At 41.4% G+C, this 72089-nt stretch overlaps 1 protein-coding gene and 1 non-coding gene across 3 annotated transcripts; both read right to left on the minus strand.

Moving 5' to 3' along the window:
• Positions 1 to 1822: 1822 nt before the first annotated feature.
• ATIC (5-aminoimidazole-4-carboxamide ribonucleotide formyltransferase/IMP cyclohydrolase) lies at positions 1823 to 39213 on the minus strand. 2 transcript variants are annotated; one of them, XM_003925569.4, is made up of 16 exons: positions 39090 to 39207; positions 38627 to 38753; positions 37099 to 37175; positions 35625 to 35691; positions 28972 to 29060; positions 28205 to 28356; positions 27386 to 27542; positions 20423 to 20548; positions 19320 to 19427; positions 17782 to 17867; positions 16479 to 16568; positions 13157 to 13285; positions 7280 to 7372; positions 5249 to 5431; positions 2322 to 2477; positions 1823 to 2037 (listed from the first exon to the last, which is right to left on the minus strand). In XM_003925569.4, exons 1-16 carry the CDS (start codon positions 39106 to 39108, stop codon positions 1918 to 1920), a joined length of 1779 nt encoding a protein of 592 aa, XP_003925618.1. In that variant the 5' UTR covers positions 39109 to 39207; the 3' UTR covers positions 1823 to 1917. The 2 variants fall into 2 exon arrangements, with proteins under 2 accessions (XP_003925618.1, XP_074255159.1); XM_074399058.1 differs by lacking the exons at positions 1823 to 2037; positions 2322 to 2477; positions 5249 to 5431 and adding an exon at positions 5440 to 7050 and having other exon boundaries at positions 39090 to 39213.
• Positions 39214 to 44877: 5664 nt separating this feature from the next.
• LOC120364496 (small nucleolar RNA U13) lies at positions 44878 to 44977 on the minus strand. Its single transcript, XR_005579745.1, has one exon. It is a non-coding gene; the product is annotated as a small nucleolar RNA U13 (small nucleolar RNA).
• Positions 44978 to 72089: the final 27112 nt, after the last annotated feature.

The raw sequence follows: 72089 nt of genomic DNA on the forward strand, positions 1-72089 counted from the left end.
CCCAGCTAATTAAATAATTTCTTTTTAGCTGGACGTGGTGGCTCACGCCTGTAATCCTAGCACTTGGGTGGCCGAGGTGGGTGGATCACCTGAGGTCAGGAGTTCAAAACCAGCCCTGAGGTCAGGAGTTCAAAACCAGCCTGGCTATCATGGTGAAACCCCATCTTTAAAAAAAAAATAAAAAATAAAAATAAAAATGAATTTCTTTTTAGAAATAAGGATGTTCCTATGTTGCCCAGGCTGGTCTTGAACTCCTGGACTCAAGTGAGCCTACCAAAGTGCTGAGATTACAGACAGGAGACACAGTGTCCAGTCTATTTGTATAGTCTCCATTTATTTATTCTTCATTTATGTGAAGAACACTACGAACACGAGCCATCATGCCCAGCTAATTAAACAATTTCTTTTTAGCCGGGCGTGGTGGCTCATGCCTGTAATCCTAGCACTTTGGGTGGCCGAGGTGGGTGGATCACCTGAGGTCAGGAGTTCAAAACCAGCCTGGCTATCATGGTGAAACCCCATCTTTAAAAACAAAATAAAAAAATAAATAAATAAATTTCTTTTTAGAGATCAGATGTTCCTATGTTGCCCAGGCTGGTCTTGAACTCCTGGCCTCAAGTGAGCCTCCCAAAGTGCTGAGATTACAGACAGGAGACACAATGCTCAGTCTATTCCCATTATCATACCCTTAATGTTAACCTTTGGTCAAGCCAAAGAACCATCAAAAAGACAATGCACACTTAGTTTACATAACAAATTACTGCAGAACTCTGTGGCTTACAACAGTATGCATCTCTCTGTACTGATGCATCAGGGATTCAAGAGCTCTTTTTGGACTGTTCTGGCTCAGATCATGTGTTGCCTGGGACTGGAGCTGAAGGATCCACGTTTGAGACGGCTCACTCGTGTGGCTGGCAGCTAGTGTAAGCAAGATGGCTCCTCTCCTTGCAGAGGGCTGCTTAAATCTTACAACACGGTCTTGGCTTATCCCAGAGGATAATCCAAGAAACTGAGGCTGTAGTTGCAATGCATTAGGGAACCTCAAAAGCCATGATTTTTTTGGCAGTATTTTACATACAAGTCAGTCTTGTTTCAATGTGGGCAGGTACTAGGCAGGGGCTGGATGATGACCTGATGTAGAAATAACTTAGAAAGGACTCATCTGTCAAGGTGAATGATGGCAAAGGGTTTCTGCTGACCACAGGTGCAGTGCACGTGAATGGTCAGGAGCACACAGGCAGCACATACAGATGCACAGTTCTGTCCTGCCTGATGAAGGAAGGCACTGCCCTCCCACTGTGCCCACTGCAGTGATGAGCCTGTGATTGGAATACTGGGTACAGTTTCTGAGCACCAAACATTGATTACATTTTTAGGCAGCTCCACAGGGTGAATCTAGGGCTGCTGAAATTCTGGGAAACATTTCACTTAGCACTGAGAAAAACTATGCATCAGATTATCCATAGAGGGGGTCAACGAAACCGACTCATCCTCTCCAAGGTTCCAGCTCACAGGTGCCAATCTGCTGTGTGTTTGGAAAGTAGACAACCAAGCTTCTCAGGAGTGTGATTAAAAACAAACGGCACGAGAAGACTACTCTAGGAGGAAGCGTGGAGCTTTAAGGCACCTGTGCCAGGTTCTCTGGCTGCTCAGTTCCTCTGGTTCCCGTGAACGTTTGTGTTTCACACAGACAGTGCTGTGGGATGGGCTGAGCTCAGGCACACAGGGGTGCTCTGGAATTCCTCAACTGTGTATAATATGTCAATTGAAAGAGCCTGTATCTTTAACATAAAACACAACTACCAACATGGATGGATCGATCTAGTGATTAACATGTACTGTTTTATTTTTTTTTTTTAAAGTTATTCTCAAAGTTTCACCTACATATAAGCAAACCATAAAACAGGTGTGATAAAATCAGTGGTGGAAGAGCCGAAGGTTCGTATGAGCGAGGATGATTCCCAGTTCGTCGCAGGCCTCAATCACAACTTTGTCAGCAGCAGAGCCCGAGGGAGCCGCGATGTACGCCACGCCACTCTGGGGAAAGTACATTGGTTTTCAAAACGCGAGCTCATGTAAAAATCGGCAGAACTCAGAACCCCCCTCTAAAAAGCATACGCTAACAAAGATCCACTCCATCAAAAAGGCAAAGTAACAACAGGATTTGGGTTTTCCATACATCCGACGGAGAAGTCAAATGATTCTCTGAATATTACTGGTAATCACACTGCCACACCTTTTAAAAATCAAAAGCAGGATTTCTCAAACAGTTTCTACACAATGGCTCAATTCTAGGCAAATGCACCCAATTCTATACTTACCCTTTTAGCTCTGTCTACATTATCTCTGAAAGGGAAGAAGGCATCAGAGCTGACAGAAACTTCACTCAGTTTGTCAACCCAGTCCTTCTTCTCTGCCTCAGTGAGTAATTCTGGGACTTCCTCAAACAGGGCCTTCCACTTTATCATATCTTCATCCTATTCAGGGAGAGAGAAAGGAAGGAGCTTAGCCTGACATCATCTTTAGTTCTACCTGGTGCAAATCACCATGCCAGTAAGCACCTGGGCATTTTTCCCAGGACTTCTTCATTCTAAATAGTGACCATTAGCTACATGGAGGTTCACATATCTAGAATCTCAACTGATGCTTTTAGAAACATTTTCATTAAGGAAAAAAAGTGATTCTCAGTTTACCAAATAAAGATAATATCATTTTGTTTTCTAAATCAGTTTATTATAAATAAATACATTTATTTTTGGCTAAGCTACTTACATAAAAATACATTGTTTTAAAATCTCTCATTTAAATCTACTTCGTATCTACTACTTTATTTCTATTAGACTATCATCTAATTTAAATCCACCACTTTGGCACTGCTGTAGCAAAGGAGGCAAACAGAAAATTGTATTCTGGCCAGGCATGGTGGCTCACGCCTGGAATCCCAGTACTTTGGAGGCCAAGGCAGGCAGATCACAAGGTCAAGAGATCAAAACTGCCCTGGCCAACATGGTGAAACTCTGCCTCTATTAAAAATACAAAAAATTATCTGGGCGTGGTGATGCACACCTGTAGTCCCAGCTACTCGGGCGGCTGAGGCAAGAGAATTGCTTGAACCCCAAGGCAGAGGTTGCGGTGAGCTGAGATGGCACCACTGCACTGCAGCCTGGAGACAGAGCAAGACTCTCAGAAATAAAAAAAAAAAAAAAAAAAAAAAAAAAAAGAAAGAAAGAAAGAAAAAAGAAAGAAAATTGTATTCCAAGGTTTTTTTTTTTTTAACCCTCCATATCCAATCTAAGAAAGAGATGAGGATGAATGTTCTAGAACGATTATACAAAAATTATTCTAAATATAAAATCAGTTGTAGACAAAACACGATTCATAATATTTGTTATGGTTTGAATGTGTGTATCCCCTCCAAAATTTATGTTGAAACAATCCCCAATACAACGGTATTAAAAAGCAGGGTCTTCCTAAGGTTTTTAGGCAATGAGGGTGGGGCCCTCATGAATGGATTATGGACTTATAAAAGGGCTTCAAAGGGAGTCTGCCGCTTCTGTGAAGTGAGGACACAGTGTTTGTCCTCTCCAGAGAGGGGGCTGTGCCATCCTGGAAGCAGAGGGTAGTCTTCCCCAGACTTTCAACCTGCCCAGTACCTTAATCTGGGACTTCATAGCCTCCAGAACTATGCGAAATAAGTGTCTATGGTTTGTAAGTTACCCAGACTGCGGTATTCTGTCATAGAGGCACCAACAGACTAAGACGGTCATACTATACAAGGTGCTTCCACCTTGGGTGATGTTTTAGCTTGGACATACTTTTTATTCTCGTTGACTTCCAGGACTCTTTCGGCACTAGTAGCAGGGGTTGACTGGTAATACTAAACAGAAAAATCCAAGTATCAAAGTTAAAAAAAAAAAAGATATTTACAGTACCTCAGTTACATTCTGCAGCCTCACTCTTCAAGGACACTTATGTTGATTCCTGCTCCTCAGTAAGAACTGAGAGTACTCAACTGGCTTTCAGAAGACCATCTACTTTTTGCGGGGGACGGAGGTTTGCTCTATCACCAGGCTGGAGTACAGTGGCACGTTTTTGGCTCACTGCAACCTCTGACTCTCTGCAAGCGATTCTCCTGCCTCAGCCTCTCCAGTAGCTGGGATTACAGGTGCACACCACCACACCCAGCTAGCTGATTTTTGCATTTTTAGTAGAGATGGGGTTTCACCATGTTGACGAGGATGGTCTTGATCTCCTGACCTCGTGATCCGCCCGCCTCGGCCTCTCAAAGTGCTGGGGCTACAGGTGTGAGCCACCGCGCTCGGCCAAGACCATCTTCTTTTTGATTAGCAAGCCTCATTTTCCTTCCTGTATTTTGTTAGGCACTCAATATGTCCAGAAACTGGGACAGGCTACCTACCTAACGTCTGCAACTGTAATGTTCCCACATACCTTCTTCATACAGAAGAACATGAGATGTACAAAATATATCAAGTTATTAATGGCATATGTAGAGAATGTGGTGGGGGAAGATCCTGGGGCTACCTGCCATCAGGCAATTTGTATTTTTAATTTTTTTTTTTTTTTTGAGATGGAGTCTCGCCTTGTTGCCCAGACTGGAGTGCAATGGTGCAATCTCGGCTCACTGCAACCTCCACCCCCTGGTTCAAGTGATTCTCCTGCCTCAGACTCCTGAGTGGCTGGGATAACAGGTGCCCACCACCATGCCCAACTTATTTTTTGTATTTTTTTTTTAGTAGACAGGGTTTCACCATGTTGCCCAGGCTGGTCTTGAACTCCTGACCTCATGATCTGCTCGCCTCGGACTCCCAAAGTGCTGGGACTTACAGGCGTGAGCCACCACGCCTGGCACAATTTGTCGTTAATGTTCAGGATAAACCCATCGGACAGCAAGCACCATGCTGGACACAGTGGCAGACACCTCAACGTAAGTGAAAAGCGGTCCTTGTCAAGAAAAACTTGTCAGTACAAATATATAAATCTACACCAAGGCTGTGACTTAAAAAAACAGCGGTCTGTGGCTTCAGAAAGGGGTCAAAAACAATGAAAAAAGTTACAGGAGACAGAAGAAAATGAGAAATGTGTAACAAGCTTCAATGATCAATTTTAGACAATGTAGAATTTCAGAAAATATCTTTTTCTCTGTGTGGTGATGAAATTAAAATCAGTTACACATAAAGGGGTGAACTGAATATGAACACAGCCCAGAGCCCAATGACAAGTCTTTTACCTCGCCAATGGTTCCAGTCACGTATTGATCGATGGCATTGGAGATTTCTGCTCTCTTCACTCCCGTTTTAAACTTCATCGACAGCACCTGCGGATGGTGTCTAAGCCACCAGCAGTTTGCCTTATCTCCTGCAAGGCGGGTGCAATGTATACGAGACTGCTGTCCGGCTCCAATGCCGATAACCTGAGGAACACAGACATGGATGTGAACACCTCTTCCAACAATGCTTTCTTCTCAAAAGGATCTTTTGTGCATATTTTCCAAAGCCTATTAGTCTTGTGGAAGAACATAACAGGCCAAAATAAGAGAAACGTAAATAATTTTTAAGTCAATAAAGGAGGGGGGGTAAGATGTTTATAACTACTATTTACACCTCTTCAGTGATAGTTGATATTGACTATTAACATTCTAGAACTCAATCAAATTGATGGTTTGAGGCCAAAAAAAAAAAGAGTTAAAATAAATGACCAATGCTGGGTGCACTGGCACGTGCCTGTAATCCCAGCACTTTGGAAGGCCAGGACAGAAGGATCGCTCGAGCCCAGGAGACCAGCCTGGGCAAGATGGCAACATCCCATCTCTACAAAAAAAAAAAAAAAAAAAAAAAAAAGCTGGCGGTGGTAGTGCACACCTGTAGTCCCAGTGACTCAGGAGGCTGAAGTGGGAGGATCGTTTGAGCCCAGGAGTCCAAAGCTACAGTAAGCTGTGAGTGTGTCACTGTATTCTAGCCTGGACAACAGAGCAAGACCCTCTCTACAAAAAATATCAATAAATAAAACCAATGACCACAAAAATAACTATGACTATTCAAAAGTCTTTGTTGGTGCTAGTGTATAAATTACATTAAAGTATCAACTCTCAGAAATTGAGATGAGGATCTGACATGAGCAGCTAAAAGCAGAAACAATTCCACCAGGTAAAATGTTTCTCCTTCCTTCCTCTATTTCTATGCGATGAAATCTAAGTACAAAGGACTTTAATGCACAGGTATATTTTCTGGTTTTAGATCCTATAATGAACAGTCCCTCAGCTATCCGCCCAAGTCTGTCTCTTTCTGAGCACAGTGGCTGGCAACCCTGCCCACGGCTACAAGAGAATAAGTGACCACAAACACCTGTGCAGCCTGCTCCTCCTGGACATCAGGAATGAAGCACTCGTTCTACACAGACTTGCAGAACTTCTTAGAACCTGACACCATTAGACACAATCTCCCAGGAGTTTGTACAACAGAGACTGGCAATCTGGGGTCTTCCAGGCCATAGGCGAATTCACATCCCCCTGCCTCCGCATCACTTGTGGGCCAAATAATTTAACAAATGCCAAGAGGTAAGCGCAGGACACTGTGTGAAGAAAAGGCTAGCAGAGACCTCAGAGATGAACCAGCTCAATCTTGTATTTCGAGGCTCGGGACACTGGGGAAGAAGTTCGGCATCTTGAGTGAGAAATGTTTGATATTTTATTGCGGCAGTGGTCACATACTGCGAAATTTGTGAAAACTGGTCACACTGTACATTTAAGAAGGTGAATTCTATTGTATACAAATTATGGTTCAATAAACCTGATTTTAAAGATCAGGTTAACTCCCAGTCCAGCAGTCTTTCTTAGTCAGCTGACTCTTGATGAGGCAACATAAGAAATAATGTGAAAATACCCTGCACTCTGCAAAAATAAAGGCTGGCGGGTGGCAGTGCCATTCCTTACCTCTCTTCCCTGGAAATACTACCAGTGGAAGAAAAGGAGAGTAAACAATCCAGTTTTGTAGCAGCTGGTAAAGTCTCACGAATCCAAAATGTGCCAACGCACTGGAGGCAAGAAGAAACATGACTAATTTGAGTACCTGGTTCCAAAGATATCTTCTGATCATCGTTAGTTTTAACAGTGCACCAAGGTACTGAGGAAATGATGACAAACCCAAAAGAGATACACCTGGCAAAGACTTCCTTTCAAGCTGTCCCATACCTAAGGCAGATGGATGTTTAAGTATGCCGTAAAACAACAGTCCCCCAAAGGCGAGTCCAACAAGCCAGTTACCTGCCCGTTCTTGGCGTAGCACACGGAGTTGGACTGAGTGTACTTGACAGCAATGGTGGCTATGATGAGGTCTCGGAGGGCGGACTCCGGCAGCTGAAACACATACACAATGGTAAATCGCATGGGGCCTTTTAAACACTTATAACGTTAAGCTACTTTTTTTAAAGATTATTTTTTGTCCTTTTTTCTTTTTTTTGGAGACAGAGTCTTACTCTGTCTTCCAAACTAGAATCCAATGGCACAGTCTCAGCTCACTGCAACTCCACCTCCCAGGTTCAAAAATTTCTATGCTTTGATTACAGGCGCACACCACCATGCCTGGCCAATTTCTGTATTTTTAGCAGAGATGGGGTTTCAACATTGTTGGCCCGGCCGGTCTCGAACTCCTAAACTCTCAAGTCATCTATCTACCTGACTCGGCCTCCCACAGTGCTAGTATTACAACAGGCGTGAGCCACCGTGCGTGGCCAACTTTAACCGTCTTAGTTCTATTTAAAAAAGACCTACGACATAGTTACACCTCTCCAATTACAGAGGGAAATCAACTGTTCCTGTTACACACTACCATGATTTACTTAAAAATCAAATATTTAACATATTTGCGGTGGAACTTAGCACAATGCATCCACAGACTCAAATTAATGTTATTATTTTAGGATTCAGCAACTGCGGATTAAGGCTTTTTATATCACATGAAATAAGAAATACCATGTCATTCCAAAACCAACAAACATATTTTCTTGACCAGAATACTTTTAAGTATCTGGAGACATGGTAAAATTTATGTTCAGAACCATGCTGAGAATTGTTTCACAGACATCACAAACATTATAAGGCATACACACAGCCAAGGCTGTTTGGAGAAAAATCAAATTAGAATCATTTTCTCTTTTGTTTAGAATATTTTAAGTAGAAAATGTTCAAAAACCATTAAGAATTACTATTCCAAATAGAGCAATAACAATAACAGCCAAGAACGTCCCCATCTTTAATATAAAGCATGAATATAGGTAGGAAAGAAGGGTGATGGCCCATGTCAGTAATATAATGGAAAGAGGATATTCTCTATAGCCAACTGATTAGTTGATACATTTAATTTCAGCAAAATTAAGAATTTTTACTCTGTGAGAGATTCCTTGTTAAAGAGGATGAAAAGACAAGCTATAGACTGGAGAACAATTATTTGCAAACCTCATATCCAACAACTAACACCTAAAACATAAAAAAACTTTCAAAACTCAGTAACAGGCCAGGCGCAGTGGCTCACACCTCTAATTCCAGCACTTTAGGAGGCCAAGGTAGGTGGATCACCTGAGGTCAGGAGTTCCAGGCCAGCCTGGCCAACATGATGAAACCTCGTCTCTACTAAAAATATAAACATTGGACCGGGTGCGGTGGCTCACGCCTGTAATCTCAGCACTTTGGGAGGCTGAGGCAGGTGGATCACGAGATCAAGAGATCCAGACCATCCTGGTCAACATGGTGAAACCTCGTCTCTACTAAAAACACAAAAAATTAGCTGGGCATGGTGGTGCGTGCCTGTAATCCCAGCTACTCAGGAGGCTGAGGCAGGAGAATTGCGGTGAGCCGAGATCGCGCCATTGCACTCCAGCCTGGGTAACAAGAGCGAAACTCCGTCTCAAAAATAAATAAATAAATAAATAAATAATAAATAAATAAACATTGGGCCAGGCATGGTGGTTCACACCTGTAATCCTAGCCAGCACTTTGGGAGGCCGAGGCGGGTGTATCAACTGAGGTCGGGAGTTCAAGACCAGCCTGGCCAACATAAAGAAACCCTGTCTCTACTAAAAATACAAAACTAGCTGGGCGTGGTGGCGCATGCCTATAATCCCAGCTACTGGGGAGGCTGAGGCAGGAGAATCGCTTGAACCCGGGAGGCGGAGGTTGCAGTCAGCCGAGATCACATCACTGCACTCCAGCCTGGGCAACAAAAGTGAAACTCTGTCTCAAAAACAAGAAAAGAAAATTATAGAAAGGAAAAACAGATTTGTGGTTGCCCAAGGTAAGGAGAGGGTGGAAGCAATAACAAGTGAGCCAGGCTACAGAAGAACATGAAGGATCAGTGCAGTGTTGAAAATGCCCTGTATCTGGACTGTATCAATGTCAGTGACATGACTACGGTATTGTACTATAGTCTGACAAATGCTAGCATTAGGAGAAACAGGACAAAGGTTACATGGGAACTCTTACAACTGTTACACAACTTTTATCTCAAAATTAAAAGTTTAATTAAAAAACACGATTAGGATTTCTTAAGAACTTATGACTCTAAGGTGTTATCAATGTTATATATCATTTGTCTTTATTTGCTATTTGAGTCACCAACTATAAATCTGATTCCTGAAAAATCAATAGCAAAAGCCAGCTTCGTAGATGTCTAGACCTTCAAAGATAATCTTGGTGATATGGTCTGGCTCTATGTCCCCATCTAAATCTCACATTAAATTGTAATAAGCCCCATGGATCAATGGGTGGGAGCAGGTGGAGGTAACTGATCATGGGGGCAGTTTCCCCATGCAGTTCTCATGATAATGAGTGAGTCTCATGAGATCTGACAGGAAGCGTCTCGCATTTCCTTGCTTGTCCTCATTCCCACTCCTGCTGCCCTGTGAAGAGGTGCTGTCCTCCACAATTGTAAGATTAAACTTCTTTTCTTTATATACTACCTAGTCCCAGGTATTTCTTCATAGCAGCGGGAGAAAAACTAATACACTTGGCATTCTGAGTTAGGATCAAGAACTACGAGAAATGCCAATGGAGTAGGGGTGAGGGAATCTAGTCTTCGAAACATGCTATGAATAGTTAAAACAAATTAAAGCACTAATCAGGAAAAATGGGAGAAGAGGAAATAATTCAAACATGTTCAGTATGAATGAACATTCTTTCCACCGGTCTGGCTCTCTCAGGACTGAAATGGTTCCACATCCAATAATTCTGAGACTAGAATGTTAATAAAAATCCACTTAAAAAGACAGGGCTAAAATAGAAAGGAGAATAAAGCTATCATTGTCTCATCCTTAAGTTTCCAAATTTCTACTAAGAATTCATATGAAGCAAGAAGAGAAGAATTTAGATAAACAATGAAGATCATACCGACCACCCTTGTAAAAAATATCCAGAGGCACAAAGCCTATCAAGATCGCTAAATTATTAATGAATCCAGTATCTACAAGCCTTAGAAAACTTAAGACTCTCAATAGCTAGGCACAATTGTCAATATGGTACCATGGAATCTAGGTCAATATCCATTCCGTATTTTTCAAAATACATGAACCAACCAGAGTGGATTCCAAAGGGCTGAAAGATATTTCTATGTATAATGCCTGTATGTGCCAGGCGCGGTGGTGTGTGTCTGTAGTCCCAGCTACTCAGGAGGCTGAGGCTGGAGGATCTCGAGTCCAGGAGTTCTAGGCTGTAGTGCGCTTTGCCAACTGGGTGTCCGCACTAAGTTCGGCATCAATATGGTGACCTCCCGGGAGCGGGGACCACCAGGTTGCCTAAGGAGGGATGAACCAGCCCAGGTCGGAAACGGAGCAGGTCAAAACTCCCGTGCTGATCAGTACTGGGATCGTGCCTGTGAATAACCACTGCACTCCAGCCTGGGCAACACAGCAAGACCCAGTCTCTTAAAAAAAAAAAAGAATCAATAAAAATAAATAAAAATAAATGCCTACATGTTTCCTTAATTCAGGACACCATAGTCAAAGATAGAAATGAAAGCATATCCATCAAATCAGCAAACAAAAAAGATGTGTGAATCATTGTATGCTTATCAACAGACAGAACTCTCTGGATAAAGATTTTAAAGCTTATTTCCAGCAATTCTACTGAAAAAGCCTCAGAAGTCAGACCCGGGAGCAAGCTACAGTCCCCCATCTTCTCCTTCTGTTACAGCAAATAGCTTGTTAAAAGACCAATCCTCTTCCAGTAACAAACAGAAAAGCTGAGCCGAGCTGAAAGACAGCAAAAACTAACAGGCAAAGATCCCAGAGATACTGGAAGCAGGAAGAAATGGGCCTGACAGTCTTTGCTTTTCTCCTCAAGCCATTTTCCAAGTTGCATGCAATAAACTAAAAGGTAAATTGGCTGAGCACAACTTTTGACAAGGACCAAAGGACAAATACCGAGCTCAGCCTACAACAGTAGCTACCTAGGGGTTCAAGAGAGCAGGAGTGAACCATGAACAGACCAGTCCTCACAAAGACGGAAGGTTAAATTCCTATCAGCTCAACAATTCCTGACAGAATGAAGGTATTTCCTGTATCTTATTTGCCCACAGAAGGACAAGTCAACTCTGGAGAAAATAATAACACCACAGCCCTCAAAATATCACTACAGTTTTTTCATACCTAATTACTAACACTCAGTAAAAAATTCCAAGCTATCAGCAGATGGACCAGAGACCAATGGAATGATTCCTTCAAAGTAATGAGAAACAAGCACAGCTTACTTTAGACCCAGGAAAAATATCCTTTAAACTGAAGGCCCAATTTAGATACTCCAGAAAATAATTATCAGCTTGTCCATTCTTTATTGCATAACTCTGGGCAAATGTCTGAACTGTCTGTGATCTTCACAACAGACATGACGGTAGTCACCACCCCTGAAGAGTGAACTAAGTGCTAAATGTAATAATATATGCGAAACACAAAAATCAACATTATTATCCTAGGAACATGTCCCTACCACAAGATAACAAAGAGCACACGTCCAAAAACTTGCCTATATGAAAACATTGATCATAGCACTGAAAATGTAAGTGATCTAAATATCCACTATAAGATCCATGCTGCCATGAACTATGATTACACCACTGCACTCCAGCCTGGGCAACAGAGCAAGAACCAGTCTCTTAAAACGCGGTGGCTCACGCCTGTAATCCCAGCACTTTGGAAGACCGAGGTGGGTGGATCACGAGGTCAAGAGATCAAGACCATCCTGGTCAACACGGTGAAAGCCCGTCTCTACTAAAAATACAAAAAATTAGCTGGGCATGGTGGCGCGTGCCTGTAATCCCAGCTACTCAGGAGGCGGAGGCAGGAGAATTGCCTGAACCCAGGAGGCAGAGGTTGCGGTGAGCCGACATCGCGCCATTGCACTCCAGCCTGGGTTACAAGAGTGAAACTCCGTCTCAAAAAAAAAAAAAATTTTTTTTTAAGTAAAAATTAAAAATATATGTCCACATTAATATAACTACACATGGACTGACTGCCATATGGACTTTCAGAGAAAGATATGAATACTTATGCATTTATTTTTTGAGACAGGGTCTTGTTCTGTCACCCAGACTGGAGTGCAGTGGTGTAAACACGGCTCACTGCAGCCTCCATCTCCCAGGCTCATGCAATCCTCCCACCTCAGCCAATGGAGTAGCTGGGACTACAGGAGCAGCTACCGTGCCAGGCTAATCTGTGTAGTTTTTCTAGAGACAGGGTTTCACCACATTGGCCAGGCTGGCCTTGAATCACTGAGCTCAAGAGATCTACCCCTTGGCTTGCCCAAGTGTCGGGATGACACGTCAGCTACCACACCCAGCATCTGTATTTATCGATACAAAAACACATTTGTAGCCTAGTACATGGAAAAAAGGCAAGTTACAGGAGCCAGATTATGGATGATATATGATCCCATTTATGTACGATTGAAGCTACAATTCTCTACAGAAGCTTCTTACATGGCCTTTGATTCATTTCTTAAACGCCAACACATGCATATTCCACGACTCAAAGATGAGCTAGCTGTGTCCATATAAACCAGTGCTAAATACAGACCTTAAGAAATGTAAAGCTCATTAGTACTGAAAACAGACCAACTGAAGTTCCTAGCAGTCAGTTCAGATACCTTCAGACTTACATCTTTATTCTTGGTGACAACATTGCTAAATAATGACTTGTCAACGACACCATTATTTCTCTTCTGGCTTAAATGAAGACCGAAGAGAGTTCGAACTTCATTTTCATCTGGTTTGTAAGACTGGTCCATCTAAAATACAAATTTTAAAAGTTAAAGGTAATCTATCCACTTCCCTCAAATTTTTCATGTAATTTATGTACAAAAGATTTCATTATAAGTAAAGTTATATGCATGTTTCTAACTTTTTACATATTTTTTAAATTTTCTAATTTTTTTGAATGTGTAAAATCATTCTGGTATGATACAACACAACAGTCAGGCACTAATATTTTTATCCAAAGTTTTTTTTATAGGTTTTCCTACCCAATAGCATTTTATAGATTTTACAACCTACATACAACATGTTAAAGACCGATGATTCCAGTGAGTGCTATTTTTGGTTAAGTTACTAACTGTATGGTTCTTTCAGAAGGTCAGCTGATAAAACAGATGTGCAAATTAAATAAGCTGTAGCACAAAAACTAAATTCTAATTTTCCTTTCTAATAATCTGTGTCTTCACTATTTGGAAGGAATCTGTAGCATTTACTGCCATCTTCCTGTCTCATATTTTGACTTGAGAAAACATTGTGTGAAATAGTATGTGTAATATTGCTCTCTGCCTAGATATTCTTTTAAACTTGACAATATTTTTTCTTTATGCTTTGGATGATCTTTGATTTAGAGAGCACTGATATAATCTATAATTTATAATCAAGCCTCCATAAATATTATTTGTTTAATCTGTATTTTCTTGAATTCTAAAATGTTCCTTTGTATTACGCATTATAAAATTTCTAAAATTGATATGCTCTCCTCTTAACTGATGCTAGGATAAACTTATCCTTAGTCAGGTAGGGGGATAAGCTGTTTCATGCTTATAATCATGTGTCCAATGTGCAAATTAAACCAAATTCTCAAATAAGTAAAATACCAATGAAGTCCTGATATTCCTTTGACAATCTCCAACAAGGTACTATCAGGTGTTAAAGAGGTCATGAAAATGACTCAGGTTTTGGAAAATATTTTCCATGATGCTACAAGAAACTGCTAATGGTTGTTAAGTAGATAATACTCTTAACAACAGTAACAACAACAAAGAAACACTTAAGAAATTGGGGGCCAGGGGCGGTGGCTCACACCTGTAATCCCAGCACTTTAGGAGGCTGAGGATGTGCAGATCACTGGAGGTCAGGAGTTTGAGGACAGCCTGGCCAACATGGTGAAATCCCATCTCTACTAAAAATACGAAAAATCAGCCAGGTGTGGTAGTACATGTCTGTAGTCCCAGTTGCTTGGGGTTGGGGGCTGAGGCAGGAGAATCGCTTGAACCCGGGAGGCAGAGGGTGCAATGAACTGAGATTGTGTCACTATTCTCCAGCCTGGGCAACAGACTGTCAAGTGGCTTTTAAAAAAAAAAAGTATGTATATTTAATGTATTTTCTTCTTTCCTTGAGTAACTGACATGGAATCTATGGTGAACTATAAAATTATTGGTATCTTACAATCAAGGAAATATACTTAATAACTTTCCTTATATGAAATTTGAGTTCCACAGAGTTCTGATATCAACGCTTTGTGAAAAGTAGCATTAGGAAATTTTACTTCCAATTGAAATAACTCTTTGCTTTATCAATGCATCTTAGACCATGGGCTAGTTTCCCTAATACAGAAGAGCTCATAAAAATTAGTTTTTTTTTTTTAAAAAAGCTCACAACTTAGTGGCAAATAATCGAAGAATATGGACAGACAGTTCATAAACAGGAATAAACATTCAAACATGAAAAGATGCTCAGACCACATAAAATGAGATATTAAAACTACATCGAGATGCCATTTTCTAATTGCTGAGACTTTTTAAAAGTATTAAACCACGATGCTGGCAAAGGTTTTGGGAAACAGGCATTCTTGTATATTTCAGTTAGGACACTGAATATGTCTATATCTAAAAGGGGCAGTAGCAATCTATATTACCAATACACATATAGCTTGTTATTTAAGCCTTAATTTCACTCTTAGGACTTTCCTAGGTTATTCATTGCAGGGTATCTGTAGTAGCTAAAGGTTGGTGACTGTCTAGGTAAGTCAAGATACACAGACACAGGACAAACTTCCAAAAAGTTGCAGGGTTCACTTTTGTCAATAGGAAAAGAGAAAAAGAAAAGTAAATGCAAATATTTGCTGAATATATAGACTATTTCCAGAAAGATAAGCAAGAAATTGTAAATACTAGTTTTTTTGTTTTGTTTTTTTTTTTCGCTCTTGGTGCCCAGGCTGGAGTGCCATGGCATGATCTAGGCTCACTGCAACCTCTGCCTCCCGGGTTCAAGCAATTCTCTGCCTCAGCCTCCCGAGTAGCTGGGATTACAGGCATATGCCACCACGCCTGGCTAATTTTTGTATTTTTAGTAGAGAAAGGGTTTCACCATGTTGGCCAGGCTGGTCTCCAACTTCTGACCTCAGGTGATCCACCCACCTCAGCCTCCCCAAGTACAGGGATTACAGGCATGAGCCACCACGTCTGGTAAAATATTAGGTATTTTTTCAGTGGCAGAAGGACAGGGAGACTTTTCATTAAATACTGTTATTACTGGTGGTATTTTAGAGATGTGGTCTTGCTACACTGCTAAGGCTGGAGTGCACTGGTTACTCACGAGTACCATCGACCACAATACAGCCTCCAACTCCCGGACTCAAGCCATCCTCCGACATCAGCCTCCAAAGTAGCTGAAACTATAGGCATACACTATCACGCCCAGAAAAAAGTTGAAATTGAGGGTAAGAAAGCTACCCTCATCTCAAACCCCCAAGTTAATGGTATTTTTTAAATGCAGAATTAGGGAAAAAGAAACTATACTTAAGATAAACTAGGGCTGGGCGTGGTGGCTCATGCCTGTTTTCTCAGCACTTTTGGGAGGCACAGGCGGGTGGATCACCGGAGGTCGGGAGTTTGAGACCAGCCTAACCAACATGGAGAAACCCCGTCTCTACTAAAAATACAAAAAAACTAGCTGGGCCTGGTGGCACATGCCTGTAATCCCAGCTACTCAGGAGGCTGAGGAAGGAGAATCACTTGAACCCGGGAGGCGGAGGTTAGAGCGAGCCAAGGTTGCCCCATTGCACTCCAGTCTGGGTGACAAGAGCAAAATTTCATAAAAACAAAACAAAACAAAGCAACAACAACAAACATACTAGAAGGGTGTCAGTATAAAGCAAAGATTAAACAATGGGGAAAGAGACACCAAATGAAAAAGCAAATAACTTTCAAACATGATTGCACTCACCTGAAGAACACAGTAGTTCCCATTTTTCTTTTTGGAAAGTATTGTCAAGGCTTCTTCTTCATATCCTGGGGCAATTATACCATCAGAGACCTGCGAAACATATTAAATTTTAATTTCTAGTTTTTAAAAATCAGAGAACACCTCTAAAAGAAATCTAGCGGCAATTAGCAGTCTTCAATAATGTGGCAGCATATTCTGGTTCTACCTCCAACAGGCAATGCTAACACTATACTTGAAAAAGAGAATTCTGGCTGGGCACACGGTGGCTCATGCCTGTAATCCCAGCACTTTGGGAGGCTGAGGTGGGCAGACCACGAGGTCAGGAGTTTGAGACTAGACTCCTGACCAACACGGTGAAACCCTATCTCTAAACAAAAAATAAATAAATAAATAAATAAATAAAAGAGAATTCCACGTTAGAATACAGCTTTCAATATAGCAGATCCTAACTTTCTGTACTTTCAAAGCTTTTGTTCGTTTCAGTTTAAACTAAGAAAATATGAGTGATTTGCTCTAACACGTGTACTTCAGGAAGAACTATTTCTTAGTATGTATTTTCTTCAGGGAGTGTTTTGAATGAGCAAGAGCACGTTCTAGTCCCGGCTGTGCTAATACAGAGTTAAATGACCTCTTCCAGCAAGGCATTTTCCTTAACAGCAAGATCAGATTAAATCAAGAGATTTAACATGATGAAAGATGCAAATGACACAGCCCTCCTGTAACCTGTAACGCAGGGATGGCAGTGGGTGTGGAAAGAACCCTAAAGCAACAAAATGGTGCCAAGCCATATGCCCCTTCAGCCTTCACCTCTGCCTATTTTTTTCTCTTTTGTGCTATTTAACGTTTTTTTTCTTTTCTTCCTGTCTTCCCACTACCAACGGTACCCCCACCCAAACGTATGGAATGCTTGTTTGGTAGTCAACTGACAGGGTAAGTTTATTAATGTAGTTTCTATTTGTCTCCCATTACACAGTAAGATTCACTCTCCTATCACCACCTAAGATGACCACTTCTGCTCTTCAGAAACAATAACTTTGGCATGAAGACAAGAATTCAAAATAAATATGTAAGGAAAAACCATTGCCATAACAGCCAAATGTCCATTTGAAGTATTAATTCACTACGTTTCAAAATTAACAATTTAAGTTTCATGCTCTACTTAAAACATGAATATTACATGATAAACTTAGTTAATGTAAAGGTATTAATAAATATAAATATCACAGGTTATGGTTTCAATGAACATTATGAACAAATAAAGCTTTATTCAATTATACACTAAGATACATGAACGTCCACTAACTTCTCTGGAAATAATTTTTGCAGTTGGTACATCACAAACATCAGACAATGCCACAAAATCGCCAAATGATGACATCCTATCAGCCCCTGTAAATAAAAATTAAAAGGAGGTATTTATCACAAAGTATCCTAATATAGAAAAAGTAATAAAATTCTCCACTCTCATATAAAATTCACTTCTCTAAAGTGAACAGATAAGATTTTAACAGATCCAATAAGTCATTTAATGGAAGTAAACAGTAAGAAAGTATTTGTTAATTTTACTCTCTAGAGACACTCAGAAAACTTCTTCTGTGAAGGATCAAATAATAAGTATACTATATTCACAAAAACGAGTGGCCGGCTGGACTCAGCTGAAGGCTCACATTTTGCTGACCACTGCTGTAGATGATAAACTATGATACTAGTTTCTCAAGAACTTCCACAAATACTACAGTAACATTCACAAGTTATCAAATTCGACAAGTAAATGTCTCTGATAAAACAGGACTCTAACCAAATTTAGTAAAGTTAGAATAGCCACATATCATGCCTGTAATCCCAGCACTTTGGGAGGCTGAGGCAGGTGGATCCCTTGAGGTCAGGAACTCGAGACCAGCCTGGCCAACGTGGCAAAACCACGTCTCTACTAAAAATACAAAACAATTAGCTGGGTGTGGTAGCACACACCTGTAATCCCAGCTATTTGAAATGCTGAAGTGGGCGAATCACTTGAATTCAGGAGGCAGAGTTTGCAGTGAGTCAAGGTTGCGCCACTGTACTCCAGCCTGCACAACAGAGCGAGACTCTGTCTCAAAAAAAAAAAAAAAAAAAAAAAAAAAGAATAGCTATACAGTTTTAATTTTGGTCACATATTAAATAATCACAAACACATTCAATAGCCTACATCAGCAAAATTACATTCACCAAATTCCAATTCTGTTTCCAGTTATTACATTAAAATACTAACATATACTTTTATTTTTTGAGATGGAGTCTCACTCTGTTGCCCAGGCTGGAGTGCTGTGGCACAATCTCAGCTCACTGCAACCTGCACCTCCTGAGTTCAAGTGATTTTCCTGCCTCAGCCTCCCAAGTAGCTGGGACTACAGCTGTACCACCACGTCCAGCTAATTTTTGTATTTTTAGTAGAGATAGGGTTTCACCATGTTGGCCAGGACAGTCTCGATCTCTTGACCTCATGATCCACCCACCTCAGCCTCCCAAAGTGCTGGGATTACAGGAGTGAGCCACTGTGCCCGACCTAATATGAACTTTTATAAATGAATGTATTTTGAGGAATTCATATAATCATTCTCGAATATTAATAAAACACATTAAATTGGAAACTCTATAATAAAACAAAGGTTCTTTTATTCAAACTATATTATATAGAGTAACTATACATTTATACAGAGATATAAGTCCTTAATTTCATCTATATATTATATAGAATATCTATATAATTTTTCTTTATTCTAGCCTTTTTATTCTATTCGGATTTTTGTTTCTATTGCTTTTTGTTTCTCCCCCAAAATCAAAAAGCCCTATTAGTCTGACCTCTTGCTCTAGCGTACGCTGTTGAAATGGGTGTAAGGGTTTTATAGAGATCAAAGACCATGCAGACTCTGGCCTCATCTTCACTGAGTGGAATTCCAACAGCGGCACCTGGTTAGAAAACAGTAAAATAATACACCAAAAAAGCTAAAGTTACTACTTGTCAACTCCTAAATTAAGACATTTTTCTTATCATCCAGTCTATACAGCGTATTTTCTAGTGCCTGTGCGAAATTAAACAGAAATCTATTTAGCCAGATAATTAAATGCTAAAAATACAGTCGTGGGAGCAGCGTGATGGAAGTCTCCTCTCTGGGTTCCGAGTCACTGAAGCTTGACAGCACCCAGCGTGCACGTGAAGCTCGTTTACTTCATTACGGACTCACTCTTTCTCCTGTTCTGCTTGGTATCACTTTGATATCACACATCATTTATTTCTTCCCCACTCCCATCACTTTAACATCCAATAAACATCTGAGAACAAATCATGTGCTGGACTGTCAACAGATGTGGTGTACAGACAACTTGATTGCTGAATTAATGATTTAAACGCAGAGGCAAAAAAAGTGTCTCATACAATGACTATAAAAAGTTTCAGATAAGCTGGGCGCGGTGGCTCACGCCTGTAATCCCAGCACTTTGGGAGGCTGAGGTGGGTGGATCACTGGAGGTCAGGAATTCGAGACCAGCCTGACCAACATGGTGAAACCTTGTCTTAAAAAAAAAAAAAAAAAAAAAAAAAGGTTTCAAATGAAGAGTCAGAAAAACAAATTCTTCTTTATGTTTACTCAGTTACATTTTCAAATGTGGGAAAGATTTATTTTAGTCTATTGCATCTGGACATTTTACTTTTATTTTCTAAACTTTCATGTTTCCATCCTGCAAAAAAATTCCTGCCTCATTTTCCTAACAATATTACACAATTCTGTGTATGTATGCATGTGTGTGTGATCAGATTTTATATTATTACATTGATACTGTTAACAAGTGACATTCAGCCTTCATACAATGTCTATATTCACATTAGAATTGGTTAATATTCAAAAAACTTTAAGAAGAAATGCCTTTCAAACAATTCCGCGGTGTTCCAGAGCGCAGAGCTTTACCTGCTGGGCTGACGTGTTTGAAAGACGCAGCGGCTGGAATACCTAACGCCTCTTTGAGTTCCTTCACCAGCTGCCAGGCGTTCAAAGCATCGCACAGGTTTATAAACCCAGGGGCTCCATTTAGAACTGAAGGTAAAAATATACGCTCACATTACTAAGCAGGATCAGTAAGGTCAGATGTATGCACATGTTTCACAAATTAACATGACTACACAAATGTTTTAAGTATAATTAAGAGGCAAACAGATACACACCAACATAAAATCTTGATGATAAAGAACAAAGCAACTGAGCCTGAGACCATCATTAAAAAAAAAAGCATGTGCACATGAACACACACACACACACACACACACGCACACACACATGGGTGCACGTGCACTTGCGAGTGAGCGCCACAACTAGAGGACTGGATCTAGCCAGTCTAGAAATAAATCCATCATAGAGATTTCGGGATGACAGACATTATGACAAGACTTGTTATCAGTTAGGGATTCGTGTAAAGACAAAACTAAGATTAAACAATTAAGGGAATTACAGAGGCAGTACAAAATTTGAGTTATAAACCTTATTGATTTAAGAAATTATATTACAAGCTAAAGCAACAGCTGTGGGTGGGAGAAGAGGAGAGGAAATAATGTGGTTTTTTTTCTTCTTTTATGGTAAACTCAGCAGACTCTGCCTAAAGTGGAATTGTAGTTAAAAGATTGCAACTTCAGAGTTTTCCATTAGCTAATTTCTTAACATTGGCGGAATTCTTTTAGGAGCTAATATCTCTTGTGAATAAACATATCAGCACACAGAAAGAAATGGTGGGCCTGCAGTAACTAAAAACAAAAATTTCTAATTTTATGTCCTTCATGAGTTGATGGTTTTGGGGTTGTTTTTTTTTTTTTTTTTGAGACAGAGTCTTGCTCTGTCTCCCAGGCTGGAGTGCAGTGGTGTGATCTCTCTCACTGCAACCTCTCCACTTCCTGGGTTTAAGCAATTCTCCTGCCTCAGTCTCCCGAGTAGCTGGGACTACAGGCGTGTGCCACCACACCCTACTTTTGTATTTTTAGTAGAGACAAGGTTTCACCATGTTGGCCAGGCTGGTCTGGAACTCCTGACCTCAGGTGATCCGCCCTCCTCAGCCTCCCAAAATGCTAGGACTACAGGCGTGAGCCACTGCCCCAGAGGGTTAAGATAGTTTTCAAAGATCTTGCCAAATATTTACTGAATGCCTACTATGCTGTTAAGCACTGTTCTAGGTATTCCGAATACATCAATTAAAAAAAAAAAAAAAACTGTCCCTAGTACCCCCTTAAAAAAAAAAAGTCACTGTCCTTATGGAGCTTACTGGGGCGGCAAATTAAAAAAACAGGCAATAAATAGTATAAAATAAAAGAAAATATTAGGTATTTATTAAAATGAGTTAAACACTTAAATACAAATGATTATAGCCATTTTGTTCATAAACTACCACAAATTGTCCTTGAGGTTTTGATATCCCTCATCAATGGACTTAATGCATGTTGTCATGTGAAAGTGTCCAAAAGGGCTCCATACTGTATGATCCCAACTGTTTGACATTCTGGAAATAGGTACAGAGTCAAAAGAAAAGAGAAAAAGATGATGGTGGCTGCCAAGGGCTGGGGAGGAGGGAAAGGAGAGATGAGGAGGAGGAGCACACAGGAGTTGTAGGGCATGGGAACTCTTCTGCGTGATACTGTAATGGGGGATACGTGATACTATGCATTTTTCCCAATACACAGAAGGTACAACACAAAGAATGAATGTTAAACTGTGAATCTTAGTTAATAACGATGAATCGAAATCCAGTCATCAGTTGTAACAAACATACCACACTAATGCATGACGGTAGGAGGAGGAACTGTGGGGAAGAGGATGTACACGGGAATTCCCTAAAATCATTGTGTATTTTTTCTCTAAACCTGTAACTACTCTAAAAAAATAAAGCCCATTTTCAAAAGAACTTGAAAAAAATAATTCCCCCAACCAAAAATCAAGTCAAAATCACTGTCCTCATGAAATTTATGGAGGCAGAGAAGAAACAAACTAGGCAATAAATAGTAAACGATAAAAGTAAAATATCCCTTAAAGCATACAACATGAAAAATAAAAGAAAACACTGGGCTGCGAGCGGTGGCTCACAACTGTAATCCCAGCACTTTGGGAGGCCAAGGCGGGCAGATCACAAGGTCAGAAGGTCGAGACCATCCTGGCTGACATGGTGAAACCCCATCTTTGAAAAGAAAAACAAAACAAAACACTATATGTATAACTCCTCACAGATGGTTTAGGCTAAGGTTGGTAAGTGGGAGAAAACTTTTGCTTTCTGAAACATCTCATCGTTAAGAGCATGTGGCCAGGTACAGTGGCTCATGCCTGGAATCCCAACATTTTGGGAGGCCAAGGCAGGTGGATCACCCGAGGTCGGGAGTTCAAGACCAGCCTGGTTAACACAGTGAAACCCCGTCTCTACTAAAAATACAAAAATTAGCTGTGTATAGGGGTATATACATGTAATCCCAACTAGAGGCAGAAGAATAGCCTGAATCCAGGAGGCAGAGGTTGCAGTGAGCCAAGAATGTGCCACTGCACTCCAGCCTGAGCAACAGAGCAAGACTCTACCTCAAAAAAAAAAAAAAGGCGTGGCCAGGTGTGGTGGCTCACACTTGTAATCCTAGCACTTTGGGAGGCCAAGGTGGGTGGATTGCCTGAGCTCTGGAGTTCGAGACCAGCCTGGGCAACACGGTGAAACCCCATCTCTACTAAAATACAAAAAATTAGCCAGGCGTAGCGGCATGTGCCTGTAGTCTAGCTACTCAGGAGGCTGAGGCAGGAGAATTGCTAGAACCCGGGAGGCAGAGGTTGCAGTGAGCAGAGATCATGCCACTGCACTCCAGCCTGAGCAACAGAGTGAGACTCTGTCCCCCATCCCCCAAAAAAACCAGTATCTGGTTCCCCTTCAAAAACCAAATTTTCAAAGACATTAATAAGCAAAATGTAAAGTGTCACATAAATGCTGAAAGTTGCTTAATCTAGTAAATAGCTGAAATAAACAGGAATCTTGTTTCCGATCATAAGCAAACCAATCATTAAAATCTCAGACACATACACACACTCACACAGCCCCATCTTTGTTCTTGCTTCAATTTTGTTTTAGATACAAATACAACTGTACAGTTTGTAATAACATCACTGCCAAATACTCAAACCATATGAAAAGGCAAAGTGCCTCTTCTGCTGTGGAAAAAAGCCCATGTTGGGGAGAAACTGTGGGAATCTCGCACAAGAAACGCTTATTTATGTGTCTGGGGCTGCCTCTGCCATGTTTACCACAAACAATACTTTAAACTTCAAAAGAAGGAAACACACACACAGTCTAACTAAGGAACAGTGAAGATTTTTATACAGTCCAATGAAAAGGCTTTGGAAAATGAAAAGCATGGGAACTGAAGGTACATGTGGGTCATTTTTTTTTGCCTCAGAATCTTCATGGAGAACATAAACTACAAGCAGGAAACATCTCAGATGTAACAGCAGACCAATCTGTTTCAAGTCCTAGAAGTAAAAATTTGTGTAAAATGTCAGGTTTCTAATTATTCATTCAGTAAACATTTAGGGAATGTGCCAAGCAGGCTTCTAAGCAGGGGGATTCAGCAACGAATAAAAACAGATGCAGCTTCTGCTCTCAGAAGCTAACATCCTGGCCGGGCGCGGTGGCTCATGCCTGTAATCCCAACACTTTGGGAGGTTGAGGCAGTGGATCACCTGAGGTCAGGAGTTCGAGACCAGCTTGGCCAACAAAATGAAGCCCCATCTCTACTAAAAGTACAAAATTAGCCAGGTGTGATGGCAGGCACCTGTATTCCCAGCTACTTGAGGGACTGAGGCAGGAGAATCACTTGAACCCGGGAGGAAGAGGTTGCAGTGAGCTTAGATCGCGCCATTGCACTGCAGCCTGGGCAACAAGAGTGAAACTCTGTCTTAAAAAAAAAAAAAAAAAAAAAAGCTGACATTCTAATGAGGGGAAGACAACTTTAACAGACTGAACAGAAACATCATGTGCAGCAAAACGGGATGACAGGGTGAAAGCCTAACGGGCAGCTACTTCGGTCTAAGTGGTCAAGGAAGGTTTCTCTAAGAAGGTGAGGCCTGAATGACAAGAAACCAGGATCGTGAAGGGCAGAGGGGAGAATTCTGGGTGAAGGGGACAAGGAGCCAGAGCCGCTGGAGTGGAAGGAGCTGGGCCCACTGGAGATGCCCTGGGAGCAGTGGCAGGGAGAGCTGCAGACAGAGCAGATGGGAGGGAGGCAGGCGGCACAGGGTTTGTGGGCAGGGCAAGGTGCTTAAGAAAAGCCAAGGAGGCCAGGCGAGGTGGTTCACACCTGTAATGCTAGCACTCTGGGAGGCCGAGGCGGGCAGACTCCCTGAGCTCAGGAGTTTGAGACTAGCCTGGGCAACACGGTGAAACCCCATCTCTACTAAAAATACAAAAATTAGCTGGGCGTGGTGGTGTGCGCATGTAGTCCCAGCTACTCGGGAGGCTGAGGCAGGAGAACTGCTTGAACCTGGGAGGCGGAGGTTACAGTGGGCCGAGAAGGAGCCACTGCACTCCAGCATCCACGACAGAGCAAGATTCCCTCTCAAAAAATAAACAAAACAAAAAGGCAAGCAATGGTTTTAAGTAGGGTCTGACATCATCTGATTACATTTTTAAAAGATTACCGTGCTGCGAAACACAGAAAGGCCAAGAGAGAAAACAAATTAATTAAGATTATTTCAGTCTAGGGGACTTTACAGGGTGTCTGTGGGGACTTGGGAAGTGTTAGCGTCAAAATGTATGAGTCCAGGTGTGGTGGCTCACACCTGTAATCCCAGTACTTTGGGAGGCCGAGGTGGGCAGATCACAAGGTCAGGAGATTGAGACCAGCCTGGCCAACATGGTGAAACTCCGACTGTACCAGGCATGGTGGTGCACACCTGTAATCCCAGCTACTCGGGAGGTTGAAGCAGGAGAACAGCTTGAACCCAAGATCGCACCACTGCACTCCAGCCTGGGTGATAGAGTGAGACTCCATCATCTTAATCAAAAAAAAAAAAAAAAAAAAAATCTAGCTGAGGTGGAATAGAATGTAGGAATCTACTAAACATGAAGACTATTTCAGATTCTTCTCCCACTCTCAGCTGGTGATCGCGAAAGGAAGCCCAGGTTGTACCTCCCACCAAATGCTGATCCACGTGCTCCAGGCAAGAAGGAGGCTGCCCTTGCTCTCACCCAAGGCCAGCTGACCCAGCAGTGCTTCCAAGGCCTGTATGCCTGGGGCTCTCACCTGTGTCTCTGTCCCCACTCTCCCTTGTACCAGAGCAGAACAGGCTCTCACAGCCCACCTTTGGAACAAAACAGGACACAAATTTAAAAACCCTCTGATAACTCTACAAACCCATGGGAAGTCCTAATCTCTCTGTTCACAGATATCTCTCTCTTTTTTTTTTTTTTTCTTTTTCTGATTTTTTGAGACAGAGTCTCACTCTCTCCGTCACCCAGGCTGGAATACAGTGGCACCATCTAGGCTCACTGCAACCTCCCCCTCTGAGTTCAAGCGATTCTCTTGCCTCAGCCTCCTGAGTAGCTGGGACTGCAGGCGTGTGTGGGTCAAGATGGCCAGGGGAGACGTATGTTAATTCTAGCTAAATAATTATAAACTTGCTTGGCTCAGCGTACACTGAAGTTTATACACTGAACTAATCTATATCACTGGCGCAGTTAATTGGAAATCAAGCGGCAACAGGAAGCCTAAGGTAAAAACCATCTGAGAGCGCAGTAACACCGGGAACACCGCAGGGTGGTTACAGAGGTCCCACGAATACCACTCTGGTCCCACGAATGCCTTCTCAACATGGAGACTGCATGAGGGTCTCATAAAGAGGGCTTGTGCAAAGATCTCTGAGAAGGGAGGCAACTCTGCTCACAAGATCCGGGAGGGTCTTTGCAGACGGGAGCTGGCAAGGAGGAGAGAAGACCTGAAGGGCAGAGATCAGGGAACACCTCAGGCTCTGCCTAGGTTTTCGGAATACGGAGAGATAACAGCCCCTCGATGCACTGGGTGTGCTCAGACCGGGTGGCTCCTCATCCGCTATACTTCTGATGCAGCTGCACCCTGATATCACTGATAAACTCCGAGTACGAGTTTAGCGTGTCTTAGAAGGATCTCAAGTGCTCCCCGCCATCTTACCTACCCCTTCAACCTCCCTTTCCACGTCCATAAGATCAGTGACATTACGCACATAATGAAAGTGTTTGGAGCCCAGAGCGTGGGGCCCACGAGGTTCCCATGCTGTAAATTCTGTCATTATTTCCTTTCCTCAATCCCTGGTCACCGCCAGGAGTACAGGTACCCACGTATGGGGTTGGGGCTGGTATCCAACAGGCACGTGCCACCAAGAAATGTCTTCTTCATTGTTAGTTCTTAACATCACAGTTCTCCTTTGGCCCACTTCAACTGGGCTACTAGATCCAACATTACAAGGAAATTGCTTCTTCTTACAACATGTGCAAAACAAAGAGTCCCTTTTCTGTTCTCAAATGCATTCAAAAAGGCTAGAATCGCACAAGTTTTCTTCTGCTGGTTCGTGCACTGTATACCCACCAACCCTAGAAGTACCGCAAACTATTCTTGATCCTCCTCTCTATGAAGCCCAGGCCATCCCATCCTGTCTCATGTCTTTAGAAAACATCTACATGGCAGAGACATTCCAATCTCCATCTCCCTCATGACATCTTTACAGAACTCCAGACTACCTCAACATCTGTACTCTTAGGTCCAAATGGCATCTCAAACCAAATAGGCACTATGGAACGTATCATCTTCTAAATGTGAACCACATCAGACGCAACAGAGAATCACACACGTCTCCAAACACTACAAACCGCGCCACGGAACGCTCAGGCTTTACCTGTGATGGGAAGCTTGGGCTTCAGTGTGTACAGCTGGGCAGGGGTCTGATGAGGGTTCATTCCATACCGCAAGGGCATCTGAGATATGCCTTTGCTGTACTGTTTCCTGAAATAATCTGAAATTGCTTCATCGTATTGTGCCGTATGAGTGAATGCCTACAAAGAGCGGAAGTTTTGTGAGACACTAGCAGCACTTTCCAAAGTGGGGACAGTTTTCTAGGTCCATGGCAAACAAGATGTCCTCACCATTCAGTGCTATTTGGTGGCTGCACAACACATACACACATGAATGACACCAAAGAACTGAACGGCCCAACAAATTACCCCTTTCCAAATTTTTCAATATTTTTTTTTGAGAGAGAGTCTCATTCTGCTGCTAGGCTGGGGTGCAGAGGCTCGATCTCGGCTCACTGCAACCTCCGCCTCCTCGGTTCAAGTGATTCTCCTGCCTCAGTCTCCCAAGTAGCTGGGACCACAGGAGCAATGCCACCACACCTGGCTAATTGTTATATTTTTAGTAGAAACAGGGCTTCACCATGTTGGCCAAGCTGGTCTCAAACTCCTGACCTCAGGTGATCCGCCCACCTCAGCTTCCCAAAGTGCTGGGATTACAGACGTGAGCCTCTGCACTCAGCCGTCTTTCAATGGCTTTGACAGAATACCTGTTATAGCTGGTCTCTCTATTTTTAACAAAAGGATAGCAGCTCTGAGCAGAGCTTTGGTAGGTGATGCAATCTACCAATAACTGAATACTGCTTGGTTTGGCAAACATGGCACTCCATGGATGTAACTTACAATATCATGAATGTGCATCCCACCTTCAAGGCTAACTGGCGTCTAGTCTCCAAGGAGGTGTCCTTGCTCTCGGAGCTCTGCATCTCTGTGGACACTGCCACATAGTCCTCAGGTTCACACACCACTGTCACTCGGGCGTGGTTTTTGGCTGCAGCTCTCAGTAACGTTACTCCACCTTTGAAGAACAAAAGATGTATTGATTTTGTATGTCCCTGACAGCTTATGAACCTCTTTCAAATAAAGCCACTATGCATGTACTTTCATTTTAATTCTTGACTTAAAAATCAGAAAAATAAGCTGGGCGTGGTGACTCACACATGTAATCCCAGAAGTTTGGGAGGCTGAGGCAGGTGGATCACCTGAGGTCCGGAGTTCGAAACCATCCTGGCCAACATGGCGAAACCCCGTCTCTACTAAGAATACAAAAAAAAATTAGCCAGGCATGAGGATGTGTGCCTGTAATCCCAGTTACTCAGGAGACTGAAGCAGGAAAATCACTTGAGCCCAGGAAGTGGAGGTTGCAGCGAGCCGGAACTGTGCCACTGCACTCCAGCCTGGGCAAAAGAACAAGACTTGTCTCAAAAAAAAAAAAAAAAAATCAGGAAATAACCTGGATGAATTTCTGCACAAAAAATAATAGCTTAGAAAAGATAAATGAATTATAGTAATCCCCAAACAAAATCCAGTAGAAGTATCTATTTCCTCAATAATCAAAGTCAAAGTGAAATCTCATTAAAATTTAAACAATCCTCTCCTCTCTCAGTCTTCTAAAATGGTTTTTCTGACTTACCAATGTCAATTTGCTCCACAGCCTCCTCAACAGTTACACCTGGAGAAGCCACTGTCTTCACAAAGGGATAGAGATTGCAGGCAACAACTCTAAAAGAGACAAATTTGGCTGTCACTAAAAACTCCACTCACGTGATTTACAGCTATCTAGGGGAAAAAACAAGCCAGTTTTTTTTTTTTTTTTTTTTTTTTTTGAGACGGAGTTTCGCCCTTGTTACCCAGGCTGGAGTGCAATGGCGCGATCTCGGCTCACCGCAACCTCCACCTCCTGGGCTCAGGCAATTCTCCTGCCTCAGCCTCCTGCGTAGCTGGGATTACAGGCACGCGCCACCATGCCCAGCTAATTTTTTGCACTTTTAGTAGAGACGGGGTTTCACCATGTTGACCAGGATGGTCTCGATCTCTCGACCTCGTGATCCACCCGCCTCGGCCTCCCAAAGTGCTGGGATTACAGGCTTGAGCCACCGCGCCCGGCGCTCAAGCCAGTATTTTTAATGTGACCAAAAGCCACACAGAACTAAAATATTAACGGTGAGCCTGACCTTTTAGAATTCTAAAGAGCGTGTTAAAAAATCAGGGTGTAGCCGGGCGCGGTGGCTCAAGCCTGTAATCCCAGCACTTTGGGAGGCCGAGGCGGGTGGATCACGAGGTCAAGAGATCGAGACCATCCCGGTCAACATAGTGAAACCCCGTCTCTACTAAAAATACAAAAAATTAGCTGGGCATGGTGGCACGTGCCTGTAATCCCAGCTACTCAGGAGGCTGAGGCAGGAGAATTGCCTGAACCCAGGAGGCGGAGGTTGCGATGAGCCGAGATCGCGCCATTGCACTCCAGCCTGGGTAACAAGAGCAAAAAAAAACTCTGTCTCAAAAAAAAAAAAAAAAAATCAGGGTGTCCTGCTGGGGTAGAGCAGAGGTAATTTAGTCAGCAGGTGCTCTCTGGAGCTGGCTACACAGTACTCCCTCTCTCCACGCCACACTGCTATGCTACTGCCTGCATAACCTTAGCTACCCAGCACCACCAAGCCATTTTAACAGAAGTATAAAGCACAAGATGACAGATAACATCCTCATTTTGGAATGTGATCACTATTATCCAGGACATTAGAATTTAGATTCTTTTTCCAGTGGATTGGTACAATGACGAAAAATATTGGTGCATTCTAAGGGTGAGACATCTGTTTTGCCTTCGGAGAGGTCATAAAAATGATGGTAGCAGGAATGCCAAAAGATTAATTTAAAATACAGAGGTAGGCTGAGTATGGTGGCTCACACCTGTAATCCCAGTACTTTGGGAGGCTAACGTAGGTGGATCACGAGGTCAGTAGTTCGAGACCAGTCTGACCAATATGGTGAAACCCTGTCTCTACTAAAAATACAAATATTAGCCCAGTGTGGTGATGTCCACCTGTAATTCCAGCTATTCAGGAGGCTGAGGCAAGAGAATTGCTCAAACCTGGGAAGTGGAGGTTACAGTGAGCCCAGATCATGCCACTGCATTCCAGCCTGGGGGAGAGTGAGACTCCGTCTCTCAAGAAAAAAAAAAAAAAAAAAAAATTAAATTAAATACAGAAGTAATCTAAAATTAACCATCAGTGAAGTACAGTTCCATCCCTAGGACTGTAGTGTGAGGAGCTGTGGGACAGGCTCCCTGGTGAAACAAGTCTAATTGCTGAAAACTAATTAAAAAAATAAAAAATAAAAAAACAGAAAAACAAGAGGAAGGGAAACACTTTGAAGCCCATCTTTATTAAGTCTATGCCCTCCTACTAAAACCAGACAAATGTCACAAGAAAACTAGAGACCAGTATCTCTTAGGTATCTTGACACAAAAAAAACCCTAAACAAAACACTAATAAATTGAACCTAGAAAAATGCAAAGACCATCTGATCATCTCAATAGATGTACAAAAAGCATTTACAAAATTCAACAGCTATTCATATAAAAACACTCAACAAATTAAAAATAGAAGGGAACTTACTGAACATGACAAAGTGTAAGAAAAACTCACAGCTAACATCATACTTGATGGTGAAAGACTAAATACCTTTCTCCTAAACTCAGAAACAAGACAAGAAGCCGGGTGTGGTGGCACACACTTCCCAGCACTTTGGGAGGCCGAGGCAGGCAGATCACCTGAGGTCAGGAGTTTGAGACCAGTCTGGTCTTTCACATGGTGAAATCGTGTCCCTACTAAAAATAGTAGGCTGTTTTTATACAGGGGAAGGTGGCACGCGCCTGTAATCCCAGCTACTTGGGAGACTGAGGCAGAAGAATCGCTTGAAACTGGGAGGCGGAGGTTGCAGTGAGCCAAGATCACACAATTGCACTCCAGCCTGGGTGACAAGAGTGAAATTCCATTTCAAAAAAGAAACACAAGAATGTCCATTCTTACCACTTCTACTGAACACTGTACTTGAAGTTCTAGCCAGGGCAATTAGCAAATAAAATACAAGCTATCAGGACTGGAAAGAAAACAGTGTAGTTATTTCTATTTGCGGATGATATCATCTAGTATACAGAAAATCCTAAGGAACTCACAAAAAATAACTTCTTAGCACGAATAAATGAGTTTAGGAAAGCTGCAGGATATATGATCAATATACAAAAATCAATTGTATTAAAATATACGTTAGCAATGAATGAGAAAAAATTTAAGAAACAATTCTACTTCACAGACAATGTTAAAAGAAATTGAAGAGAATTTAAATGAATAGAAAGACACTCCATGTTCAAGGACTAGAAGATTTAATATTCTTAGGATAGCAACATTTCCCTAATTGATCTACAGATTCAACACAATCCCTACGAAAATTCCAACTGTGATGTTTTGCAGAAATGGACAAGCTGATTCTAAAAATCATGTGGAAATGCAACGGACCCTAAAGAGTCAAAGCAATGTTGAATAAGAAAAACGAAATTGGACCAGGTTTGGTGGCTCATGCCTGTAATCTCACTTTGTGAGGCCAAGGCAGGTGGATTCCCTGAGGTCAGGAGTTTGAGACCAGCCTGACAACATAAGGAAACCCGATCTCTACTAAAAATACAAAATTAAGGCCGGACACGGTGGCTCAAGCCTGTAATCCCAACACTTTGGGAGGCCAAGGCAGGTGGATCACGAGGTCAAGAGATCGAGACCAACCTGGTCAACATGGTGGAACCCCGTCTCTACTAAAAATACAAAAAATTAGCTGGGCATGGTGGCGTGTGCCTGTAATCTCAGCTATTCAGGAGGCTGAGGCAGGAGAATTGCCTGAACCCAGGAGGCGGAGGTTGCGGTGAGCCGAGATCGTGCCATTGCACTCCAGCCTGGGTAACAAGAGCGAAACTCCGTCTCAAGAAAAAAAAAAAAAAATTAGCTGGGTGTGGTGGCACAGGCCTGTAATCCCAGCTACTTGGGAGACTGAGGCAAGAAAATCAGTTGAACCTGGGAGGCAGGGGTTGCAGTGAACCGAGATGGCGCCATTGCACTCCAGCCTGAGCAATACAGTAAGACTCTATCTCAAAAAAGAAAAAGAAAAGAAAAATGAAGTTGGAGGACTCACATTTCCTGATTTCAAAGTTTCCTATACTCATGATGTAGTACTGGAATCACAACAAGCACGTAGGCCAAGGGTGCCAACACCATTTAATGGGGGCAAAGAACAGTCTTTTCAACAAATGATGCCAAGACATCCACATGGACAGCCACATACAAAATAAAGTAAGACCTCTATTTTGTATCTACATATAAAAAATAATTTAAAATGAACCATACTGAAGTATAAGAGCTAACACTAAAATAATTCTTAAAAGAAAACATACACAGGCCAGGTGCGGTGGCTCACGCTTGTAATCCCAGCACTTTGGGAGGCCGATGTGGGCGGGCCACCTGAGGTCAGGAGTTTAAGACCAGCCTGGCCAACATGGTGAAACCCTGTCTCTACGAAAAACACAAAACAATTAGTCAGGTGTGGTGGTGGGCACCTGTTAATCCTAGCTACTCAGGAGGCTGAGGCAGGAGAATTGCTTCAACCTGGGAGGTAGAGGTTGCAGTGAGCCGAGATCATGCCACTCTACTCCAGCCTGGGCAACAAGAACAAAACTCCATCTCAAAAAAAAAAAAAATTCTTTATCACCCAGGATTAGGCAATAGTTTCTTAGATATGACACCATTATCACAAGCCACAAAAGAAAAAATAAACTGGACATCATCAAAATTTAAAACTTGTGGGCAGGGAACGGTAGCTCATGCCTGTAATCCCAGCACTTTGGGAGGCCAAGGAAGGTGGATCACCTGAGGTCAGGAGTTCCAGACCAGCCTGGCCAACACGGTGAAAACCCGTTTCCACTAAAAATACAAAAATATTAGCCAAGTGGGGTGGCATGCACCTGTAATCCCAGCTGCTAGGGAGGCCGAGGCAGGAGAATCGCTTGAATCCAGGATGGGGAGGTTGTAGTGTAGTGAGCCAAAATCACACCACTGTACTCCAGCCTGGGTGACAGAATAAGACTGTCTCCAAAACAAAAAAAAAAAAAAAAAAAAAGGTCATGACACTCAAAGTACACCATCAAGAAATGCTAACACAATCCACAGAATGAGAGGAAACTTACAACTCAATAATAAACAGATAAGTAACTCAACTAAAAACGGGCAAAGGATCTGAACAGACATTTCTCCAAAGAAAGCACACAACTGGCTAGGAAGCACATGCAAAGATGTTTCACATTATTTGGCAAGCAAATTATAACCACAATGAGATGCCGCTTCACAACCCCTTAGAATGACTAGAGTCAAAAAGACAGAATGTTGATGAGAATGTGGAGAACTGGAAGCCCAACCAGCACACTGCTGCTGGCAATGTAAAACGGTGCAGCGCCCTGAAATACAGGGTCCCAGTTCCTCAAAAGTTCAACATAGTTACCATACGACCAAGGAATTCCACTCCTAGCTAGGCACCCCGATGAAATGAATATATATGTCCACACAAACACTTGTATGCAAATATTTATAGCTGCGTTATTCACAATGTTCAAAAAGCAGAAACAACTCAAATGTCCATCAACAAATGAGCTCATAAATAAAAACAGGGTATGACCACACAGTGGATTATTTTTCAGCACTGAAAAGGAAATGAAGTACTGATACTATGCTCTAACACGGATAGGCCTTGAAAACACGCTAAGTGAAAGAAGCCAGGAACAAAACCACTATATGCTGTTGGATTCCATTTATATGAAAATGTCCAATACAGGCAAATCAGAGACAGAATAATTCATGGTTGCCAAGGCTGGAGGGTGCTGGGGAAATGGAGAATAAATGCATATGGGTATAGGGTTTGGGGTGGAGGTGATGAATACGTTCGAAAATTGGATGTGGCAATTAATATGGTTTGATGTGTGTCCTCTCCAAATTTCATTTTGAAATGTGATCCCCAGTGCTGGAGGTGGGGCCTGGTGGAAGTTGATTGGGGCCTGGGGGCAGATCCCTTATGAATGGCTTGGTGCCCTCCCCATAATGAGTCCTCACTCTGTGTTCATGTAGAGCTGGTTGTTTAAAAGAGTCAGGCAGGTTGGGCACGGTGGCTCACACCTAATTCCACCACTTTGGGAGGCTAAGCGGGAGGACCCTTTGAGTTCAGGAGTTCCAGGACCAGCCTGACCAACATGATGAAATCCAATCTCTACAAAAAATAGTAAAAATTAGCCAGGCACGGTGATGAACCCTTGTAGTCTCATCTACTAGGGAGGCTGAGGCAGGAGAATTGCTTGAATGCGGGAAGCAGAGGTTGTAGTGAGCCATGATTGTGCCACTCAACTCCAACCTAGGTAACAGAGCGAGACTCTGTCTCAAAATAAAATAAAATAAAATAAAAAATTAAAGGGCCGGGCAACTCTTCCTCTCCCTCTTTCTTGCTTCCTCTCACATCATGTGATGTGAGTTCCCCTTCTGCCTTCCACTGTGATTGTAAGCTTACTGAGGCCCTCACCAGAAGCTGATGCTGGCACCATGCTTCTCATACAGTCTGAAGAACCATGAGCCAAAATAAACCTATTTTCATAAATTACCCAGCTTCAAGTATTCCTTTATAGCAGCACAGAATAGACTAACACAGTAATGGTTGCAAAACTTCTGTGAACCACTGATTTATACATTTTAAACTGGTGAACTGTATGGTACATGGATTAGATCTCAATAGAGCTGTTATATATATTTAAAAGAAAAAGCCAGTATCTTTATGCAAATAACTTCAGTTGGCTGTGCAGGCTGATAATCCCTGAAATCTGAAATGCTCCAAAATCTGAAACTTTTTGAGTGTCAACCTGACACTCGAAGGAAATGCTTACTGGAGCATTGTGGATTTCTGAGGGATGCTCAGTTGATATTATCCGCAAATATTACAAAATCTGAAATCCAAAACAGTTCTGGGTCCCAAGCATTTCAGATAAGGGATACTCAACCTACACATACTAAGATTTAGATTGTAACTTCCTAAAAAACTTAAGTATGTATTTTGGTAATATAAATCTGGCAATGCTTACACACAGACAAAGTCATACAGAAGGTACACAGTAAAGGTTTATAGTGAGTAAGAAAAAACAAGGATACCAGGTTTGTCATAGTCTTTGTCGTTGGTCCAAAATGTGTTAAAAGTTCAGCTTCAGGTTTTTACCTTATAAGATTGAAATCAAGTCTGGCCATGTCAGCATTATCTTCTGGGATATTGCGAGCCAGGATTCCTAATTTAACAAAGTTAAACAAAGTATTAGGTTCAAAAAACAGGTCAGATTAAAAAATTTCTTTCAATAATATCTTCCATCAAATGAAATCCTCTTGATTGAAGAAAAAAATTTTTTTGAGACAGTCTTGCTCTATCGTCCAGGCTAGAGTGCAGTGGCATTATCACGACTCACCACAGCCCTCACCTCCCACGGTCAATCAATCCACCCACCTCAGCCTCCCAAGTAGCTGAGACTACAGGCATGCACCACCCCCTGCAGCTGGTCATTTCATTTTTTAAAGAGAAGCGGGGAGTTGCCATGTTGCCCATGGTGATCTTAAACTCCTGGGCTCAAGCAATTCTCCTATCTCAACTCTCAAAGTGCTGGGACTACTGGTTAGAGCCACCATGCCCAGCTTAGTATTCTTAATTAAAGAATACCAAACATATAGCTGAAGAGTTATCAAACAAAAAATTAGAATTAGCAGATAAATCTGGCTGTTCACAGTGGCTCACGTCTGTAATACCAGCACTTTGGGAGGGGAAGGCAAGAGGATCACCTGAGCCCAGGAGTTCGAGACCAGCCTGGGCAACAAAGTGAGACCCTGTCTCTAAAAAAACAAAAATTAGCTGGGCATGGTGGCACATGCCTGTAGTCTCAGCTACTTGGGAGGCTGAGTTGGGAGAACTGCTTGAGCCTGGGAGGCAGGCAGAGGCTGTGCTGAGCCTGGGCAAGAGTGTACCACTGCACTCCAGCCTGGGCAAGAGTGTAAACCTGTCTCAAAAAAAAAAGACATATTTAAAAATTTTTTCTTTAGTACTTGATATCCTTTCCATGAGCAATGAAATGTAAAAAATGTAAAACGAAGTTTACAAAACTGCTGCTAGTTCCAGAACGGTCTACGTGTTCCCGTAAGTCAATGGCTCGTCTGATGATCTGTAGCTATTCAGCTTTATTCAAATTGTACCACAACCGACAAACTAGAAGTATATCAGTTTCTTGCCATTTTGGTTTATATACAATTCATTCTCAGGTGAGTGAACAAATGTAAAGCACTTTGAAGAAAAATTCTTTTGCAAGTCAGTTACACTGCGATGCTTTATTCTAAGTTTGAATTATTGTAAAAGTCTTTTCCTATTATGAAATCTAAGTATCTTCAGCAACACATAGGAAATACCAGACTCTACATTAGGTATTAGGTCAGGACTAATACCAAGTGGAAGAAAACAATCTAAATTCATCAAGTAATAAGACAAGCCAGATTTTAAACAGGTTCTAACGTTTTACGAAATGTGGCAGCAACTTCATAATATTAACTTTATATGTAAATTTCTCTTGAGCCTTTTTCTTCCTTAATTTTAGGATATTATCAAATAAAATATTCCTGAAAATCACTGTTTTACACTGAAGATACCAACCACTTACCAGCATGGACTGCAGGATGCAAAGTTTTCACACGTCCCCCCAACATTTCAGGAAATCCTGTCAACTCAGAGACATCTCTGAAAAACAGATCAACAGAATAGTACTACTGGTATGGCTGAATTGTTACTTTACACTATTCAAAGCATCTACTGTTTTCATTTCAAAAGATTTTGAGCCTGAATTCAACAAGAAAATTCTGATTTTTTTTCAGTCTTCCACTATACTCGATTTCTTATGTAAAATTCTATTTACTTTTCAAAAAAAAATGTTATTTAACATTATTTCCTGCCAGGCGCGGTGGCATGTGCCTGTAGTCCCAGCTACTCAGGAGGCTGAGGCAGGAGGATTGCTTGAGTCCAGGAGTTCTGGGCTGTAGCGCGCTATGCCAACTGGGTGTCTGCACTAAGTTTGGCATCAATATGGTGACCTCCCGGGAGCAGGGACTACCAGGTTGCCTAAGGAGGGGTGAACCAGCCCAGGACGGAAATGGGGCAGGTCAGAACTCCCAAGCTGATCAGTAGCAGGATTGCGCCTGTGAATAGCCAATGGACTCCAGCCTGGGCAACACAGCAAGACCCCATCTCTTAAAAAAAAAATCTTAAAAAAACCAAAAAACATATTCCTACCTGTTGTATGTTCAGAAAAGCTGGTAAATATTCCAGTACTAGTTTTATAATTTTCAGAGAATTTAGAAATTGAATCATATGCCATACTAATTAAATATTACCAAGAAATACAACTGAGAATTTGGCAGTATACAACAAAAATCATTAAAAATATCCTTGGCCAGGTGCAGTGGCTCATGCTTGTAATCCCAGCACTTTAGGAAGCCGAGGTGGGTGGATCACCTGAGGTTGGGAGTTTGAGACCAGCCTGGCCAACATGATGAAACCCCGTCTCTACTAAAAAAAATGCAAAAAAATTAGCCGAGCATGGTGGTGGGTACCTGTAACCCCAGCTACTCAGGAGGCTGAGGCAAGAAAATCGCTTGAAGCCAGGAGGCAGAGGCTGCAGTGAGACGAGATCGCGCCACTGCACTCCAGCCTGGGCAACAAGAACGAAACTTCATCTCAAATAAACAAATATAAAAATAAAGAAGGAAGCAAAACTGCATCTATCTTCTGTGTAAGCTATGAAATAAAGTACATGCTTATAAAAATGCTAGAAAAGTATATATTAACATGTTAAGAATTATGATCCATTTTGACTACCTTTTTTTTTTTTTTTTAAGACACTGGGTTTCACCATGTTGGTCAGGCTGGTCTCGAACTCCTGACCTCAAGTGATCCACCCACCTTGGCCTACCAAAGTGCTGGAATTAAAGATGTGAGCCACCGCACCCGGCCTTCCAGGGTCTTAAAAGTTCTGAGCCTCACTTTCCTCTTCCACAAACTGGGGAAGTAGTGTGCCAACCTCACAGCGCTGCTGGAAGGAATAAATAAGGCATTCTGCTCCTGGTGCCTGCAATACAACACTTCCTGGTTAATGTGATCACACTTTTTTCCTGATGGGACTAGCTGAGCCTTACCTGACTGCCAGACCAGCATCCCTGAGAGCTTTTGCAGTCCCTCCGGAAGCGACCAGATTCAAACCGAGAGAGGTCAGGTTCTTTGCAAATTCCACAAGGCCGGTTTTGTCAGAGACACTGAACAAGGCTGAAAAGAGAAGACATTGTTTTTCATGACTCCCAGCACACTGTTGCATTGTGTTCTGCAAGGCCTTGGGAGGGTCTGGGGGAGGAGAGTCTCGAATCGCAAGGCCAGCACCGGGGCCCAGCGTTCACAGGCCTGGCAGGGGCCTTCCCAGGTCCTACACCCGAGAGCTGCTCTAAAGCGGGTCCCACGCGGGCTGGGGCTGGCCAGGGGGTGGGGATTGGCTTTCAGTCCCGCAGCGCCGTCCCTGCCATGCCAGGTCCCGCCGGCATTCGCCATGGCGGGAGCATGGGGGTCGGGAGCGGGGACGCAGACCGCGCCGCTCCGCTAGGGGCTCACCGAGCTGGCCGGGAGCCATGACTGCAGGCGCTGGGTCCGGGGCGAGCGGGAGGCAGCACCGGAGACACCACGTGTGCAGAGAGGAGGGCGGCCAGGAGCAGCGGCTCAGGAAGCGGGTGGGCGGAGCTGCCTCCGTCTTGCCACGTGGCCCTCCGGCCCCGCCCCGCTCCCTGCTCTGCGCAATTTCATAGGAAAAATCGCTGCCCAGGGGCGGAAGGGGGCGGTGGGGTGGGGCGGGGCTCTGCGTGGCGCGCCTGGGCGGGGAGCTTGGGCTGGAAAGGATCCCGCCTGCGATCCCAAAGTCAAGGCGTGGAAGCCAGCGATCTGCCCGCGCCCCCGAAGTGAGGCCACCCCACGGGCTCTGGGCAAACGCCTGTTACCCTAGGCAGCCAGGCTCCAGAGGCTGGAATGTAGATAAAAGTGCCAGAAGCACCCATGCTGAAAACAAACTAAAGAAGAAGAATAGTTCATATAGCGGCAAAGCTGGAAAGTATCTGGACAGTCATCTACCATCCTCCGGGTTTTTTTTTTTTTTTTTGAGAGGAAGTCTCGTTCTCTCACCCAGCCTGGAGGGCAGTGGTGTGATCTCGGCTCAGTGCAAACTCCACCTCCCAGATTCAAGAGATTTTCCTGCCTCAGTCTCCCGAGTAGCTGGGACTGCAGATACTCACCACGTCCAGCTAACTTTGTTTTTAGTAGAGTTTCACCGAGTTGGTAAGGCTGGTCTTGAACTGCTGACCTCAAATGATCCTCCCACATCGGCCTCCCAAAGTGCTGGGATTACAGGTGTGAGCTACCACTCCCAGCCCCATCCTCCTTTTTAATAGTCTTAAAAAATAAAACCGAGGCCCCGTGGTTTAAGTGAGGGACTTCAGAGGCCACAGATGACAGTCAAAATGTGAAATTGACATTCATTGTTGATTTCCATGTTATAAAATTATACTTTTTAAAATATATGTATATAATACATTAATTTTTATATATTTAATTTATATATTATTAAATATATAAAATTAATATATTAAATATATAAATATATTACATAATATATAAATTAATTTATAATATTATCTTGTAATATTTGGGCAGTATTGTAAAAGTGCCTAAATGCTGCTTAAAGATGGTGTCTTCTTGCAAACCTGTAAATATTACTTTTCCCCAAGCCTGGATTAGAGGAATGATGACAGTTAAAGAGGATAGGGAATACCTTTCTTCATTCATTAAAAACGGAAAGCAAAATTGTACATGTTTCTTTCTAAAAATGACATCTTTGCCACAAAATACATATCATGGTCTACAAGTCTTTTTTAATATTCTATATTAGAAATATATTACAAAAAAATAGTATTGCTTATCTTTTTTTAATTTTTCTTTATTTTTAAAATTTATTTTTATTTTTTTTAGAGACAGTTTCACCATGTTGGCCAGGATAGTCTTGAACTCCTGACCTCAGATGATTCACCCGTCTCAGCCTCCCAAAGTGCTGAGATTACAGGCGTATGCCACCACTCCGGGCCCCCCCCCTTTTTTTTTTCTTTTTTTTTTTAAGAGCATTGCTTATCTTTTAGTCGGAACTCACAGCTGTAAAACAGTTATTTTCTCATTATTGATATGCTATTTGTTTTTGCTTTTCATCTTTCTCTAATTCTTCCCATCTCTTTACTCCCCAAAATAAATACCTATTTACTAAAATCAATTTTTTGACCTCTAAATATGTTAGTTAATTCTTTGCTCTGAATACTTCTCACATTCCTAAGAGGGATATATTAAGATTATCACCATGTCTTCAGTGTGTTTGCCAATTCTGAATTTAAAAAAGGAAATTTCCTTGGCCAGTCACCATTAGGTTTTACAGCTTTCAACTGAAAGCAGGGAAAGGAGAAAAATAAAAAATAAAAATAAATAAAAAATATAAAAAAGAAAGCTAGGAAAGGAGAAAACAATGCTGACATTTATTGATAAGGAGAAATAAATAGTTGCTTAGGCATCAGGCATTTGTCTGTCATGTGAATTACAAATGTTTATTTGATTCAATACATTTTTATTGAGCCTTTTCTGCCTAAATGCCAGAAGCATGGTGTCAGTGACAGTGTCAGACGACAGAGATAAATATCACCTGAGCACTGTCCTCGAGGAGCTCATGATGGAATGAGAATGTAGACACAGAAAGTATAACAAAACAATATTAATAGAAAGAGAAAACATAGCAGTAAACTGATTTTGTAGAGTCTCTTTTGTTGCAGACTCTTTCATTTAAAGACTTTTACTCTGGAGCCTGGTGTGGTATCTCATCTCTGTAATCCCAGTACTTAGGGAAGCAGAGGTAGGAGAATCCTGAGTCCAGGAGTTTGAGACCAGCCTGGGCTAACTACTTGAGAAGGCGAGGTGGGAGGATCCCTTTTGCCGAGAGTTTGAGGTTACAGTGAGCTATGATTGCATGGCTGCATTCAGCTTGTGCTACAGAGCAAGACTCTGTCTCTTAAAGAAAATTTTTTAAAAATAGCAGGCAGGGCGTGGTGGCTTATGCCTGTAATCCCAGCACTTTGGGAGACTGAAGCAGGGGACCACTTGAGGTTAGCAGTTCAAGACCAAGCTGGCCAACAGGTGAAACCCCGCCTCTACGAAAAACACAAAAAGTAGGCCAGGCACATAGCACACACCTGTAATCTTAGCACTTTGGGAGGCCGAGGTGGGTGGATTGCCTGAGCTCAGGAGTTCAAAACTAGCCTAGGCAACATGATGAAACACCATCTCTACTAAAAAAAATACAAAAACTTAGCCAGGCATGGTGGTGGTGCCTGTACTCTCAGCTACTTGGGAGGCTGAGGTGGGAGAATCACTTAAACCCAGGAGGCAGAGGTTGCAGTGAGCTGAGACAACAGACCCTGTACAATCAGAGTGAGACTCTGTCTCAAAAAATAAAAACAAAGATATTTACTCTGATTAATTCAACCATAGTTTTAGAATCCTGACTTGATAGGACTTAATATGTTAATGGCATAAAGAGTAAATGAGTTTTTACTAGCTTTGTGATCCTGGCTAAGTCACTCCATCTTTTTGGGACCTTTGTTGCTTTACCTGTAATATGGTCATAATATTTTTTCTGCAGTCTTCATCATATTTTAAGAAGCAAATTAAGTACAGGTAGCCTAGTGAAAGTACAAACTGCAAAGAGACTAATAAGAGTAACATAGGGATGTAATCTCCTTCTTGGTTCCCTTGGTCTAGCTAATCAAGTATCTTTCTGGGCACCAAAGTATGTCTTCGAAGATCTAGTCACCAGCAAGCTAGTCTCTTAGAAATGGGAGATGTTTTCACAGAGATAAGAATGCATCTTTCACCAGTCATTTATTATAGCATTATTGTTTCAGAAAGACAGAAAGAACATATATGTACTATAACAATTACATTTTCATTTCTTTTCTTTTTACTTCACACCCCTCCTACAGGAAGCTCAAAGACCCTAAAATCATACTAATATACCTTAAAATATTTAACGTGCATGAGTTGTTTCAGTTCTTTGAAGGTGCTATAATCTGGTTTGCCTTTGTGTTGTTTGTTTCTTATGTAAACTCATCACGTTCTCTGAAAAACCTCCATCTCCCTTCCAAATCCTGGATCTCCTATTGGACTTCAAGGATTAATAAAGCTGCATCATCTTGAGCTGACTTGCTCCAAGGGTTTGTCCACTCAAATGGATGTAGTTTGTTATATAAAGTGATTCCCAGGAGGTTGGCACAAAATCCCTCTGTACCGTAGTTCAGAAGATTAAGTTAATTTATGACCTATTATGAAATGCAAACATTTTTCTTGAAGGTTCTCGAGGTGTTTGGAAATATAAAGCTGACAATTATACAAAGAATGAATTGGAATAGCAGGAAGTAGAGAAACTGGTTAGGAAGGTTTTGCATCCGCTCACACATAAGAAGGTGGAAAAGAAGTAAAATCAGCAGGATGTGGGGAATCAATTAGATGTAGGAAATATTAGAAAAGAACTAGGGATGATGCCATTGTTTCCAGCTTTGTCATATGAGTAGCTGCTGAGGCAATACTCAAAATACAAAAATATATGTAAGAGAAAGAATAGTTGTGGCATGTGTTTATTTTAATGTAAGGTCAGTGTGAGTGGTTGGGTAAATATGTTTGAATTTCTAAATATTGATTTTAAAGTCTAGGTAATTGGAGGACACAGTCAAAATCAAACAGCAAATTGTTGGAAATACAAATGAAATTCAGGAATGAAAGTGAGGTTAAAGATAAATAAATGTGGAAAGTTAATGAAATTCAGGTAGTAGTTGAAGCCTGGAAGAAGATAAGCTTGCTTAATTAGGTCTGGTAGATAACCTGAGAGAGAAAAAAAGCAAAAGAAAATTTGTTCAAGAAAGTATTTAATGTTTTTTGGTTTTTTGAGTCCGAATCTTGCTCTGTCACCCAGGCTGGAGTGCAGTGACGCGATCTCAGCTCACTGCAGCCTCCACCTCCTGGGTTCAAGTGATTCTCCCGCCTCAGCTACCATGCCTGGCTAATTTTTGGGGAATCTTTAGTAAAGTCGGGGCTTCACCATATTGGCCAGGCTGTTCTCAAACTCTAGATCTCATGATCTGCCTGCCTCAGCCTCTCAAAATGCTGGGATTACAGGCATAAGCCACTGTGCTTGGCCTCTGCCTCTTATTTTAGATAACTTATGTCAACCACTTAATTCCAGTCTCTATCATATCTCACACTTGGCTGAATAGCCACCATCAGCATAAATAGTTGTTACAGCTTTTTCAGCACCTGGACTCCTACTACCAATGTTGCTACAAATAAAATGTCAGAATGAATCCAAGAGCAAATAGGTCTTACGTTACCTCTCTCTCGAAAGGCTCTCTTGATCGCTGTATCCTCCATGTGATGTACTGATTCTTTCCCCTTTTGGGATCCCGGAGCTTATTTAATTATAAAACGTGTATCATTGAATTGCACTCATTTGTTTGTTTCCTCCCTTTCTTTTTTAAATGTTAGATAGGTAATGTGCCAATGTTCTGACATTGTAAGAAGGTTTTTTTGTTTTGTCTTGTTTTTTTTGAGACAGAGTCTCACTTTGTTGCCCAGGCTGGAATGCAGTGGCACAATCTTGCCTCACCACTACCTCCACTTCCTGAGTCCAAGCGATTCTCCTGCCTCAGCCTCCAGAGTAGCTGAGACTACAGGCACATGCCACCACACCCAGCTAATTGTTGTATTTTTAGTAGAGACAAGGTTTCACTATGTTGGCCAGGCTGGTCTTGAACATCTGACCTTATGATCTGCCCACTTCATCCCCCCAAAAGTGCTGGGATTACAGGCGTGAGCCACTGTGCCCAGCCAAGGTCTGTCTGTCTTTCTTCTTTCTTTTTCTTTCTTTCTTTCATTCTTTCTTTCTTTCCTTTCTTTCTTTCCTATTTCTTTCTTTCTTTCTTTCTTTCTTTCTTTCTTTCTTTCTTTCTTTCTCTTTCTTTCTTTCTTTCTCTTTCTTTCTTTCTTTCTTTTCTTTCTTTGTTGTTATTGTTGTTTTTGAAACAGAGACTTGCTCTGTGGCCCAGGCTGGAGCACAATGATGCAATCTCGGCTCACTGCAACCTCAGTCTCCTGGGTTCAAGTGATTCTTGGGCCTCAGCCTCCCAGGTAGCTGGGACTATGGGCGTGGCCCACCAGGACTGGCTAATTTTTGTATTTTTAGTAGACAGGTTTTGCCACGTCGGCCAGGCTGGTCTCAAACTGCTGGCCTCAAGAGATCCACCCATCTTGGCCTCCCAAAGTTTTGGGATTACAGAAGTGAGCCACCATTGTAACAGGGTTTGAGGAAGGTACTTCTCACAGATGCACGTGAAAAACCCAAACATCATGCTTATGAACTGCAAAAGGATCACATTCATTTCTTTAGAAAGCTGTCTGCCCTATCACATTGAACCCCCCTTTATGGACAGGGACTACATTTTATTTCTCTGTGCTTATCTGAGTGCCTAATACAATAACTAGTAGATAACACACTAACTATAGAGGCTTAAAAGATCTGTCTCTGGCCGGGCTGGGTGGCTCATGCCTATAATCCCAGCAATTTGGGAGGCCGAGGTGGGCAGATCACCTGAGGTTGGAAGTTTGAGACCAGCATGACATGGAGAAATCCCATCTCTACTAAAAATACAAAAAATTGGCTGGGCATGGTGGTGCATGCCTGTAATCCCTGCTACTTGGGAGGCTGAGGCAGCGGAATCGCTTGAGCCCAGGAGGCGGAGGTTATAGTGAGCCGAGATAGCGCCATTGCCCTCCAACGTGGGCAACAAGAGTAAAACTCCATTAAAAAAAAAAAAAAAAAAAAAGATCTGTCTCTACTGCTCTCTACTCCTAGTCTCCATCACCTCCAATTCATGGACACAGACATTCATTCACAGAGATCTGGGGACCTAGTTCACAGTCTTTGTTTTCTACCTCAACTCCTACCTTACTTTGCTAAGGTCAATATCCCCATCAATGGCTTATTGAGTATCCTTGCTTTTCAATCTCTGATTCCAAGAATGAGAAAGATACCTTAAATACTTTGCATCAATACCAAATTCTGCGTGTAATTCCTTAGAATTGTCCTTGAGAAAGTCCTACAATTATGTTAGTATAATTAGAATTTCAATATGAGTTTCTACCTATTAATGACATTACAACCAAATAAAAATATACTATTTTTAGGTGAACCATAATTTATTGTCCAAACGAGGACAAATTTTTATAATCTCTGCTTCTTAGTTTGATTGTTTAGTCCATTTACATTTAATGTTTTTTGTTGTTAGTAGTGGCGTTTTGAGACAGGATCTTGCTTTTTCGCTCAGTGCAGTGGCACAATCATACCTTACTATACACTCAAATTCCTAGGCTCAAGCAATTCTGCCACCTCAACCTAGCTAATTTTTAAATTTTTTATTCTTTGTAGAGACAAGGTCTTGCTGTGTTGATCAGGCTGATTCTGTAACTCCTAGGTTCAAGCAGTCCTCCCACCTCAACCTTCCAAAGGGCTGAAATTACAGGCATGAGTCACTGTACCTGGCCCACATTTAATGTTATTATTGATATATTTAATTATGCCATTTTGCTATTAGTTTTTCTATACATCTAACTTTTTTTGTTCCTCTGGTTCTTTTTTACTGTCTTTTCTGTATTAAGTGGATATTTTTGTAAAACTTTTTCTATGTCTTAGAAAGAAGTTCAAGGAAGATGCAATGCCTTTTCTTCTATTGGATATGATTATAGTAACCATGACAGCCATCCTTTAACTATGAGAGAATCTTGATGTTTAAGAAAGATTAGAGGAGCCTGGGGTTTTTAATGCCATTATGAAGGCTTTGAATTAACCAAGTCTTGGGCCATCCTACTTTCAAACATTATTGTTTGAGTAAGCAATGTCATTTTTGTGGAAGCCAGTTGACTTGAAATCTATAGAAGTAACTGAAAACATCCTAAGCTATTTTGAAAAGTAAATAAATATACTTGTTTCAGAAACACACTAGCAAAAGATAGGATGGAGCCACACCTAATGTCATGTGTTGTTGACTGTTGAAATAACCAACTATCTGGATCTGCACTGTATTCTAGCAGCAATGAGCCACATGTGATTATTGAGCACTTTGAAACACAGCCAACTCGAACTGAGAAGTTCTGTAAGTATAAAACAAATGCCACATTCTGAAGACTTAGACCAGAACAATAATAATATAAAATATTCCTAATAATTTTAATTGATTACATGTTAAAATGACAATATTTAGGATATACTGGGTTAAATGGAATATGTTAATGAAATTAACTTTGTTTCTCTTTAGTTTTTAAATGTGGCTACTAGAACATTTAAAATTACCTATGCTGGCGGGGCACGGTGGCTCACACCTGTAATCCCTACACTTTGGGAGGCTGAGGCAGGCAGATACCTGAGGTCAGGAGTTTGAGACCACCCTGGCCAATATGGTGAAACCCCATCTCTACTGAAAATATAAAAATTAGCTAGGCGTGGTGGTACATGCCTGTAATCCCAGCTACTTGGGAGGTTGAGACTGGAGAATGGCTTCAACCCAGGAGGCAGAGGTTGCAGTGAGCTGAGCTGGTGACGTGCACTCCGGCCTGGGTGACAGAGTGAGACTCTGTCTCAAATAAACAAATAAATAAATAATAAAATTACAGATGTCATTTCCAGTGGACAGCACTGATCTAGATGGAATCTAAGAATTGTCTGTCAATTGCTAGCTGAGGTAAGGCATAGAATTTCTTGAAAAGGTTTATATTAACACTTTTAAAATAGTATTTATATAGCATGATTCAACTATAAGTTACAACGTTTAGAAATTATCTGAAACTAGAGAAGGGGTAACCAATACATACTTGGTTTTGCCAGAATTTATTTTAAAAATCCAGAGACAGGCCGGGCGAGGTGGCTCACGCCTATAATCCCAGCACTTTGGGAGGCCGAGGGGGTGGATCACAAGGTCAAGAGATCGAGACCATGCTGGTCAACATGGTGAAACCCCGTCTCTACTAAAAATACAAAAATTAGCTGGGCATGGTGGCGCATGCCTGTAGTCCCAGCTACTCGGGAGGCTGAGGCAGGAGAATTACTTGAACCCAGGAGGCAGAGGTTGCGGTGAGCCGAGATTGCACCATTAAACTCCAGCCTGGGTAATAAGAGCAAAACTCTGTCTTAAAAAAAAAAAAAAAAAAAAATCCAGAGACTTAGAATTGATTATATAGAATCTAGTTTGCATAAATTCAGGATTTTTGTATCAGACCCTTACACATGTATTCTTTGTATCTTCCTCTTATTTCTAGGTTACTAAGTGATATGCAGGGACAAACCTATATTGTACTATTTTAATTCTTTAGATCAGAAATGTAAGTTCCTCTGATTCTAAAATCCTAGATTCCTGAGTTCTATGATTGGTTATGTTTCTAATAATAAGAAAAATTAAATTAAAACTTTATTTTAGAAGTGTAATTTGATTGGGCGCAGTGGCTCAAACCTGTAATTCACCACTTTGGGAGGCTGAGACAGGTGGATCACCTCAGGTCGGGAATTTGGGAGCAGCCTGGCCAACATGGTGAAACTCCGTCTCTACTAAAAACACAAAAATTAGCGGGCATGGTGGCAGGTGCCTCTAATCCCAGATACTGGCGAGGCTGAGGCAGGAGAATCACTTGAACCTGGAGGCAGAGGTTGCAGTGAGCCAAGACTGTGCCACAGCACTCCAGCCTGGGCAACAGAACATGACTCCGATTTAAAAAAAATAGTGTAATAAAAAAACCCAAAAAGAATAAAAGTGTAATTAACATTTGAAAAAAGTAGAACAGAGCCTGTGTTACGGGCTAAATTGTGTCCCTCCAAATTCACATGGTGAAGCCCTAACCCCCAGTACTATGTGAGAGATATTGTGACTATATTTAGAAATAGGGCCTTTAAAGAGATACTTAAGTTTAAATGAGGTCATAAGGGTGAGCCATAATTCAAAATGACTGGTGTCCTTATGAGATAAGGGAGAGGCATCAGGGATGCGCCCCCACAGAGGAATGATTATGTGAGTGCACAGCGCGAAGGCAGCTATCTGCCAGCCAAGGAGAGAGAAGTCAGAAGAAACCAAACCTTCCATTACCTTTGTTTTCAACTTGTAGACTCTAGAACTGTGAGAAAATCATTTCTCTGGTTTAAGCCATGCAGTATGTATTATTACATTACGGTAGCCCTAGTAAACTATGCCAGTCCCAGTAAAGCTTTAGGAATCTACAGCCTGATACAGACTATCCTTGTATTTCTATATGAAACTCTGAGGAGGAGGGTAAACTGTGTCCTTTCCCACATGCTTGAGGGCTGAAAACTAATCACCATGTGAAAATATTATTTTATCTTAGGGCTGCTTGCCAATATATGGATTTTGAAATTTTCAAAGTAAAATAATTGAATATATACATAAATTTTAAAAGTATATATCATGGCTGAATACCTGGGAAAGTAAATTTCCATATTTTAAGGATTTTTCAAAAAACCTCATCTGCATTCATTTTTAAGGAAAATAATTTATATAGATTTATTTATACAACTTTATTCAACAAAATATACTGATGTCTAGCAATGTATATATGCCCATTACAAATCTATAGCTATGGCAATGCCCAGTACAAATACGTAGCTAATAGTTATATATCACCAAGTTCATGTTTTCAGAACTTGGAACCACTATGCTAAGCATTTTGAAAGAAAAGTTCAGCCTACAAGGTTAAACTAAAATCTTCAATCTAATGACTGGAAAAGCTCCATATAAAAATTGATAGCAAAAGAAAAATATTTTGGATCTCTTGGAACAATAAGAGCATAATAAAATACTTGGATGTTTTTCTTGGGGCAGAAAATGTGTCACCCTTCAGGAGTAAGAAGAAAGACTCCATATGCTCAATTATAAGATGAAACACAATCGTCATCTGTCATATGTCTTCTTTCCTTTAAACAATCTAGTTTAGGATTAAGATTAAATGTCAGACCCAAGAGACCACACATTGCATCTATTTGTTATTGAACCTAAATGTCAAAAGATCCTTCAAGCAGAAGCAACATTTGGGAATCGCATCAGTATAATTTATTATCACATTTTTTGTCATTAGATATTAAGGCATATCAACCATAAATAAATACAAATTTTAAGTTCAAGTATTGTGAAACTCCAAACATAATTTTATCCTTTTAAAACATATATATATGTGTGTTTTATATATATATATATTATATATAAAACATATGTATATATATGTGTATATATTTCTTTTCTTTCTCCTCATCTACTGTGGAGGAATAAAATATAATTTACTTTGGCTCTTTAATGCTAGGTTTTCAGTTAGCATTTAAGAATGTGTATCCGGCTGGGCGCAGTGGCTGACGCTGTAATCCCAGCACTTTGGGAGGCAGAAGCAGGTGGATCACCTGAAATTAGGAGTTCGAGACCAGCCTGATCAATATGGTGAAACTCTGTCTCTACTGAAAGTACAAAAATTAGCTGGGTTTGGTGGTGGGTACCTGTAATCCCAGCTACTCAGGAGACTGAGGTGAGAGAATCGCTTGAACCCAGGAGGTGGAGGTTATAGTGAGCCAAGATCATGCCACTGCACTCCAGCCTGGCCTACAGAGCAACACCTGTCTTAAAAAAAGAGAAAGAGAGAGAGAGAGAGAGAGAGAGAGAGAGAGAGAATGAATAAACATAATTCTTGCCTCCTCAGGAAAAACTTTTGTGTTGACTAAAAGGAAAGGAATTTAGAAAAAGCTACATATAAATAAAAATTTTTTATTTAAAAAATACTTTCATTTTTAAGGATGATGCAAGCTAGAAAGGAGAGAGACCTACAGTTAACAAAACATCAATGTGAGTTATCAAAGTGCCCATAGCACAAATTTATTTATAAACTTGCTCCTTTTTACCAAAACTTTATGTTTGCAAAGATGTTGAAGACAAGGCAATGGAAATGGATGCAAGGAGGGCCCTGAGGACATTTAGGCTTAACAAGAGTGGAGAAACTGAGCAGGTTACGAAGGTGCAAGCGGAGAACACTTCAACCTTTTTCTGCTTAATTATTCTCCACGTATTCCTTTCTTTTTTTGAGATGGAGTCTTGCTCTGTCGCCCTGGCTGGAGTGCAGTGGCGCGATCTCAGTTCACTGCAACCTCTGCCTCCTGGGTTCAAGCAATTCTATTGCCTCAGCCTCCTGAGTAACTGGGACCTCAGGCATGTGCTGCCACGCACTGCTAATTTTTGAATTATTAATAGATAAGGGGTTTCACCATGTTGGCCCGGGCTGGTCTCGAGTTCCTGACCTCGTGATCTGCATGCCTCAGTCTCCCAAAGTGCTGGGATTACAGACATGAGCCAGCGCACCTGACCTCTCCATGTATTCTTTATGCAATGAGTTCATGCAGTTGTTCCACCTAAAATTTTAAGTGTATCAACAGAGCAGCGTCTCCTCAAAGTGTAATTGAAAGGAAATTGATCTATTCTTAGGGGCTGTGCTTTCAGAAGAACATGCCACTGTAAACCCGTTTGCCTAGCCAGGAGATTGGACACACCCACCTCTGCACTCGGCACCTAGCTCTGCTGCAGGACTCCGCTGGAAGGCTCCAGCCGATGCAAGGCTCCTGGCCGGCTCTCCCACCGGAAAGCCCACCCCGTCTCAATCCCGCTCCCCTGGAGTCAATCACAGCACCCAGCTGTTGCTCCTTCCTCCTAGGCATAAAAACCCCATGCCCCAGGAAGATGGCACGACTTCCCTGGCCCCTTTCCCCGGGACCATGGAACCTCGCCCGGGAGCTGAATAAATTGAATTTTCATTTTCTTATATTGGCCTCAGTTTCTTCATTTTAAACTCGGCAATAAACCTTACAGCCACCACTAGGGAGCAGCAAAGGTTGTTCCTTGAGGCATCGGTATCAACTCAGAATTTCAAAGACAAGGACAACCGACTACATTTGCCCAACGACTTCCAGCTAATGAAGTGCTCTTATCAATCATTTTCATTATAACCCAAAGACAGACATTCTATTAAGACCTGAAGAAGTTCTAAGCAGTCACAGTGCCAGGAAATGGTAGACTTGAAACTGCCTTTTCTTACTCTGAAGTAAGTGTGGGCTAGCCTAATGCTTGGGCTAATTAGGTATAGAGAACTTACGATTAAAAGACACCCTCCTGGGCTGAGCACAGTGGCTCATGCCTGTAATCCCAGCACTTTGAGAGGCCAAGGCAGGAGAATTACTTCGGATCAGGAGATCAAGATTAGCCTAGCTAATGTGGTGAAACACCGTCTCTACTAAAAATACAAAAATTAGCTGGATGCGGTGGTGTGTGCCTGTAATCCCACGAGAATCACTTGAACCTGGAAGGTGGAGGTTGTAGTGACCCGAGATTGCACCACTGCACTCCAGCTGGGGCAATAGAGCAACACGGTGTCACTAAATAAATAATTATAATGTGCCCTCCTGGAGCATACATTTCAGCCTGGAAAGGAGCAACCACTGAATTTTAGAATTCGACTGTGTGCCATTGCTTTTCTCTTTGTTGTTGCTGAGGATAGGTATTCCGTTCTTATTTTTGAGGAGAAGCATAACATTCCACATTACGTTGCACTCTAATTTTAGAAAATTGAAATGTAAAAAAATAAAATACATGCTATAAACTTCAGAAAATAGTATCTATAAACCATTCCAGTATACTTTTTGAGGGTGTGTTGCCAATCTTTTAGAGAAAGCAGCACAGTGGGACAGTGGGTCTATGCTCTTGTCATCCTTGGCCTGTGTCCCTAATGCTCCCTCTTTTTCGTTCTTACTGAAATGTCTTCATTTTCATCTCATTGATCTAAGTACAACACTCACTCGAAATTTCAAAGTGATGCTTGTCGGTACAGTCCTGATTCATTAGCAAAGCCAAGGTAGAATCCTTTCATTTTCTTCCCTTCTCAAAAGTACTTATTCCTTTTAAAAAGGCAATGCCCAGTTTTAGATCAGGTCGTAGTGGAAGTCAGTATCAAAAGAGAAAATATTTGGGTGGAGGTTGACTTTGCAACACCTTTCAATAACGCTAGGGGGTGGATCTGTTCTCCACCCTTATTAGGTTGTATGCATCCTTACGCCTACCTCTTTCTTGCCTTATGTATTTTTCCATCTGCCAATGATGACCAGGCAACTCTAGTGAGTAGGAAATATCATTGCTTTGATAACCAGGGTTTTTGAAGGGCTTAGAAACCATGGGCTAATACTGAAATGAAGAAATTAGATTAATCTGAGAAGTTCATTCATTCAACAAATATTGATAGAATACCTACCATGTGTCTTGCACATAGATTGGTTCTGGGAACATTAAGGTAAATAAGTAGTTTTCAGACAAAAAAAAAAAAAACTTTCCAATGATACTTGCTAAGATCAAGACAGTGCCAACACCAAGTGCAAAACGGCTGCCAGTAGCTTAGCAGAAATTCTTTCTCCCAGCTTCCTTATGGAAGGAAGTATTAGTGAAACACCTCTCCAGCAAATATTGCATTGTCAATTCTCTCTCTCTCTCTTTTTTTCTTTTCCTGATACGGAGACTTGCTCTGTTGCCCAGGCTAAAGTGTAGGGGTGTGATCTCAGTTTCCTACAACCTCTGGCTCCTAGGTTCAAGCAATTCTCCTGCCTCAGCCTTCCGAGTAGCTGGGAGGACTGGTGCAAGCCACCATGATTGGCTAATTTTTGTATTTTTTTTTTTTTTTTTTTTTTTTTAGTAGAGTTGAGGTTTCACCATGTTAGCCAGACTGGTCTCAAACTCCTGACCTCAGGTGATCCACCTGCCCCGGCCTGTGCTGGGATTACAGGTGTGAACCACCACCCTACCACATTGTCAATTCTCTTGATGGTACACTGGGAGTTATCATGCAGAGAAACATGGAAATTGAAAAAACTAAATTTGTGAGAGTCAGCCTCCAAAATAGCCCCCAGTAATGCTCACTTCCATCTTCTCCCCTTTGTGTGATTCTGTCTATACTGCAGCAGGGTTGGTTGCTGAGCCCCGTAACATACTGTGAAGATGGTAGGGCAACTCTCTTCTCAGGCTCTCACTTGCTTTCCGTCTCTCTTGGATCCCTGGCTCAGGAGAAACCAGCTGTCATGTTGTGAGCAGCTCTATGAAGAAGCCCCAGTAGCCAGGAACTGGTTTCCAACTGACAGCCAGCAAGAAGCTGAGGCCTGCCAACAGCCATGCAGATGAGCTAGGAAGGGGATTCGCCTGCCCTGGTCAATCCTGCAGAAGACTGCACCCTCAGCTAACAGTGAGACACAACCTCAGGAGAGGCTCCCAGCCAGAAAGAACCACCCAGGTAAGTCACTCCTGGACTTGGGACCCATAGAAACTGAAATATTCAATGTTTGTGGCTTTAAGCTTCTGAATTTGGGAGTACTTTGTTGCACAACTAATATAGGTTTAAATGAAATGTGTTTCAGAGGAGTCAGACTTAGAATACAAGGAAGTTTCAGGGCCTAAAGGCATTCATACAATGATGTATGCTTTATTTACAACCCAAACTGACCAAAACTAGTCTATCTAGTTTTAATGGTTGATCTAAAATAGGTGTTAGACTTACACATAGTTTGGTAGCAGGAGAGGCCAAACCCATTTTCTATTGTCTGCCCTTAATTTCTGGCCTATTTTCTACTTTCTTTTCTATTTTATCTAATCCCTATTTCCTAGAATTTATTGATGAAATTGATGAACTTAATACTAATTAGGGGCATAATGTTCTAACTCTCGTTGTAAAAGTGAGAACTTTGTAACATTGAATAAAATGTAATTAATAACCTAATAGAAAACATTTCAGAAATACTTTGCTTATATTTTCCTTTTTACATATGTATAAGAGCATATGAATTTTTAAAAGTCCATGTCCAAGTAAGTCATAGATAAATAAGAAAATATCAATCATATTTCAAGTGGCTGTTTTTCTTTCCTAGAAATGCAAAAAATAATGGTGCATATTACAATCAATGGCATCTTTGATTGGATGTGGAAATTCAATTTTGTGTGGTAAGAACCATGCTAGAATGATTTATAAAGGGTCATTTCAGCTCTAAATATCTATTACTGCTCTAGATCCTCAATGTTATCAGTCTCGGGAAACAAAAAAAACACATAGAAAAAAGTGAATACATGCTATTGCCAAGCAGCCTGGGTTCAAAGGATGGCTAAATATTGTGGCCTAGAATTTAATCCTAACCTCTGCAGCTCATCCACATAGGTGATGTGGGATGTGTGTGTGTTTGGCTGGCTGAGGGGGAGGGGTGGGAACTTGGAAGAAAAGTATTGTTTCCTAACGCTTGCTTCTCTTGCCTCAAGAAGGCCTCCCATATCCATTACATCTAGTTGATGGGATTTCTATTCAACTACTGCTTCTGTGAAATACCTTAAAGTCATCCTGAACATCTTTCTGTCATACCCCATGTCTAATCTGTCAGCAAATCCCATCAACTCTACCTTTCCCATGTGTACAGACTCTGGCCACTCTGGGCTGCCATCAGCTTGGCCAAGTAATTGGCATCTTCCTGCTGAGTTATTGCAATGGCCTCTTAAATGGCCTCTTTCAACCGTTACTCACTGTAGTCTATTTTAAACAGAGAGGCCAAGGCAGTGCTTTTAAAAACATATCTCATCATCATACACCTCTGCTCTAAAACTTCCAGTGGCCTCCTCTCTCACTCTCAGTAAAGCCAAAGTACTTGTATTGATAATAACCTACGGACTGGATGCCATCTGGTCCCCCGTGGCCCTCTTCTGTGATTCACCATCTTGATGGTCCCACCGCAACCACAGTTGACTCTGCTGCCGCAACAGCCTGGCCATGCTTCCTCCTTCAGGGCTGACCCCCTCACCAACTCTACACCTTCCCTCACTGCCTACTTTTCAGAGAGGCTGTCCTCAACTACACTTTTCACTCATTCTGTATGTATTTATTGATGACTCTGCACCGTGCAATATTCTAGAATCTTAGGAACAATCTTAGGACAAATATGCTTTTCCTCATGGAGCAAGTGGAGACAGAGAATAGGCAAGAAACATGATAAAGACATAAATTTGGCCCTAAATCTTAAGGAGAAAAGAAAAAGTACAGCACATTATGGAGGACCAAAAGTAATGGTTTTTAAACTATTATTATTAAGACAGATGAAGTCTCACGTAATTGCCCAGGCTGGAGTGCAGTGGCACGATCCTGGCTCACTGCAACTGGCACCTCCCAGGTTCAAGCGATTGTTCCACCTCAGCCTCCCGAGTAGCTGGGATTACAGGCACTTGCCAGTATGCCTGGCTAATTTTTGTATTTTTAGTAGAGACGGGGTTTCACCACGTTGGCCAGGCTGGTCTCGAACTCCTGACCTCAGGGGATTCACCCACCTCAGCCTCCCAAAGTGCTGGGATTACAGGCATGAGCCACTGCATGAGTAATGCTTTTTAATATAAATCTGGTTATCAGGGTGACCTCGTTAAGATGATATTTAAATAAAAACTTGAAGGAGAAGACAGTAGGTTATTCAAATATCTGCAAAACCACCTCATATTCTCCTGCATTTTCTTTCCCTTCCTTGCACAGTTTCCTCTCTATACAGCTTTATCACCATCTAACATACTACAAATTTTATATGTGAAGTGATTTTAACTTATGATAGCTTCTCTAATGAAATAATGGAATTGAACATTCTGTTACATGTTGAATCAGCTTTGATGATATTGAAGGAAGAACTAGGAAGGGCATTACTGGGCTTGAATTTCGATTTCCTCTAGTATCCAAGCAGCTAAATACAAAAGGATTCCCAACACACTGTAGTGGAGAGGATGCATAACTGAGTTCCTGGGTTCTAGATTGCATCTAGAGAGGAAAAAAGGGCACAATGCCAACCACTGGGGAAGTGGTTCAAGCCAGAGAGATTCCAGTACATGGACTGCCTACATTAATCTTTCAGACTTTCCACTTGAGATTAACAGTAGCAGATCTGGCAATGGATTTTGACCAGTGGGTTCAACTATAGGTAGTATGCTGATCATTTCCATTTTACAAAGAGATGAAAAGATGGAACCGAAGCTCGGACATGACCTTATCTGAGACAACCCAGCCAGTAACCCAGCCAGCTCCAGGATATCATCTGAGGCTTGTCCATTGCTAGAGTTTGTGCTGTTTCTGCTACAACACATGCTTTCCCAGGATGGGAGCAATGGGAGTTTCTCTAAGCTCCTATTAAAGCTGCTTCTGCTGAGCTCTTGTGCATTTTTCTGGCTGGGTTTGGATTTCCTGGCTCTCTGACAGAACACAAAGCCATCAGGAAGCCCAGTATTTGGCAATAAGCATGATGCGGGAGGGTTCTGTGTGTGGTCTATAGGAGTACAGCATGTTTTTCATAACCTCATGGAGGGAGTGCTCTGCTAGGTTGCCTGTCCTGTGGAAACCAGTGAGCATGGTAACTTGGGGAAAATGACATCATTGCACCATAGTTGTAATGAACTCATTTGGAGTATAGATTTTCAAGGGGCATGTCCAGCTTACACAGAGAGTGTTTATCCTATGGGGGTACTGATGGTTAAGTTGGGCAACGTATTTTTTAAAATGCAGTATTCCTGGCCAGGCGTGGTGGCTCATGCCTGTAGTCCCAGCACTTTGGGAGGTTGAGGCAGGCAGATTATGAGGTCAGGAGTTCCAGACCAGCCTGGCCAACATGGTGAAACCCCATCTCTACTAAAAATACAAAACTCAGTCAGGCATGCTGGTGGGCACCTGTAATCCCAGCTACTCGGAGGCTAAGGCAGGAGAATTGCTTGAACTCGAGAGACAGAGGTTGCAGTGAGCCGAGAACATGCCATTGTACTCCAGCCTGGGTGACAGAGCAAGACTCTGTCTCAGACAAAAAAAAAAAAAAAAAAGCAGTATTCCTATTGTATTCTAATGCAAATTGCTGAATTTGTTCCTTGACAAAATCTTCTTGGGAATATGCAAATAATCTACTATGAACGCATGTAGCAAGCATGAATTTAAAAATAGACATTCTGGAACCTAAGTCTAGCTATAGAAAAAAAGAAATTTAAAAAACATCGTGAAGTCACTGCAAAAAAATAGAATAATAGAGTAGCATTAGTACCATTAGTATTTTGCTTAATGTATCACACAGAAGCACATATCATGATTGAGAACATTGCCTGACACATGCGCAAAGCCTCCGAGCGAAGCTTCTCTCATTTGAATGTATATAAAATGTTGCTTGAAAAAATATGATCTGTTTAAGAGAGAATAGACTTTGGCAAAAAAACAAGTACCAAATAGACTTTAGGAAAGCTACTGCTTTTGGTATAAAATCCTGTTGGACTTAGTGTAGGAAATTAAACAATAAAAATACTTGATAGGAGATAGGAATATTTCTCTCTGTTTCAAGAAAGAATTCTGTCTCTTTCTCATATCTCTCTTTTGTCAGATAAAACAGAAAAACCAATTTCTTGCCTATGTAGTGATACTAAGGGAGGCATTCCTTAGATTGTGAGAGTACATTTTTTATTTTTTTAAGTTACCTAAAGCTGATGGCAAAGAAATAAGGGCTGCAGGGGTTTTAACACCCTTTAGACTGATTCGATGACAGGGAATCCACAATCTCTGGATAAGACAAATAAGTTAGAGTGAGTTAAAAAGAAGCCTGAGGGTAGGTCAGTGTCAGATAAAGCTACAACGTATAACAAGTGACAGAGCAGAAACAATTTTTCAATACAAGAGAAGATCTAGCTTAATCGATATTAATAATTAATATTTTGGTGAATGGATTGTTTTTTAAATTTTATTTATTTTATACTACAAGTATATACAATTTTTATTTGTCACTTATACCTTCCTAAAGATGAGTAAAAAAGGACAAAAAGCACAATTTAAGATTTATAGGCTGGGCACGGTGGCTCACACCTGTAATCCCAGACCACCTGAGATTAGGAGATGGCCAGACCACCTGAGGTTAGGAGTTCGAGACCAGCCTGGACAACGTGGCAGAACCCTGTCTCTGCTAAAAATACAAAAATTAGCCAGGCATGGTGGTGCAGGCCTGTAATCCCAGCTACACTTTGGGAGGCTGAGGCAGAAGAATTGCTTGAACTGGGGAGGCAGAAGTTGCAGTAAGCTGAGATCACGCCATTGCATTCCATCCTGAGCGACAGAGCAAGACTCTGTCTCACACACACACAAAAAAAATTGTTAATCAGGATTCAGAGTTCAGAGATATTTTGAAAACATATGAAACCCAAAATGTACAATTCACCGATAAAAATCCATCTATTTTCCTTGTATATTAGAACTACAAGGATTAGAAGCATATGTCTGTCTCTCCTTCTTTGAGAAATGAGAAGTTGAAGAAAACACTGGGCACAGTGACTTATGTCTGTAATCCTAGCACTTTGGGGGGCCATGGTGGGTGGATCACTTGAGGTCAGGAGTTTGAGACCAGCCTGGACAACATGGTGAAACCCCAACTCTCCTAAAAATACAAAAATTAATGAGGCGTGGTGGCATGCATCTGTAATCCCAGCTACTTGGGAGGCTGAGGCAGGAGAACTGCTTGAACCCAGGAGGTAGAGGTTGCAGTGAGCTGAAATCATACCTTCTGGTCAAACAATGTTTTCTCCAGACCCTTGTATGGCTAATTCACTTGCTTTCTTTAAATGGCACCTTCTTGGCAATGTCTGCTCTGACCATCCTATTTCTTTCTTTCTTTCTTTCTTTTTTTGAGATAGATTCACTTTGTCTTCCAGGCTGGAGTGCAGTAGTGTGATCTTGGCTCACTACTGCAATCTCTGCCTCCTTGGTTCAAGCAATTTTCTTGCCTCAGCCCCCTGAGTAGCTGAAACTATAGGCATTCACCACCACACCCACCTAATTTTGTGTTTTTAGTAGAGACAAAGTTTCACCATGTTGACCAGGCTAGGCTTGAAATCCTGACCTCAGTTGATCCATGCCCCACTCAGCCTTCCAAAGTGCTGGATTACTGGCATGAGCCACTGCGCCAGGCCTGATCATCCTATTTCAGATTTTACTTCTCCCATACCTCAGATTCTTTTGTGTCCTGGTGAATGGATTATTAAAACTAAAGCATTCTATGAAATTTGATGATGAACATTCTTATCTTTCATTTTTTTTTTTATAAAAGAAAAAAAGCACAAGAAAGAAATTACTGGTTTTCATCAGCTCCAGGTTTAATGTGTTTCTGTAGCTGCTATACCATGATAAAGAATGTGATCAGCCTGTGAACTTTGGGGTGTACAACTGCAGTTACTTTGGGGCCAATGGATTTGTGCTACTTCCTCGAGATTCTCACTTATCAGGTCTCTCTTAAGACTCATGACATGGCATGAATTTGCAAGACTGCCTTGATCATTTGGAGATCAGATTGAAGGCTTTGGCCTCATTAGCACAGTAACTAACAAGCTGAGTTAATTGGTCACACACCTCAGTAACTACAGAATGATTATTTACAGTACACTGAAAGATAAAGTCTTGAAGTATTTTTGTGGCAAGCACAATGTTTTGTTTTATTTACAAAATTGAAAAAATAAGGCAAATATAAACAGAACGTTGCATCTTGCTTTCAGGTTTACAATACTAAACAATTTCCTAAAGGAATGTTTTGCAATTGTTTTGAATCCATAACTGCTTTTTTAATAAACATAAAATTCTCCTGCTCCTACTAAAAATCATTGCCATCACCTAGGTATTCCCACCAGCTAAAGTAAGTTTATGAAGCTTATTCACTGGAGTCAAATTTAAAATATTATAATATTAAGTTTGTTTCTTAAATCCACAAATATACTTCCTGAAATGTTTTCTACTTGCTCTTCTCTTTTTCCCACTCAATCTGTAACCAACCAGGGTAAAAGTGGAAAGCATATGTCCTTTGATATGATTTTCTATAAGTTATGTAGGCATTAATGTATAACTCCAAAATATAAGTGTAATTTATATACAAGATGATAGCATGAATGCAACTTTCATTTAACCAGGAGGTTAGCAAAACCAATGCAAGTGTGAATATCAGACTGATATATATGGTAAGTAAAACAATAAATAAAAACAGAAATTAGATTGTTCAATTATTTGCAAATCTAATGAATGTTCCTAATGGCAATAAACCATAACCTTCAGAAGTAGCTTCTCTTTTGGATAGAAATTATAAGCATATGTCTCTCTCCTTCTTCGAGAGGTGAAAAGTTGAAGAACACGGGAGGGAAAGAAGGATGGACTATTCTTTGTTTTCAAATCATTTCAGCTTTCAGTTTCTACAAGTTAAACATCCAACTTCACAGACTTCAGATCCAAATTGGAAGTGAATAGTAAGTCAGATAGCCCCAAAGTGAACTTATTTTCATAATATTTAAAAATAACAAAACCATTATTTTACCTTTTCTCAAAATTTCTGGTAATTTTTCTTTTTCCCTTTTTTCCCTCCCTCCCTCTCTCCCTTCCTCCCTCCCTCCCTCCCTTCCTTCCTTCCTTCCTTCCTTCCTTCCTTCCTTCCTTCCTTCCTTCCTTCCATGGAGTTTTGCTCTTGTTGCACAGGCTGGAGTGCAATGTTGTGAGCTCGGCTCACAGCAACCTCCGCCTCCTGGGTTCGAGCAATTCTCCTGCCTAAGCCTCCCGAGTAGCTGGGATTACAGGCTCCCACCACTATGCCCAGCTAATTTTTGTATTTTTAGTAGAGATGGGGTTTCACCATGTTGGCCAGGCTGGTCTCACATGCCTAACCTCAGGTGATCCATCTGCCTCGGCCTTCCAAAGTGCTGGGATTACAAGCATGAGCCACTGTGCCCAGCCTGGTAATTTTTCTTAATACAAGTCATAAAAATGTGAAGATATGCTGATGAAATGGTAAATTATGAAGTGGTAGGTTTTTTGGCTAACTTTTACAGATGTTTATGTAACATACTCCCTTTCCCTATATGTGGCTTTCCTAAGATCACTTTTTCACAGAATATTAAGGAAATGGGTTTATTTCACACCAACTCCTGGGTAATCCCCGTGAGTGCTGCCTTTCTTGGCTCTTTGCTCTTCCCTGTCTTGTGTTGCTCTGCTTTGGAACCGATCACTGCTTATTTTTATTTTTAGTTTTGATGCTGACATTACTTACACATCCTGGAAAAGAAGCTTCTCATGACTGAATGGAGAGGAAGAAACATCTAGCCGTATTTCCCTTTGTTACACCACCCTTTAATACCTTTCCCACACTAGAATGTGTAGATGAGTCTGATTCACTTACCGTGCTGAGAGTAAATAGAATTATGACATGGAAAAATGATCAACTGCATGCTACCTGCCATTATTCCCATCATCCAAAGGGAGAGCTCCCAAAAGTTAGAACCCTTGAGAAGCATTCCCTCTGTGGATACGACTCAGTTTCTTTCCTTGGTCTCCTGCCCTCGATCTCACATTTCTCAGTAATTGCTTTCTTACTCATACCCACACTGAGCCTTGAATTCCCTTTTGGGAAAATTAACTTCCCTGTTCACAGGGATATGTCTGATCTTCCTCTAGACATCATAATTCACAGCATGACATTTCTGAAAATCTGAGTGATTGAAGGTAGAGTATCATCCCTGAGGGCTTCCACATGATGGTGTGAGATGCACACTAGACTCCGACTCAAATCTCCTTGATTCCCTCTTTCTCACCCCTGCTCCCATGTTGAATGGTGATATACTCTCTCACTAGAAACTTCCAACTCTCAAATCCAGTGCTTACATAGACACTTATATTGCCCCCAAACAAAGATACTTTTCAGAGAGGAAGAGAAACTTTTACCTGGATGTAACATAATTTGCCAGGGGTCCTTGCTCCCCTATATGTGGCCCTTGATATTTATTACCCTGAGTGGTCATTGATAACCCTTTGTTATCCCTCTAACCTGGACCTTTTTCAAGCACTGTTGAGCCATCTACGCTTGGCCTTTAACACTGAAGGATCTGGTTGAACTTTGAAGTGACCACGTTTCTGAGAGCAAAATGCAGCGTCTCCATTCGTCCATCTTTAAGCAGAAGGACGTGCCATGAAGGGATTTCTTTTTTTTAAATTTTCATGCCCAAGCTTTGTCTCCTCTCTTCCCAGGGAGAATCCTCCCAGTTAAACTTATTCTATTTGGCAGGAAAAGGGCAGAAAGTTCACGAACATTGTTACGGGTTGAATTGTGTTCACCCAAAAGATAAGTTGAGATCCTAATCCCCAGTACCCGTGAATGTGACTTTATTTAAAAATTAGGTGTTGGCCAGTGCAGTGGCTCAAGCCTGTAATCCCAGCACTTTGGGAGGCTGAGGCGGGTGGATCATGAGGTCAGGAGTTCGAGTCCAGCCTGGCCAACATGGTAAAACCCCGTCTCTACTAAAAATACAAAAATTAGCTTGGCGTGGCAGCTTGCACCTGTAATCCCAGCTACTCAGGAGGCTGAGGCAGGAGAATCACTTGAACCCAGGAGGTGGAGGTTGCAGTGAGTTGAGATCATGTCATTGCACTCCAGCCTGGGCAAAAGGGCAAGACTCCGTCTCAAAAAAAAAATAAATAAATAAATAAATAAAAATAAAAAAAATAAGGTGTTTGCAGATGTAATCAAATTAAGACAAGGTCATACTGAATTACAATATGGATGGCCGGGAATCCAATATGAATGGCATTCTTATAGTGAGAATGGGAGAGGACGCCCACACACACACACACACACATACACACGCATGCACACACAAGAAAGCCATGTGAAGGCAGAGGCACAGAATGGAATTCTGTTGCCATCAAGCCAAGGTGTACCCACAATAAGGTGTAGGAGGCAAGGAAGTTTCCTTCCCTAGTTGCATGAAAGGCTGGATACATTGGCCAACACCTTCATTTTGTACTTCTGCCTTCCAGACTATGAAAGAATAAAATACTGTGGTTTCAAGCCAGCCAGTTTGTGATATTTTGTTACAGCAGCCCAAGGAAACTAATACAAGCATTGTCATCATCCTAGGTACCACTAATGACCTGCTATGTGACATTCACTTGATTGTTTGTCCATTAGATGAGAGTGTGGGTTTTGGAGTCAGAATTCCAGGGTTTCCATCCTGGCTCATAAAAAGTAGGTCTGTGGGCCGGGTGCAGGGACTCACGCCTGTAATCCCAGTATGTTAGGAGGCCAAAGCAGGTGAATCAACTGAGGTCAGGAGTTTGAGACCAGCCTGGCCAACATGGCAAAACCCTGTCTCTACTAAAAATACAAAAATTAGCTGGGCATAGTGGTATATGCCTGTAGCCCCAGCTACTTGCGAGGCTGAGGCAGGAGAGTTGCTTGAACTAGCAAGGGGTAGGTTGCAGTGAGCCAAGATCACACCACTGCACTCTAGCCTGGTCTAGCCTGGGTGACAGAACGAGATTCTGTCTCAAAAAAGAATAGCCCTGAAAGGTAGATATTAATATCCCATTCTTTTTTTTTTTTTTTGGAGGCAAGGTCTTGCTGTGTCACTGAGCTTGGAGTGCAGTGGTGCAACCCTAGCTCATTGTAACCTCAAACTCCTGGGCTCAAGTGATCCTCCCGCCTTGGCCTCGCAAAGTGCTATGATTATAAGTGTGAGCCAACATTCCTGGCCTAATATTCCCACTTAAGAGAAGAGTCATCTGAGACATAGACAAGTTCACCATTTGCCCATGGAAATAGAATTAGCAAGTGGAACTGTTGGATTTTTTTTTTTGTAAAGACTCCAACTTCTGGATTCAAGTAATCCTCCTACCTCAGCCACCTGAGTAGCTAAGACTACAGATGTGTGCTACCACACCCAGCTAACAGGTGTCTTAAAAATTTGTTTTAATTATTTTGAAAGAGTTTCAATTTTTCAGAAAAATTACAAGAAAAACACAATGAACTCTCACATACCCTTCACTCAAACTCCCCAATTGTTTTGGAGAGTTTGGTTTGATTTGGTTTGGGTTTGGTTCGGCTTTTTTTTTTTTTTTTTTTTGACTCTGTCACCCAGGCTGAAGTATAGTGGCACAATCTCGGCTCACTGCAACCTCTGCCTCCCAGGTTCAAGAGATCCTCATGCCCCAGCCTCCCAAGTACCTGGACTACAGACAGGCACCACCACGCCTGGCTAATTTTTGTATTTTTAGTAGAGACAGAATTTCCCAGTGTCAGCCAGGTTGGTCTCAAAACTCCTGACCTCAGGTTTTCTACCCACCTCAGCCTCCCAAAGTGCTGGGATTACAGGAGTGAGCCACTGCACCTGACCTGTTTGTTTGTTTGTTTGTTTTGTATGTGTGTGACAGGGTACAGGGTCTCACTGTGTTGCCCAGGCTGGTCTCAAACTCCTGGACTCAAGTGATCCTCCTACCTTAGCCTCCCAAGTAGCTAAGATTACAGGTGCATGCCATTGCACCTGGCAATTGTTTTTTTTTTTTTTTTAAATGCTATATTTGCTTCATAATTGGCTCTCTCTCTCTCTCCCTCACTTTCGCTCTCTATATATATACACACGAACACACATATATATGCACACATATACATATATACATTCATTCCATGTGTGTATCATATATACTATATATTCTATATATAACACAAATTTTATATTTTTACTCCTAAGCCATTTGAGAATTACAAACACATACTTTATTACCTTTGGATAGTTCAGTATGTAGCTTCTAACAAGAGCACTCTCCCACCTAATGAGAGTTCAAACACGAAAATGAGAAAATTGAAAATTATACCTTACCATGTTGGATGTTTTTTAGTAAACTTTTATCTGAGAATAACATACATACAGACAAGTGCACAAATCATAAGTATACATCTGAAGGAATATCCAGCAAGTGAACACACCTGCGTAACCAGCAGACAAAGGAGGAAATAGATCATTATCAATACCCAGAAGCTCCCCACCCCATGTCCCATCTTAGTTGCTTCCTCCTCCTCTTCAAAGGTAATCATTGTCCTGATTTCCATCACCATAAATTAGTTGTGCCTGCTTTCAAACTTCATATGAATGGAATTACATACAATGTATGCATATTTGTTTAAAAAAACTTTTTTTTAACTCAATATTACATATGTGAGATCTATTATTAAATCGCTGGGTATATCTGTGATTTGTTTATATCTCACTGCTATATAGTATTTCTTGTATGAACACATCCCAGTTTATCCTTTTGACTGCTACTGGACATATGGATCATTCTCTGTTTTTGGCTATCAATATTTTTGTACATTTTTTGGCGCATATATGTATACATTTCTGTTGGATTTATTACTGGGAGTGGAATGGTTATGTGAAAGGTATACGTAAATTTAGCCTTCGTACCTACTGCACTGCCAAATAATTCCCCAAAGTGATTGTACACACTCTTCAGCAGTGTATGAGAGCTTCATTTGCCCCATATCCTTACCAGCACTAAATGTTATCACTATTTTTCATTCTAGCCCTTCTGGTGGGTGAACAGTTTTTCTCGTTGTTTTAATTTGAATTGCCCTAATGGCTAATGAGATTAAGTATCCTTACATACTACTTAAATATCCTTTTTTGGGATGTGCTAGTGAAGTGCTAGATTTTAAATAGCCTTACCTGACCCCAAAGTTGATTTCTGAAATTTATTATTCTAAATTCGTCTTACACAGCATGAACTAAAGTTTTACTTGGGAGATATGAACTAGCTGAGTACCCTGATAACAGTGCTGTACCGGTACCAGCATGAGTTATTTTAGTTATCTGTTTATCGCTGCACACAGAACAGATTGCTCGAAAACTTTCTGGCTTCAAACGTTATGATGGCATACATTTCCTGAAAGTGAAGAATTTGGGAGCACCTTAGTTAGGTAGTTCTGGCTGAAGATCTCTCATAAGGTTAACAGTCAAGATGCCGTCTAGGACATTTGAGAGGGGCTGGAAGACTTGCTTCAAGATGGCTGACTCACATGGATGGTAAGTTGATGCTGGCTGTTGGCAGGATCTTACCTTATGGCCCTCTCCATAGAGATGCCTGAGTGTCCTCGCAACATGGTGGTTAGCAATCACCAGAGTGAGTGACCCGAGAGAGCAAGGTAGCAGCTGCAATGCATTTTATGACCATGCCTTGAAGGCCACAGTACATCATTTTCCCAGAATTCCATTGGCTACACAGGTTAGGCTTATTGAATATGGGAAGGAAACTATAACAGGATCATCTTGGGGATTAGCTGCTACAGCTGTCATTATAAACTTCATTGCCCAAGCTCTTTTAAAAATGTAAATAGAGGGAAAATGACACGTTTTAAAAATTCTGTGTTTTGAGACAGAGTCTCAGTCGGTCTGTTGCCCAAGCTAGAGTGCAGTGCAGGATCCAAGCTCGCTGAAACCTTCACCTCCTGGGTTCAACTGATTCACCTGCCTCAGCCTCCCAAGTGGCTGGGATTACAGGCATGTGCCACCACACCTGGCTAATTTTTGTATTTTTAGTAGAGACAAGGTTTCACCATATTTGCTAGGCTGGTCTCGAACTCCTAACCTCAAGTGATCTGCCTTCCTCAGCCTCCCAAAGTGCTGAGATTACAGGTGAGCCACTGTGCCCAGCCTAAAAATTCTTTATCAACAAGGATGAGCTTGGAAAAAAATTATTCATTTAATACATGCATATTCTAATGGAATGCATTCTCTGTTTTTGGCTATAAATATTTTTGTAATTTTTTTGGGTGCACATATGTATACATTTCTGTTGGGCTTATTACTAGGCATAATAAATTCCTAGTATACATTTCTGTTGGGTTTATTACTAAGCATAATAAATTCCTAGTATACATTTCTGTTGGGTTTATTACTAGGCATAATAAATTCCTAGTTTATTCCTAGGAATGTGCATTAGTTTATCCCTGGAAATTCCTAGTTTATTACTAGGAATAATGGAAAATGTAATTAATTGATTTTAGGATCAATAACTTGCATCACTTACCAGTGTTTCAGATGTTTTTGAAAGTAAATGTATTTGGATAATTATCATAGTTTGTTTTACCCCTTTCTGTGTATAAGGAATGCCTTCATAAATATACTTCTAAGAATATTGATTAGAACTTCAGAAGTCATGTATTTAAGATTGTAAATGTGGTTGCATATGTGCTTTTGGTCTGCTTGAGCTGCCATAACAAAATACCATAGACTAGGTGCCTAAAACAACAGAAATTTATTTTCTCCCAATTCTGAAAGCTGGAAATCTGAGAACAGGATGCCAGCATGATCGGATTCTGGTGAGGGCTCTCTTCCTGGCTTGCAGACAGCCACCTTCTTGCTGTGCCCCACACTGGCCTTTTTTTGGTGTACATATATGAAGAGAGAGAGAGTAAGAACTCTTCCCTCACTCTTTCTCTTCTTATAAAGTTATCAGTTCTATGAGACTAGAAGCCTAATCTCATAGGCTTCTAATTGGGGATTAGGGCTTCAACATAGGGATTTTGAGGGGACATGATTCAGTCCATAGCACACATCAGCACATTTCAGGTTCTTCTCTCTTTTCCTCTCTCTCACCTTTGACGATATATGGAACAAACAGATTTGTGAATATGAAAGTATTATGCAGTATAGTCATCACCTCTACAGAAGACTGGGCATCAGCAGCTACTTTTCTAGGTTAGTTGTAGGGTAACAGATAAAGAAAGGGGAAAAGGTCAAAATGGATGGCGAATCTGGAAGGTCAGAGCAATACATACTAAAGGTTTAATTTCTTGGAAGACAGTGTAAACTCTTTCCTTCTTTCCTTCCTTCCCCACTTCAACATGGTGATGCTCCATCTCTACAAAAAATAAAAAAAATTTACTGGGCATGGTGGCACATGCCTGAAGTCCCAGCTATTCCAGAGGGTGAGGTGTGAGGATCACCTGGATCTGGGAGATCAAGGCTGCACTGAGCCATGATCATGTCACTGAACTCCAGCCTGGGTGACAGAGCGAGACACCGTCTCAAAACAAACAAAAAATAAGATTCGCACTAATGCATACATTATGATTTCTGCTATGTAGAAATATAAACATATATGAATACCTACAGAAAAAAATGGGAAATAGTATACGCAAATATTAGGAATGCTTATCTTTAAATGTGGTATGACTTTGAATGATTTTACTTTCTTATTACATATTTCTGTAATGAACATGGATTACTTTTACAATCAGGGGAAAGGTAATAGAAATCTTTAATACTCGCAGCCGGGCGCGGTGGCTCAAGCCTGTAATCCCAGCACTTTGGGAGGCTGAGGCGGGTGGATCACGAGGTCGAGAGATCGAGACCATCCTGGTCAATGTGGTGAAACCCCGTCTCTACTAAAAATACAAAAAATTAGCTGGGCATGGTGGCGCGTGCCTGTAGTCTCAGCTACTCAGGAGGCTGAGGCAGGAGAATTGCTTGAACCCAGGAGGCGGAGGTTGCGGTGAGCCGAGATCGTGCCATTGCACTCCAGCCTGGGTAACAAGAGCGAAACTCTGTCTCAAAAAAAAAAAAAAAGAAAAAAAAAGAAAGAAATCTTTAATACTCATAATATGAGAGAAATATAAATACTTGATTTTTATGATGAAACAAATAAGTCCACTTAATAACTGCTGTGTCCGTGAACAGGCTGCAAAACATTCCATTTGCGATAGTTTCTGACATGATGGCTATCAGGTACTCAGATACAAAGTAATATTCTCTTGCTTGCTGAATTCTCTTATTCTTTCTGCCTTATGTTGGAGATAAAGCAGAAAGTATATATTTCTCATTGGGAAGTTGGCATTTGAATGAGACTGCTGCTTTTCTCAGCTTAAAGAAGATAAAGGGAGTTATCAAGTAATGTTTTCTTTCACCTAAGGATGTTGCTCCCACTCCAACAATTGGAATTGATTGAACTCCTGTGCTTGCAAATTTAAAAGCCTTACATAGGGGATCTACTCATTCGGAATTTTACAAATCAATGGATAAACTCAAAACAAAAACCAATTACAGGGCACCTTAATGTTTATCTGTTTGGCAAGATAAACATTTGTAAACAAGCGCTTTCAACTGTGAGCTTCAATAATAACACTATGAGATCTGTACTGGCTGTTAGAAATTTACATAAAGATAGGGCGAATCTAAAGGAAAAAATTGCTTTTTTAAAATTAAGTTTTCTGATCCATATTCTTAGTTAAATTGTGTTTCATTTATCTAGACCAGAGTCACTTCTCTTGACTTTTGCCTTGATAGCATTTTTATAATTGCCTATGGGATGTAGCATTGCATGAAACAAGTATACCATTGGTATTTGATTAAATAGCACTGCTTCCTGAAAGCCTGGAAACCTTCAATCAGGCAAAGGAAATGATATTAAATAGCCTTATGTCTGATGACCATAATAACTGCTAATTAATTTGTTATTTAGCCCTGAAATTGTCGAATCTAAATCTGGTTTTGTTTTGTTTTTATTTTTGAGACAGACAGGGTCTTGCTCTGTCACCCATGCTAGAGTGCAATAGCTCAGTCATAGCTTACTGCAGCTTCAAACTTCCAGTATCAAGCAATCCTCCCACTTCAACCTTCTGAATAGCTAAGACTACGGTGTGTACCACCATGCCCAGTTAAATAAATATATATAGATATGTGTGTATGTGTATATCTATACATATATACATACATATACACATATATATGTGTGTGTGTCTCCCTCTGCCTCCCAGGCTGGAATGCAGTGGTGTGATCTTGGCTCACTGCAATCTCCATCTCCTGAGTTCAAGCAATTCTCCTGCCTCAGCCTCCTGAGTAGCTGGGATTACAGGTGTGCACCACCATCCCCGATTAATTTTTCATATTTTTGGTAGAGGACAGGATTTCACCATGTTGGCCAGGCTGGTATTGAACACCTGGCCTTAAGTGATCCACCCATCTGGGCCACCCAAAGTGCTGGGATTACAGGGGTGAGCCACTGTCCTGGCCAGATTTTTTATATTTTGTAGAGATGGGTCAGGGGGTGGGGGTGTCACTATGTTGCTTAGACTGGTCTCAACCTCTTGGCCTCAAGCCATCTTTCTGCCTTGGCCTACCAGAGTCCTGGGACTGCAGGTGTGAGCCAACGTGCCCAGCCTCCAAATCTAAATCTTCTTTTATTTGTTTGAGATGGAGTCAGCTCACTGCAACCTCTGCCTCCCCGTTCAAGCGATTCTCCTGCCTCAGTCTCCCCAGTAGCTGGGATTACAGGCATTCGACACCATACCTGGCTAATTTTTGTACTTTTAGTAGAGATGGGGTTTTACCTTGTTGATCGGACTGGTCTCGAACTTCTGACCTCAAGTGATCCACCCACCTCGGCCTCCCAAAGTGCTGGGATTACAGGCATGAGCCACCACTCCTGGCCCAAATCTAAATCTTGACATTAAATTCAGACTTCAGTGTTTCATTGGGATTAATCTAACTTGAAATAAACTTTTTAAAAGATCATATCCATGTAAAATCCATGTAAAAGCCTAAAAAAATTAGTTATTACGTTTCAACCAATAGACCAAAGGACCTTAACCTGTAGATCAGTGCTGGACAAATTATTGATGGATCAGTCCCCCACAACACACACACAATTTGTTGCAGACCAATACTTTGATAAAACTGAAGAAGCAGAACAATGGAAAATGAAAAAAAAATCATGCAAAATAGAAACACATTTATAAATGTGTTTATAATGTGTTTGGCAAGATAAACACTTGTAAACAAGCATTTACAAGTTTGTTTGCAAATGCTTGTAAATTACAAACTCGTTCCAACAGATATACAGCGTTTGTCAAATTTTTCTAAATGTGTTAAATCCTTGTTCTCATTTTCTGTGCTTTACATACCATGAACCAATAACAAATGATTCTCAGACCCATGCAGATCACAGACCACAGTTTGAGTAGCTCTGTGGGCTCCTCTGCTCACCTGGAAGTCCCACATGTTGCTGTTTGTCTTTGGCTGAGAATCTGATGAGTAATGGAATGCGGCTGACTGGATTACCTTCACGTGCATCTCCCCTTGAGAAGGTTTGCAGATTATACCTATGTGATATCAAGGTCTCTCACCTGTAGGGTCCTGATGGAGCTGCCGTATTTATAAACACTGAGGCGAGTGTTCCCAGGGTCAGCTGCCCATGGTTTTGGGTGATGACTCCACTGGGTAAATGTCAAGGGACTCCGTGAACAGCAGACACAGCTGAACAAGAGGGAAATTTTCCCCAAATGTTTTACACATACGGGTGAAATAATAGCTCCTGCACTGTGTGTGATTATCAGAATCATAACAATGGAGTTTTAAAAATGTGCTAGAACCAACTGTAAGTGCTGACACTGAGTTTTGTTCCAACTCAATTTCTAAGCTGTTTCTCCCCTCCTCATTGGTTGATCCCAACACCCCAGGGATTGGAGGCGGCCCACGGCCAGAGTCTTCAGGGAGAGGATAGAATCTGACTGCTTGGTCTTCTCTATCAGCAGAAGGC

This window comes from Saimiri boliviensis, chromosome 5, assembly GCF_048565385.1.
Source record: "Saimiri boliviensis isolate mSaiBol1 chromosome 5, mSaiBol1.pri, whole genome shotgun sequence".
NCBI lineage: Eukaryota > Metazoa > Chordata > Mammalia > Primates > Cebidae > Saimiri > Saimiri boliviensis.

What these genes read in the sequence shown, in the direction of transcription:
- ATIC (XM_003925569.4), bottom strand. An exon ending in GATGCTGGTCTGGCAGTCAG is followed by an intron (nt 37,176 to 38,626) that starts GTAAGGCTCAGC and finishes TCTGTTTTTCAG; the next exon opens with AGATGTCTCTGAGTTGACAG. An exon ending in AGCGTACGCTAGAGCAAGAG is followed by an intron (nt 17,868 to 19,319) that starts GTCAGACTAATA and finishes TTTTATTTACAG; the next exon opens with GGGCTGATAGGATGTCATCA.